Source organism: Rhinoderma darwinii, chromosome 3 (assembly GCF_050947455.1).
Source record: "Rhinoderma darwinii isolate aRhiDar2 chromosome 3, aRhiDar2.hap1, whole genome shotgun sequence".
NCBI classification, from domain to species: Eukaryota; Metazoa; Chordata; class Amphibia; order Anura; family Rhinodermatidae; genus Rhinoderma; species Rhinoderma darwinii.
The window spans coordinates 167,753,154-167,825,242 of NC_134689.1; the positions used below are offsets into that span (position 1 = coordinate 167,753,154).

Here is a 72,089-nt window from a genome sequence, read left to right on the forward strand (position 1 = left end):
TTATGTATGGTGGCACACAGAGTCCCTAAGGGTTTATATTACACAGAAGCAGACATTGACAGCATAGGGCCCCTCTGCAAGAAAAGTATATGCGCCCTATTTTATGTAACATCTAGTTTGTTGAAAGTGAGGTTTACGTCATGGAGCTCCTAGCTAACAAGTCCTTTAATGATGTGCCAATTTCTCGTGTGGATTCTAATCCATCAGTAATGATCAGCCATGGCAATCATTAACCCCTTAACGACCAGGCCTATGTTGGCCTTAGGCCGGATTCACACGAGCGTGTTCAGTCCGTGATATACGGTCCGCAGGTCGGCCACATTTCTCAGACTGAGCACACTGCAGGGAGCTGGGCTCCTAGCATCATCGTTATCTATGACGCTAGGAGTCCCTGCCTTACCGCGGAACTACTGTCTCGTACTGAAAACATGTTTTCAGTACGCGACAGTTTTCCCGCAGCGAGGTAGCGACTTCTAGCGTCATAGATAACGATGACAATAAGAGGCCTGCTCCCTGCAGTGTGCTGAGTCTGAGAAATGTGGCCGACCTGCGGACCGTATATCACGGACTGAACACGCTCGTGTGAATCCGGCCTAAATGACAGAGCATTATTTTTCGTTTTTTCACTGACATAGAAAGATAATGGCTTTTTTTTGTGCAGAACGAGTTCAATTTTTCAATGATACCATTTTTGGATACATACAATATATTAATTAACATTTATTTATTTTTTGGGGAGGGAATAAAAAAAAACCCAGCTATTCCAGTATTGTTTTTCACGTTTTAAATTTAAGCCGTTTAGTATACGGAATAATTAACATGATACCTTAATTTTATGGGTCTGCATGATTTCGGCAAAACCACATATGTAAAGGTTTTTTATGTTTTACTACTGTAGCACAATAAAAACACTTTTAAAGAAAAATAATTTGTTTTGGCATCACATTTCTAATATACCTCTATATATATAGATTTTCTTCTAGAATAGTATGGAGTGGAACCCTACCTGAGCACCCTTCTATACTGAGTGCCGTGGTTTCTTTAAATAATATATATATATATATATATATATTTCTAAGGTACATTATTTTTCGGACTATAAGACGCAGTCTGCGCTGGGCCCCCTGACCGCTTCCTTACTTAACCCCTTCCCGACACATGATGTGCCGACACTTCATGGAGCTGGGAGGGGATGATGTCAAATGGATGCGGGTCCCACTTCTGGGATCCGCACCTATCTCTAGAACAGGAATCCCTAAACTCCGATCTATCTTACTCGCTCCGCTGTCTCCCGGCCACTTCCTGGTTAGGTGGTCGGGAGTTACGGAAGCTGCCAAGTGCTCGCTGAGCTACACTGTTTCCGTAACTCCCATGGAAGTGAATGGGAGTTACTGAAACAGAGTAGCACCGCAAGCTATGCTGATTCCAGAAGTCGGCAGCTACAAAAACAGCATACATGGTCGAGTTACGGAAACTCGCTGAGCTAGACTGTTTCCGAAACTTCCATAGAACTGAATAGTAGTTACGGAAACAGCATAGCTCGCATGCTACGCTGCTTCTGTAACTGCCATTCACTACTATGAGAGTTACGGAAAAAGTGTAGCTCAGCGAGTTACGCTGTTTCCGTAACTCATTCATGTATTTCAGTGTATTGTACCAGCAATCTAACGATCGCTGGTTCAAGTCCCCTAGGGGAACTAATAAAATGTGTAAAAAGAAAAGTTAGATACATTTTCAGGAGTGTAAAAGAATATTAAAAGTTAAAAAAAAAAACTTTTCCCATATCGCTGCATCCGTAAAAGTCTGAATGATTACAATATAGCATTATTTTAATTGATGAACGGTGTAAAAAAAATGTAATTTAAAAACCCTGAATTGTTGTTATTTGGTCACCTTAGCGTTAAAAAAATTAAACAAAAAGTGATAAAAAAATGTACCAAAAAATGGAGCCAATAAAAACTACAGCTCGTCCCTCAAAAAATAAGCCCTCACACCGCTCAATCGATGAAACAATATAAAAGTTATGGCTCTCAGAAATGTGGTGAAACAGAACTAATTTTATTTTTTAACAAATACATTTTTCTTCGTAAAAGTAGTAAAATATGATTTTTTTCCCTATTTTCTGATGTTTAAAACCTGGGTGCGTCTTATAGTCGAAAAATACAGTATATAGTCATGGCAGCCTTTGTTAGGCTCCCAACTGCCATGGCAACCCATCGGAAGGGCAGTGATAGTATTCGCAGACACCTGATCGTTGAAAGAGAGAGCCCCCTTCCTCTATCAAATGCTGCAGTCACTATTGACTGCAGCATACAAGGGGTTAAATGGTTGGAATAGAAGGTTTCACTGATCCTGGCCTTTGAAGCGGGAGCCCGACTGCTAGTCAAAGCCGGGCTGCCTCGTTGACCCTTCCCGTGAAGTACATGTACGTGAAAATGCGTTAAGGGGTTAAAGGTCCTTCTACACGAGCAGATTTCTTCCCAAACAAAATCGATCAAGCTCAATCGGCGCTCGTTTTAAAGCTGTTTTACAGGAGCCAATGCAAACTGTATGGGGGCCAACAATTGTTAATACGATCGTTTGGTCCCCTTATTGTTTGCATATTGTTGACAGCATTTATTTTTTAGGTGCACATAAAGATTCGATCAGCCACCAATTAATGCGTTTGCTTAATGGTTGGAAACGAGCTTTATCAGGAACACTTGTTTGGCCATTTTACGTCCCGTGTAAATTCACCTTTACAGTCCTTTTTGTGCAATCTAGTAGACAATAGGAAGCACTGCTGTTGTTATTTAAGATGCTACTGGGCCACTTTGACTACAGAGCCCATGTGCAACTGCACAGGCTACACATATGTTATGTGTGTCCCTGATATTACACATTTGTAGGCACTCTGTATGACGCTGTATGATGCCTATATGAGGCAAAGCATTTTTCTAGGGAATACCTCTAGGAAAGAATATCTCCATAATACAGCATTTGATTATTATGAATTTGTGAGAAAAAAACCTATTGGAGGCACACGGAGGTACAGGATGGCCCACAGAATTCAATTCTCTGAATGCCGTATAACAGATCTGTACCACACTAATCTGTAATATGGTAAAGTGCACGAGGCTGGAAGCTATTATTCTCCTGCTCTATCAATGCAGTATTAAAATAAATCGACTACAAATGTAGACAAGTTACACCCTGCTACATGATGTATACATATTTTGTAAGAATAACGAAAGGGTAACAAAAAATAAAAAAATTAATCTTTTATTTTTTTTAAATAAAAATAAATATTTTTTAATGTTATGTGAAAGAAACATCTACTTTAGGTAAACAATTTGTAGACCACATAACACTATATTCATTTTGGAATATGTCAATGAAATGATGTTTTGATCAGCAATATTTTTGCAATTGTCCATGTCCGGTGCCGTTTGCAATGTCTGATGCATGTTTGATTTCGGTTGCCTAAGGATAAGTAAGTTTACTTTAAGTCAATAGAAAAAAAAAACTTTCTTTGTTGGCTGAATTCTTTAAAAGTGAAATATTTAAAGCCCTAGGCGACATCTCCCAAACTGTTCATATGGTTGTGTTTGTTGTAATCAGTGCACTGAAATTATGCATAATCTGCTCTCCGTGGTTCTGAGTCTAAGATCACATAGAGTCAAGAATAATTACTGCCAAGATGGGGATATGTACATGCACCTTGGGATACCCAACATGTAGTTATAACACAAGAAAAAAGATCTAAACTTACTAGGAAATTACTTAACTACACTTGGTTTGCCTTGGAGGCATATAGATTAACAATGACTAATAGCAGGAACTCCTATTAAGAGTGCGGAGGCTTTTGTTTGAAAGGAAAATGGAATTACTTAAATACGTTCTCCAATACACAATTCACATATTTAGCAGCGTTTTAAGGTTATCCCCCATGTTTTGACATTGCCATAGTAAATTTAGAACAAAGAGAAAATACAGCCCAGAGTTTTATGTGTACTTATAAATCTCTGAAAATCAAGCATATATCTATTACAAGCTGTACAGAGAAAAGTAAAACATCAAGATGTATTTTCAAAGGATGCGTATGTTCACTTTATAACCATCCCATTAAAAGTATCTCTATAAAACTTTTTTTTTCTTTTGTGGGGGGGGGGGGGGAGGGGGCATTTAATAAGCTTAAGGCCTTATGCACACAAAGGGAGAATATCTCTGTAAAATGGCGCTGTACGGAGCATTACACAGCAGTACACGGAGTGCATAGAGAAATTCTGTACAACCTCCGTGCACACTTCTCTGCCATGTGCCTGAGGCTTAAAGCTGCAATACATTGTACTTTTCAATACTTAAAGAGACTCTGTCACCACATTATAAGTGGCCTATCTCCTACATAAGGAGATCGGAGCTGTAATGTAGGTGACAGTAATGCTTTTTATTTAGAAAAACTATCTATTTTAGACCACTTTATGAGCGATTTTTAGCTTTATGCTAATGAGTTTCTTAATGCCCAACTGGGCGTGTTTTTACTTTCGACCAAGTGGGCGTTGTACAGAGGAGTGTGTGACACTGACCAATCAGTGACCAATCAGCGTCATGCACTCCTCTCCATTCATTTACACAGCAGCATCGCGTTCTTACTAGAACACGATGTGCAGCCACATACACAGACATTAACGTTAATCAAGTGTCCTCATAATGAATATACATGACCTTCAGCGTGGACGTCATGTGTATTCAGAATCCTGACAATTCTGAATCTTTTCTGTGAGATTCCAGAAAGCCATGCGTAATCTCGCGAGATTACGATGTAAACGAGATTTCGTTTCCCTTGCTGGAAATCTCACAGAAAAGATTCAGAAGTGTCAGGATTCTGAGTACACATGACGTCCTGGCTGGAGGTCCTGTATATTCATTATCAGGACACTTGATTAACGTTAATGACTGTGTATGTGGCTGCACATCGTGTTCTAGTAAGAACGCGATGCTGCTGTGTAAATGAATGGAGAGGAGTGCATGACGCTGATTGGTCAGCGTCATACACTCCTCTGTACAACGCCCACTTGGTCGAAAGTAAAAACACGCCCACTTGGGCATTAAGAAACTCATTAGCATAAAGCTAAAAATCGCTAATAAAGTGGTTTAAAATAGATAGTTTTTCTAAATAAAAAGCATTTCTGTCACCTACATTACAGCGCCAATCTCCTTATGTAGGAGATAGGGCACTTATAATGTGGTGACAGAGCCTCTTTAACTTACTATTTTCCCACTGGTCCCAACCCACCAGTATGTTTGGTCCCCTCACCAGGTACTAACCCACATGATAATGTGTCGTTTACAGGTATAGAAGTCACAAGAGCGACCATTTTCCTGCCATTGTGTTACTATGGATAACACATCCTTGCCCGCCATGGTCACATGTGTCATCCCTATAGACGACACGTCAACACATAGGAAAGTATATAGACAACAGCGGTGAAATGAGCAGACCTGCAGGGCAGGCATGATGGTACAGAAGTAAGGTAAATATATTGGAAACTTTATTACTGGACTGTTTTAGGCTATGTTCACACGGGGTATTTTGCCGAGTTTTTTGACGCGGAAACCGCGTCGCAAAACTCGGCAGAAACGGCCCGAGAACGCCTCCCATTGATTTCAATGGGAGGCGTCGGCGTCTTTTTCCCGCGAGCAGTAAAACTGCCTCGCGGGAAAAAGAAGCGACATGCCCTATCTTCGGGCGCTTCCGCCTCCGACCTCCCATTGACTTCAATGGGAGGCAGGAGAAAGCGTATTTCTCGCTGTTTTATGCCCGCGGCGCTCAATGGCCGCGGGCGAAAAACGGCGCGATAATTGCCGCGAAAATCGGCGTGCAGGGAGAGGAATATCTGCCTCAAAGTTCCAAACGGAATTTTGAGGCAGATATTCCTCCCCCAAAATACTCTGTGTGAACATAGCCTTAGGCCCCTTAAAGACTTTGTTATTCCTCACAAAACCACTTGAAATAATATTATCACATTTAGGGGGTGTTGACGAAAGTGGTAGAGGTAACATCCCATAGAAGGGAATGTTCATTTCTATTGGTTTACACGTATGCATGTGGCATTATCTACAAGGGGAACTGTGTTTGTCACATTGGTGTCAATTTGTGGCACAATCTACAAAGGGCATTGTGTGACACAATCTACATGGGGCACTGTGTGTGACACTATTTACAGAGGGAGACTGTGGCACTATCTACAAGAGGCACTGTGTGTCACTATCTACAGGGGTACTGTGTAGCACTATATACAGGGGCACTATGTGGCACTTTCTACAAGTGCCACTGAGTGCCACTATCTACAGGTGGCACAGTGTGCCATTTTCAATTTTAATACATGCTGGAATTTTGGGTTTAACAATCTAACTGTTTAGGAGCCCGCTGCTGATATCAACGGTCTCTAGACTTTGCCGGTCTGCAATCATAGACGGCAAATACACGTGCACACTGAAACAACCATCAATGGTTGCTGACCTGATCCATGCATTGAGAATTTTAACCATTTATGTTGGTCTTGTCGGTTTGTCTGTTTGCTGAATTCAGCATAATAAAGATTATAAAAATAATTTTTTTTTAATGGTAGCTGGGAAATAGGGCTATTCTGCCTTTGGCATCTGTTTTTCAAGCATTTTCTGAAGGGGCACTGTGTGGCACTTTCTACAGGGAGCACTGTGTGCCAGTAAAGCCGCGTATAGTTGGGTCGAATTTGACTATGGCAAATCCAACTCGTCGGAACATAGCCTTACTGTTGGTGTTCAGTTCGGACCTTCAACTGACGGCAGACCCAAGTAAAGAGTACCCCTGATCTAGAGGCTAGACAGACACAGAAGTTTTGTGAAGTAGCCTAGGAAAGAGCAAGACAAGGCTGAGGCTTCGTTCACATCAGGGTCAGGGCTCCATTCTGGCGTTCTGTCTGAGCTTTCCGTCAGAACGGAGCCCTGACTGAAACAAACGGAAACCATAGGTTTCCATTTGCATCACCATGGATCCGTCACCATTGAAATCAATGGTGATGCAAATGGAAACCTATGGTTTCCGTTTGTTTCAGTCAGGGCTTCGTTCTGACGGAAAGCTCAGACGGTCCGTCAGAATGGAGCCCAGACGCAGATGTGAACGAAGCCTAATTCCTCTGGAATAAGTCCCAGGTACAGTCACAGCAACGATCATTCATCAATATTTTCTATACATTTTATTGCACATATGCAGTATATTTTAGTTAAGAAGTATGTAGGATTGATTTGTAAATGCACAGGGAATGTTATATAGATATACAGAATAAAAGAGTTATTATGAATTATCATTTTTGGAATGAACAGGAATATCTTCTGCCTTTTAATAGATATTTTCTTTTAATGCAATTTTTTTTCTTTCTGGGTATTTACTGACCTTAGATGTAGTGGTCCTCAGGGTAGAGTGGGGTCTACTTAGGAAAGTGTTGTCTTCTCTATAACTGTACTTTCACTACATACAGCAGTGCACATGGACGGCAATATAACTGTAATGAGCTTTTTTCTCACCTGACAACATGTTGAAAGAGGGTCTTATCTATTCTCTCTTATCTCTAAGTCACTTGCCCTTGCCAACACTTCAGATAAGACAAGTTCACACATTCCTCACCAAGCTACAATTTACACTTCCAGCACAGAGTAGAAAATGTGTTCTGTTTTATACATCCTCCAGTGCTCGGGCATCTATGCTGACCTAGGATTTCTTGGTGTATACAGTATCTCACTTGGTCATAAATGTAAAGATTTTGCGTTTCCTGCCCCTCTGTCACAACTATCAGTAATGATGAAGACAACTACATTTAAATAATTGTGTAAGATAAGATTTATTTGGAGAGATGTCAGAGCAAGCCCTACATACTAATGTCTGTCCCCTTCATCACAACAGTTGAGCATGCGCCGTGCCGCTACATTCGATGCCTATGGGGCTGACAGAAACAGCTGAGCCTGCCCGTGAATATGTGATAAATGTAAATTATGGGAAAACCTCTATATGGGTATGTTCACACTGAGTGTTTTCAGGCAAATTTCAGGGTTTTTACACCTCGAAAAACGCCTGAAAAAACGGAAGCAGAATACCTACAAACATCTGCCCATCGTTCTGTTCAGGTGGGGCATTTTTTTTTTTTTACGCCTCGTTTTCCAAAAACGACACATAAAAAGACACCCGCGAAAAAGAAGTGCATGTCACTTCTTGGGACGTTTTTGGAGCAGTTTTTCATTGACTATAGAAAAACAGCTCCAAAAACGTCTGTAAAAAACGCAGCGAAAATCATGAGTGGCTTAAAAAACTTCTGAAAATCAGGACCTGTTTTCCCTTGAAAACAGCTCCGTATTTTCAGACATTTTTGAGGCTACATGCACATGCATTTGGTGGAGAAAAGCTGCATCAAAACCTCAGGTAAACACGGGTAATTCTGCTGGTAAAATCCGCATCTAAGGGCATGACCACACATGGCGGAATTCCTCCGCAACTGTCCGCATCAATGCCGCACCTAATCCGGGTTGCGGATTACGGCTGCGGATCTGCACAAAATGTGCAGAAAATTGATGCGGACTGGCCGCTGCGGACTGCAGGAAAAGTGCTTCCCTTCTCCCTATCAGTGCAGGATAGAGAGAAGGGACAGCACTTTCCCTAGTGAAAGTCAAAGAAATTCATACTTACCGGCCGTTGTTTTGGTGACGCGTCCCTCCTTCGGCATCCAGCCCGACCTCCCTGGATGACGCTCCAGTCCATGTGACCGCTGCAGCCTGTGCTTGGCCTGTGATTGGCTGCAGCCGTCACTTACACTGAAACGTCATCCTGGGAGGCCGGACTGGAGACAGACGCAGGGAGTTCTCGGTAAGTATGAACTTATATGTTTTTTTACAGATACATGTATATTGAGATCGGTAGTCACTGTCCCGGGTGCAGAAACAGTTACTGCCGATCGCGTAACTCTTTCAGCACCCTGGACAGTGACTATTTACAGACGTCTCCTAGCAACGCTCCCGTCATTACGGGAGCCCCATTGACTTCCTCAGTCTGGCTGTAGACCTAGAAATACATAGGTCCAGCCAGAATGAAGAAATGTCATGGTAGTAAAAACAATACGCTCCGCAGCACACATAAGATCTGCGGACTTCATTGCGGAATTTTGACTCTCCATTGAAGTCAATGGAGAAATTCCGCCATGAGTCCGCAACCAGTCCGCCACTGCTCCGCAACAGACAGAGCATGCTGCGGACACCAAATTCCGCTCCGCAGCCTATGCTCCGCAGCGGAATTGTACGCATCGTGTAAACGAACACTGCTAAATTAAAGTGAAAGTCAATGGAGAAACGGCTCCGCTGCGGATTAACGCTGCGGAGTGTCCGCAGCGGAATTTAAGTGAAATTCCGCCATGTGTGAACCCGCCCTAATAGTGCGTTTTTTATGCATTTTTAGGTGCACTTTTTTACATTTTGATGCATAAATAGGTTTGGTTTTATGCTGCAGATTTTGGTGAGTTTTTTTAAGACTAGTCAGATACAATTTGTAAGAGAAAACGCAACACAAATTGACATGCCGCGGATTTAAAATCGAAACCGTAGGTCAATTCACGTGCAGAAAAAAATCTGTAAGGCTCTGTTCACATCTGCGTTGGGGTCCCATTCTGACATTCCGTCAGATCGGGACCCTGAGCAGACACAAACTGACACCGACGGAAACCAGAGGGTTCCGTCTCCATCACTATTGATTTCAATGGTGACAGAGCCGGTGCCCCTGGTTTCCATTTGTCTCTTTTGTGCACCGGATCAGTCGTTTTGCCGGAAGCAATAGCGTAGTCGACCCCAACGCAGATGTGAACAGAGCCTTACGTGTAGATGAGATTTCTTGAAATCTCATTTGCTTTGCTGGTACTGTATTACGCTGCAGATTTGCCACACAAAAATACGTGCAGCAAATCCGCACGTAATACGCATCATGTGCATTTGGCATAAAGGCTTTGTCTCATCACAGACAATATGAGAGCCGCCACAGCAGCTGCCGGAAGTAGCCATTGGCTGATCATTTCTCCAACAGTGGCAGCTGTGTGGTGTTATATAGCGGCTGAATGGCAGTCCATGTAATAAATGGTCGCACTAAGTCCTTCAGAGCAAAAGCATGTTCTTGGGGGAGTTGTGGGAGATAGCGGCCAGCGAAGATATCTACACTATAGGGCAAAAAAAATGCGGACATCTGACCATCACTCCTATATGAGCTTGTTGGACGTCCCATTCCAGTAGTGCGTGATACAACAGATTGGCGAACTTTACGCCTCACACACTCGTCGGTGAGTTTACGTGGTCTACGCCTCACACACTCGTCGGTGAGTTTACATGGTCTACACCTCACACACTCGTCGGTGAGTTTACGTGGTCTACGCCTCACACACTCGTCGGTGAGTTTACATGGTCTACACCTCACACACTCGTCGGTGAGTATACATGGTCTACGCCTCACACACTCGTCTGTGAGTTTACGTGGTCTACGCCTCACACACTCGTCGGTGAGTTTACGTGGTCTACGCCTCACACACTCGTCGGTGAGTTTACATGGTCTACGCCTCACACACTCGTCGGTGAGTTTACATGGTCTACGCCTCACACACTCGTCTGTGAGTTTACGTGGTCTACGCCTCACACACTCGTCGGTGAGTTTACGTGGTCTACGCCTCACACACTCGTCGGTGAGTTTACGTGGTCTACGCCTCACACACTCGTCGGTGAGTTTACATGGTCTACGCCTCACACACTCGTCGGTGAGTTTACATGGTCTACGCCTCACACACTCGTCTGTGAGTTTACGTGGTCTACGCCTCACACACTCGTCGGTGAGTTTACGTGGTCTACGCCTCACACACTCGTCGGTGAGTTTACGTGGTCTACGCCTCACACACTCGTCGGTGAGTTTACGTGGTCTACTGCTTCATGGCTGAGCTGTTGTTCCTCCTAGATACTTCCACTTCACAATAATAAGTTTATAGTTGACCAGGGCAGATCTAGATCAGAAATGTCACAATCTGGCGTGTGGCAAAGGTGGCATCCTATGACAGTGCCATGTTTAAAGGACACTCTTTGGACATCCATGGTCTGTCAGGCTGAACGTGCACACGGAACGTAGTGTGAACACAGTCTTACCTGCTCTAAAACATGGAAGGAAACCATCAGGACGAGAGAATTTGTGTTGATGATGTATTTACCTCACGGAGCATTGCCTGCACTGGTTACAATTACAGCAAGCTCTCAGTATCAGCTCTGTAGATGCTTTCGACCTCTGAATGAAAACATGAATGCTTCAATTCACTGATAGTAAACAGAGATCTTGAAAAAAGTTAAAATTTGGCACATTATGTATAACAGAAATCTGCAGAACTTTACATTATACAAGGAATAAGCTTTATTTAGAGAAAACCAGGGATGTAATTATTTTATAATATAAAATGCGATCTTTTTAATGTCATGACCACAAAAAAATACCACTGAAAAAAACGGTATACTAGTGACCAAACAATTCCACTTAGCCTGTAAAAGGATTGCAAGTCACCCTCCCCCAGCTAAGGGAAGCCCGAGTGTCATGGTGGTTATCAGCAGTGAGGGTAATCTTGTGATTGAGAGGTGTGAGGTGGAGGACTGTAATCTCCAGTCGTCGCTCTCTTCCCCTCCCCCCACAGACATATACAGCGGCACAGGACTTGTTTTCATCACGTGACGGGGGCTGCGCCGACCAATAGGAGCAGAGCCCCGCACCCTTCACGGCCCGGCCGGGGGGACGCTGAGGGGAAAGTTTCCTCACAGAAGTTGTACTTTTCTTCTGCACGGACCAAGGCGCTGCGCTGCTACATTGCGGGCACCGTGCGAGGTATGCCAGTCTCCCGGCCTGGAGGAAGGATTTACTGCTAGATATTGGGCTATCATATTGGAGGAGTAAGGCGCCCGGATTAATGCTGCTATATACCGTGAGCGCTTGGAGAAGGATGTCGCTCCTGGTACTGCTATTACTGGAATGTGCGCTTGGATTGGGGACTGATCGGGGGTCGTGCCCGGCTCCATGCCGCTGTTTCGGGGATCTGCTGGATTGTAGCCGCGGGGATCTACATACGGTACCGGAGAATCTCCCGGGATGGGCTGTACAGCTGTAAGTATACAGGCGGGGAACGGGGGCAGCAGACAGAATCGACTACGTGGATGCATGAACAGGAGCGGGGCCAAGGGGCCGCAGCTTAGGGGCGCTGAGATGGGAGAACTGATGGGCATCTTCTGCACCATGTGGGGGCACATTCTCTCTGTCTCATCGGGGACACTGGAAGCTGTGCCAGGCCTGATGTGTATAGAGATGGCACAGTAGTGTCTTTTTATTTTTTACATTTTTCAAAAATTCTACACGTCAGGTTTTCTCATTTGATGTTAAGCGTATTGTACCAATATTCTGTCTTTTGATTTTCAGTAGACATTCCAGAGTTTAGCCTCTTCTTTGTTGTTTTTTGGCCCATTATTACATGTGATCATTTTGTTTTTAGGCTTTATTTCTTTATCATTATCATCCCAAATCGTCAAATCTCTGGCCCACTTTAGATATGTTTGTGTGGCTTTGTTGGCGGTTTTGGGAATTAAAGGGAAACTCTGAATTGGAGCCGTTTTAAGTTCTATTAGGCGATTGCATTATGAGCGATTTCCTAATATTGTTTTTGGAATTTCTGCTTTTTAGAATTTCGTCTACTTCAATCGCTAGTACATTTGATGTACTTTACGGGGAGTTGCTTCTTGCATGTTTAGCTCTTTTGCAAATGTTCTGTTTGGGCATTCTGAGTTATTGGCGGAGGTCCTTATTTTGGATGCATTTAGAAAATAAAAAAATATTCACTCCGGAGGACCCAGAGGTTTATTTTCCTTTATCCTTTTACATGTTACAATTGATTTAATTTTTAATGGGTGCAGTGTAATGCTTTGTTTCTCTTGTCGCATTGTGGACTCCCTGGAAAGTTCCCCCGAGGGATAACCGTTGAGCATGTGAGGTCAGCTAGGCATTGTGGGCACAAGCTTTGTGCCAGGTATAACCTGCTGTATGTGTGCTCCATATTTGTATGCTTGCTGATGCACCATCCAAGGAGTTTGCCAATCTCTCCCCTTTGTAGTGTGCGCTATATACTTCGGAACGGCACATGTTTTTATTAATTGTCTCCTAAATTTTGACAGGATAAAACTAGACCAGACAGAGTAGCTACGCCAAATTGGTCGCAAAAGCGCACGTTGTATGAAAAAATCTGACGCATCCTGCTATGCAATGTTTCTCTCCTCCATAAGGAAGAAAACACTGTCTAGTGCCACCTATAGGTGACTACCATGTAAGTCAATGCCTGACTCTACAGATCCTAGAAACGTGACTGGTTAATAGCCAATCCAGAGACTCCCATCAACCAGAACCCTGATGAGGAGCAACCACATCTAAACAGTGCTGTCTTCAACCAGATTGGGTCTCGCTAGACATTTTAGACACTTCTCTTTTTTTGCCAGCTCTTGACTGGTGTACTTTTTAACTATATTTTTTGTCATGCCCTTAATAAATCTGGCATTTTAAGACGTTCTATTTCTAGCACTTTCAAAACTGTCGCTGAAGGTGCAAAAAGTGCCTAAAACTCACTATATTTGGCACACACCACGTATGCCACTTTTTTTTTTGTGCAATTCATACTGGAATTCTGACACATTTGCTTAGTAAATCTCTTTATGTGCAACGGTGGCTTTCAAGCCCTATCCACTTTTTCAGATCAATATTGAATAAAAAAGTAAAAAGACGCAGGGACTTAAATGTGTCTCATTTCAAAAATGTCAAAGCTGTCCGATAAATATGGCGCATGTCTCCTCGGACTGTTTTTAGGACCTTTTGTACACCAGTTTTTAGCACAAGACTGTTGAGACTTCTTAGCCATGGGCCTCAATCTGTTTAAAACAAACTTGACAATTCCAAAAAAAAAAAAAAAAAAAAAGTGCTGAGACTCGGCCTGGCCGTACAGCAATTTGTCAAGCAAATTCTTCGCACACCTTGGTAATGTAACCCGATCCTTCCAGGCTGGGAGCGCAGCTTTCCCGGTTGCACACACCTACAGCTGTGTTGTTGTTTTCATGTAATGAAGTTACATATTCATAAAGCAGATGTTTTATTTTCCAATTTGATACATTTTTGTTTTATTTACATTGCATTCGGATTACACATTTGTCTAAATATTACTTTCAAAATAGAAATTTGGCGTAAATCTCATATTGATTCCCACACTCCGAAATCGTTTTTCATTTTGGTGACCGAACTAGAATTTGGCAGTTTTTATTGTTGCTGAAACAAATGAAGGTTTCAGCATCTACTAGCCAGATTTGTGTTTTTAGTAGTTTTCTGCTGTGAATTGGTTTATACTATTTTGGTGGAATGAAAATATATTGTTGTAAGGAATGCTATTCCTATGGATGGCCAGATTCTTCCGTACAGTGTTTTCTACATGCAGCATCATATGTGTATACGCTATGAAAATGTATGTAAACCTGGCGTCTGGGATCACATTCATAACAAATGTCCTTTAAATGGGTTTTCCCACTAAGAACATTTTATCCCCTATCCACAGGGGATCGTTGGGGCCCTGCCCACTGGGCCCCCCACCGATCTCCAGAATGTGCAGTGGAGGAGGATTTTGAATGGAGCGGTGGTCACGCATGCCCCCTGCCACTTCATTCAATGTCTATGGGGCTGATGGAAACAGCCAAGCGCTGTACTCGCATGCGTGACTGCCACTCCATTCAAAATTCTCCTCTGCGATCATGCAGTGAAGATGAACGGGGGCTTGGGACCCACATTCGAGTGATCGGTGGGGGTCCTAGTGGTGTGTGTCCCAGTGATCATACATTTATCATCTGTCCTGTGGACAGGTGATAAATGTTATAGTGGGAAAATCCCCTATATTGAAACCTTATTTATAAATCTATTTTTTTCCTAATTCCCTGTGTGGAGATCTGTTCTTGGTTTTTGGACAAAAATATACAAAACATAAAGGGTCTGCAAATATAAAGCGGGGGAGGGGAACATAATTCAAGCTCTCTTCTAGTTCATTACCTCTGCTTATCTGCTTTTTAGTCTTTAAAAAGTCTAGACTCTCGTGAAGTTCAGTGGCAGAAATAAGTGTTGGAAGGTTGAAGCTACCTGACGGAAAGGAACTGGTTCAAGTCTTTGACCTTTTTACACAAAGGAACTCAGTTTTGACTTTTATAAGCCATTTTTCTCTTATAAGACTGTGCTCACACGGAGGACTTTCATGCGTATTTCGACATGGAAATATATATATATATATATATATATTTCCAATACATGTAATTAAAAACCACGTCGCAGATGAAAAAGAAGTGATGTCACTTCTTGACATGGTTTCCATGTGGAAAGCCCAACAGGTAGCCAGCCATATGTAGATTAGCCTCGTCGATTGTAATCTGCGTGCGGCTCGGCAGCAGCTTATTCTGCAAAACCAAGGCACAAGTCTGTGATCTTGACCAAATCTACATAATATTTTTCCACATAAAAAAACCTTTGTGTGAATATGGCCTTAGAGTGTTGCAAATGAAACTAGTATTTTTACCAGTGATTTTGCATGTTTCATTAGTAGTCTTTTCACCGGCTAGGTCATCCCTATATGATCGTTGTGGGTCCGACACTGGACCACGCACCGATCGGCCTCCTGCGGGCACCGGCTGTCATTGCAGACTATGTAGTTGGCTCTGTACATTGCATAGCTCTGCCCCTATTCACTTGAGTAGGAGCAGTACTGCTGTTTTGCCGCTATTCCATGACCGGAGGCAGCTGCTTCCGGCATGGACGTCCGGTGCTCAGAGGGAGCCGGAGCAGCTGATCGGTGCGGGGTCCAGGTGTCTGACTACCACCGATAATATATAGATGACCTATCTGGTGGAGAGGTCATCGGTTGTCCGGTAGTGGAAAACACCTTTAAGTTTAGGTCTAGAATCTACGCTTACGTATTAGGTTATTGAAGAAAATGCAGTATCCTACTATATTAGTATAGCACCTCTTTACCAGTAGGATAAATCAAATAAAAAAACTGGGATACTAAATGAAATTCATACTCCCGGTTTCTTACTTATGTCTTTTAACAGGTACAGACTGTTTTATGATGGATTGTACCTGCTGGCCCATAGGTTACATGCATTCATGTAGATGATGGACTCCACACATCCCTCTATACTTATTAGCCAATGCCCTCACTTGTAAATGGAGAAATACTGAGAATAATGTCACGGTACTCTCTAATGTTCACAAAAGCTACCCTACGCTCCAACATCATATATAGTATGACCGCAATTTATATAAGTACATTCAATCTCATATAAGATAATCATGTTATCGTGAAATTTTCAATTGTAAAATATAGATAAGGCTTGAAATTAGTTGTGGCTAATTGTGTTCAATTTCATCATCTGGAGGCCATGAGGTCTGCATTTCAGAATGGCTCTATTGACAACATATGGAAAAGAGCATTCCACGTCAATTGTAGGATGAAGAGCTTTTGATTGCAACGCAGTCCAGAGGGCAAAGCATCCGTTGTGCTGAGCTGCGTGTGCGCTGTACAATGTGTCTTTTATCTGACTATAAAACAAGGGGCTGTTGCCTGTAAGAGCTTACAATCTAAAGAGCGGTTTCTAGAGCAGGGAAACTTCAAGGGCCCGTATTGTATGCCACGGTTTTCTTTCTTTTTTTTTTTTTTTTTTTCACAGATTCATATAGAATCCAGGACAAGAAAAAAAAATAATGTTCTGTACAGCGCCACAGAGTAATAAAGTTGATGCTATAGGTATTGTTTTATCATGTGCATGAGGCTTTATATCTATATATTATAGCATTTTTATTCATACAATTCCCTAAAAGCAATCATGATTGTGAGCAGCCGTGATGTGTAGTTCATAAAAAAAGCAAAAAAACGTCAGGAGTTTCAGTCACACAACATTAGCACAAGGTGGCAGCTGGGTAAGAGAAGCCACAAAGTAAGCATTTTTAATTTAGTCCTTTCTAGCCTCCCCTTTCCTTGCTGGGTGGTCAAGAACATGGCAGAGAAGGCATACGGCACAGCCAAGAGTGTAATCTGGTTTCTTGCCAATAAAGTTTAGTGGCAAGCTGCCTGTAGGCTGTGGACAAAACTCCCACAAACCCCGGTAAAGCAGCCAGAAAGCCGCTATTTACTACGGCCACTGTCCTTCATCGGCTTCTCATCTACAGTTTTGTTCTGTGATCCACCGCCCACAAAGACTATTTGGTACTGTCCTAGCATCTCCTTTATAAATGCATCAATGTAGATTACACAGTCCGTACGATGTGTATTTAGATGTCAACCACATAAAGATAGCGTGCCATTTTTCAGCGATTTGCTGCAATTTTTTAAAATTGAACACTGACGCTGCATACCTTTTTTTTTTTTTTTTATATTGCGGTTTCAACTGCAACTCAAATCTGAATACAACCTATCAGAAGTTCATGTTTCCATTCACTAACGGAACAAAGGCGCACATTACAATGTATAGCCTAACAGGTCCTCAAGTCAGACAAAACACTGTTCTGGGGGGGGTAAGGGGCCTTGACCGTACTGAAGCCGTGTATCTCTTCAAATATATATGTGAACGTCTATTAGAAACATGTTTATAATCTATAAAGTGTCTAAAACACGCAATAACTTTACAAATACCATGCGTTATTGCAGAAAGCGCATCAAATTGCTGTAAAAACACATACATTTTTTGGATTTGTGTTCTTTTTTTTATTTTTTATTATGTGGGTTTTAACCACATCTTGACCGCAACATCTGTACACACCCTTCGGCACAATTTTTGCTAAAATTGTATTGCAGTAAATCTCCATTTACTGTTAATGTTTCTGTCCCCTTCCCCTGTATTTCTTACATGTGATTCTGTCTATGCTCCTCTTTTCTGGTTGTGTGTCCACTTAATTCTGGCAGGGGAAATGCCTTCGGCCCACCATTTTCTCTCCGGAAATTACTTTTAATGACTTCCACATGTCTATAAATAGAGACTGGGTCCAGGTAGCGAGAAATACCTCCAGAACAGAGAAGTGTAATGGTATAGCCACACTGTGCAGTCTTGTTGCGTCTCTCGCAGAAAACCGCATGCATTTTTACGTGCTAACTGCAAAACTGCGTCAAATCATGGTAAGAACACATGCGTTTGTGCAGTGCAGTTTTTGGCTGCATTGCAAAAATGGGGCAAAACCGCACTGCGTGAACACGCCCTTACGGTACAGTCACATGTGCCATTTTGGCCTTGTATTTCCGCAATGTATTTTTACAAACTTTATAATATAAGGCTATGGAAAAAATATTTTGCCATGAAAAGAAATTTAGAAATCATCTTTTTGAGTTGTAGGATATTTTTTCCCATTTGGACATTTTACAGTAAAAATATTCTAGGGAAATATGCCACGTGTGACTGAACCCTTAGGACTAGTCCACACGTGGCGTAAATACTGCAAATTTTCCGAAAATCCGCGGCATAATACAGTAGCGGAGGAGTGGATGTCATTTCAAGGAATCTCATCCACATGCTTCGTACGTGATATGCGGAGATCCCGCACGCAAATTGTCCTGCTGTCAATTGTGGTTGTGAAATCGCCGGTATATTGTTGCGGATTTTCCCCATTGAACTCAATTGGGATCTAAAAATCTGCAACAGTTAGATATTGTGACTTTTGCGGCGGAAACGCAGCGATTTTCGCGGAAAAGATCGCAACTTAGAAAAACAACAACACACCTTATACTTACTTCTGACGTTCTGCAGGCTGGCCTCCTAGGATGACGTTTCATCCCGTGTGACTGCTGCAGCCAATCGCAGGCTGTGCCGGTGATCACATGGGATGAAACGTTTTTGCAGGAGGCCGGCCTGGATGACGTCCGAGGGCCATCCTAGTGGGATGACATTTCATCCGATGTGACCCCCGCAGCAGCCAATCACAAGCTGCATCGGTCTCCTGGTGTGAAACGTCATCATAACAGGTCGGCCTGCCAGCAGGCCGGCTAAATGCTGCAGTTTTCCGCAGTGGACATTCCGGGCGAAAAACTGCACCACAATTTGCAGGTTTTTTTGCCCAGAATTCCCTGCTGCCACCAGGGTGGATACACTGTGTACCTTTTACGCACCGCATCTACCCCGTGTGAACTCACCCTTAGGCCGGATTCACACGTGTGCATTTTACACACACAAAAAATGCGGCGTTTTGCGTGCGCAAAAGGCACTTAACAGCTCCGTGGGTCAGCCCCGTATGATGCGCGGCTGCGTGATTTTCGCGCAGCCGCCATCATTGTGACACTCCGTTTGGATGTTTGTAAACAGAAAAGCACGTGGTGCTTTTCTGTTTACATTCATATTTTGACAGCTGTTGCGCGAATCACGCTCGTCCCACGGAAGTGCTTCCGTGTGGTGCGCGTAATTTTCACGCACCCATTGACTTCAATGGGTGCGTGATGCGCGAAATACGCACAAAGAACGGACATGTCGTGAGTTTTTCGCAGCGGACTCCCGCTGCGTAAAAATCACGCAACTGTCTGCACGGCCCCATACACTAATATAGGTTCGTGCGACGCACGTGAAAATCGCGCGTTGCACGGACGTATATCTCGTTTGTCCGAATAAGCCCTTAGGGTATGTTCTCACGGGGCGGATACGCTGCGTCAAATCGCGCGGTGTATCCTTCCTGTGTGCCGCAGGGAATTTCGGCCGAAAAACCGCACCAAATTGTGCTGCATTTTTTTCGGCCAGAATGTCTGCCTCGGAAAATGCACTGAAAAAAAAATAAAAAAATGTATACGTACCATGGCGACTCGTCCATCCCGACTTCATGAGGTTCTGCAGCCCTGGGAATACGTTTCATCCCCTGTGACCACTGCTTTATTTTTTTTCTGAGTTGTGTTTTTTGCGTCGGAAATTGCAGCTTTACTGCCTCAAAAAAAATGCATGATCTGCTATTTGTTGCGCTTTTTACCTCCCCATTGAATTCAATGGGGAAAACCCACAACAAATGAGCAGTGTTTACGCAAATACAATTGACATGCTGTGGCTTAAAAAACCGCACCACGTGTCAATTTCTGAGTGTCTTTTTCCGCTCCGCACTTACGCAGCATGTGGATGAGATTTGTTCAAATCTCATCCACTTTGCTTCTACTGTATTATTATGCTGCAGGTTTTCCGCAACAAAATCCGTTGCGGGAAATCAGCAGTATTTATGCTACATACGAACTTACCTTTAGGCGAAATTCACACGAACGTGTGTTTTTTACGCGTTGCAGTTCCGTGTGTCATAAGTGTTTGGTGCGTGGCTGTGTGATTTTCACGCATATGCCATACTTATGACACCCGGTTTTGATGTTTAGAAAAAGAAATGAAGGAAGTGCTTTTATTTTTGCCTTCATTTCTTGATCTACTGGTGCACGAATCACGCGAAGCACACGGAAGTGCTTCCATGTGCTGCGCGTGATTTTCACGCACCCATTGACTTCAATGGGTGCGTGATGCGCAAAACACGCTCAAGTATAGGACATGTCGTGAGTTTTACGCAGCGGACACACGCTGCATGAAAATCCGACTGTCTGAACGGCCCCATTCAGTTACATAGGTCCGTGCGACGCGTGTGATTTTCACGCGTGTATCATGGATGTGAAACACGTTCGTGAAAATAAGGCCTTAGGCCTCATGTACACGGCCGTGATTTTTGGGTCGGAGGGCCGTAGAGTGTCACGCGCGGGCCTCCCGCAAATCACGGGCCATGCAGATGACCACGTGCATTAATTTCTATGAGCCTGGACCGCAGAACACGGCCGTAATAAGACATGTCTGTTCTTTTTGCGGTCCAGGCTCCTGGGCCATGCACGGACCGTGTGCATTGGGCCGCAATTCACCCACAGATTTGCGGGTGAATTGCGGCCGCAAAAATATGTTTGCGTGCAAGGGGCCTTACTGTGCAGTATAAATAAGCATGCTACACTGTTTTTATATACCAATACTAAGGCCCCTTCACACGGCAGTATTTTGGTTAGGCCCCATGCACACGAACCTGCGAGTGAATTGCGCCATAAGCGGCCTTAAGGTATGTTCACACCACCTATTTTCAGACGTAAATAAGGCGTTTGACGCCTTGAATTACGCCTGAAAAGACGGCTCCATTACGTCTGCAAACATTGCCCATTGCTTGCAATGGGTTTTACGATGTTCTGTTCAGACGAGTTGTAATTTTACGCGTCGCTGTCAAAAGATGGCGCTTAAAAATACGCCCGTGTCAAAGAAGTGCAAGTCACTTCTTGGGACATTTTTGGAGCAGTTTTTCATTGACTCCAATGAAAAAGAGCTCCAATTACGTCCGTAAATTACGCTGCGAAAAACGCGAGTACTTGCAAAAACTTCTGAAATTCAGGAGCTGTTTTCGCCTGAAAACAGCTCCGTAATTTGCATTTGCGTGTGAACATACCCTACGTATAGTGCTTCAGTATTTGGAAGCCAAAACCAGGAGTGGGTCCATAACATGGAAGAAGTGCAAATATATCTATTAGGCTGGGTTCACACGACATATTTTCAGACGTAAACGAGGCGTATTATGCTTCGTTTTACGTCTGAAAATAGGGCTACAATACATCGGCAAACATCTGCCCATTCATTTGAATGGGTTTGCCGACGTATTGTGCAGACAACCTGTAATTTACGTGTCGTCGTTTGACAGCTGTCAAACGACGACGCGTAAATTGACTGCCTCGGCAAAGAAGTGCAGGACACTTCTTTGCTACGTAATTTGAGCCGTTCTTCATTGAAGTCAATGAAGAGCAGCTCAAGATTTACGAGCGTCAAAGACGCCTCGCATAATGCGAGGAGGACCTTTTACGTCTGAAACGAGGCAGCTGTTTTCTCCTAAAAACAGTCTGTCTTTTCAGACGTAAAAGCCTGCTATCGTGTGCACATACCCTTATACTTTTTGTGTTTGTTTCACTTCCGGTTTTGGCTTCCAAATTCTGAGGCAGAATACTGATGTGTGAAAGCAGCCGGTCAGTATTTTGCATTAGTGTTTGAAAGACAAAACTAGTAGTATAACCTACATAGAGAGAACCTGTAATGGAAAGATTTACACCACCTTTTCTTGTTTTGGCTTTCAAATACTGACCTAAATACTGCCATGTGAAACACGACAGAGTGGCACCCGATAGTTTTCATGGAGCTATTCCCTTCAGTGGGTGAATCCTGGACCCAACTCTCTGATCGAACATGTCCTATCTTTCCAAGGATTACGGACAGGACTTGGGCAGTAAACACAGTCGTGCGCAAGAGCCCTTAGAGCTATACACAAAATGAAACCTGGTATTCGATTGGTCATATGGCAAACTTTTTGTACTGTTTTGCCTGCACTAGTTGTATTACATTTATTTTTTTTTAATTTTTTTTAATAAGCTTGAAGGAAAAAGCGCATGCATGAACTTGATTTTATAGCTTTTGTATTATTTATGTAAAGGATATTTTCCATTATTAAGGCCTCATACCCACTTCAGTTTTTTCTTCAGGGTGCTATCAGTTTGTTATTTTAACTGATAGCACCCTGACACATTTTAATGGGCCATGCACACTTCCGTTGTTTTAACAGAACTGTGCGGCCGTTCCATCAAAAAATAGGAGAGGTCCTACTCCTGTCCGTTTTTGACGGAACAGTCTCTGCCTTTTCATTGATTTGGTCCGTGAAACAACGGACTGCACACGGAAGCCATCCGTGTTTCATGGAACCGTCATTAGCGGCCATACAACGGCCGACGGATGTGTGCATGAGGCCTTAACATTTGTTGTACATTTTGCTTTGTTTCCAGAGTATTCTGCCGGCACGTTTACTTAGCTGCAAACTTGAATATGTGTCAAATAAACACACATCTCACAAAGCAGATTCAGTTCTGTTCTTTTCAAGTTAACATTCCTAAAATTCATTCAGGAACATTGCATCTGTGTAAATAAGCCCAGAGTTGGACACTGAAACCCCACTGTGTTTACTCAATTAACAGCTGTGACATTTGGCCCTGGAGTCATGGGGCTACATCTCTGTAGGTGTGAGGGACACATGTGGTCAAACTGCTCCACAAACAGCCTTCACTTTGTGCAAAGAAATCTGCATGAAGTGTATGTGGAGTAAATAGTGGCAAACTGTCTAATGTTTACCAGGCAGTCACAAGAAGCGGCAAATTTATCAAAGTGGCGCATGCTGTATGATTTTGGCGCATCTTGCTAGACATGTTACACTTTTTTTTTTTTTTTTCTTCCTTATAGGGCCTCTTTGGCACATTTAAGCCATGGCCTATTCGCTAAACCACATCTGTTTTTGAGACCCTTTTGAAAAGTGTCTATGGAGGTACAAAATTTTTTTTTTTTTACACACATTTGCTTCATAAATAGGTCTAAAATTTTATACAACATAATGCGCCACTTTTAACGACAAAGTCTAGACGCAATCACATCAGGAAATATGCTATATTCCATAATAAACACTCATAGTACTTACATCATTTTCAACCGAACCCATGATGCCAGTGTGAACAGCGCCTTAGGGCGGGTTCACACATAGCGGAATTTCACTTAAATTCCGCTGCGGACACTCCGCAGCGTTAATCCGCAGCGGAGCCGTTTCTCCATTGACTTTCACTTTAATTTAGCAGTGTTCGTTTACACGATGCGTACAATTCCGCTGCGGAGCATAGGCTGCGGAGCGGAATTTGTTGTCCGCAGCATGCTCTGTCTGTTGCGGAGCAGTGGCGGACTGGTTGCGGACTCATGGCGGAATTTCTCCATTGACTTCAATGGAGAGTCAAAATTCCGCAATGAAGTCCGCAGATCTTATGTGTGCTGCGGAGCGTATTGTTTTTACTACCATGACATTTCTTCATTCTGGCTGGACCTATGTATTTCTAGGTCTACAGCCAGACTGAGGAAGTCAATGGGGCTCCCGTAATGACGGGAGCGTTGCTAGGAGACGTCTGTAAATAGTCACTGTCCAGGGTGCTGAAAGAGTTACGCGATCGGCAGTAACTGTTTCTGCACCCGGGACAGTGACTACCGATCTCAATATACATGTATCTGTAAAAAAACATATAAGTTCATACTTACCGAGAACTCCCTGCGTCTGTCTCCAGTCCGGCCTCCCAGGATGACGTTTCAGTGTAAGTGACGGCTGCAGCCAATCACAGGCCAAGCACAGGCTGCAGCGGTCACATGGACTGGAGCGTCATCCAGGGAGGTCGGGCCGGATGCCGAAAGAAGGACGCGTCACCAAGACAACGGGCGGTAAGTATGAATTTCTTTTACTTTCACTAGGGAAAGTGCTGTCCCTTCTCTCTATCCTGCACTGAATAGGGAGAAGAGAAGCACTTTTCCTGCAGTCCGCAGCGGCCAGTCCGCATCAATTTTCTGCACATTTTGTGCAGATCCGCTGCAGAATCTGCAACGCAGATTCTGTGCGGCATTGATGCGGACAGTTGCGGAGGAATTCCGCCATGTGTGGTCATGCCCTTACCGCATTCACCGCTGAAATTCTTGGTGCGATTTGCATACACAATTTCAGGGTATGGCTTCTTTTAATATGTATTAAGAATTGCAACTCTTAATTGGGTATAAAAGAGCATATTTATATGGTTATTTCATTTTAAAAGGTTTGCTTTTTCTGGATTATTATTCATGGAAAGTTCAAATGAGTTTATTTTCCTGTTTCAGCTCATTTTTCTGAAAACCCTTTTCCCCTTGCACAGCCATTCGCCCTGCATTTATAGTTGACAGATTGTGGTTACAGCTGCTGGTGTATTTGGAGGTATATGGCATAGAAATTGAAGTTGCAAAAACATGAGCTAGCGAGACCACCGCTGTAGGAGTGTTTTTCAAATAATGACTTTTACAGATCCAGGTGCATTGTGAGGGGGGTGTCTGCTTTTTGTAGAATTTACCAGACTCTGTGGTGTGTGTTTTCACGTTCTAAAATATTTGGGTGCGTTGTTTCCTGTCTTGGTGTCCATGGCAAAGGTTTATTCTAACTCCCCAATTATGCACGGCTGTAAAACCTTTCTAGTGATCTCCTTTGTGTATGCTTGATTCATGTAAAAAAACGAAAGGAGTTACATATTTCCAGTGTTTAAAATACCGTCGTCTCTTTGATTCATGGTGGAAGTTGTTACGCTTGTGGCTGCAGTAATGGAATCCAGATGGACGGGGGCTTGAGCTCCGAGTGAAAGTGTCTGGCTCCACTGTGGTCCATCGTGCACGATTTTAATAGTTTCAAAACTCTGCTCTTTTGTGTTTGGGCCTAACCAAATGAGGACAGATTTTCTCACCTCTTCATGTGCTACGTGAATAGGAAAAGGTGTTTTTGATTAGTAAGGGGCCGTGTGTTTTATTTATTTTTTTTGCTTTTTAAAGGTCGTGGTTAAAATGTAGTTTTCCAACATTTGGATGGTTGCTTTTTTTTTTTATGTGTTATATGTTTTTATATATATAATATATATATAATTTTATTTTTTTCAAAAAGGGGGAAAAAAAGCTTCAGATTTTTCTCATTTCTTTTTAAGGGTACAGTTTTATAAGGAAGGACTATTTTTGTTTCCTATGAAGACTTCATGAGTACTGTATATGTTTCTACAATGCGTTCTTTGCGGAGCCTGCTGCTAACCTGATTTGCATATTTATTCATTAGAGGATGTTGAAGTCAGCAGCTTTCTGCCAGTACATGGGTCAGATGTTAATAAATTCCAAATCATGGTCTCATTGACTATCGCCTGCTTCATCTGATTTTCATTGATGTGATGCATTCAATCATTGTTAACAATCTGAATGATTTTACGATTGTATCCAAGAAAAGTCTTTATCTATGGCTAGCAACGGTTAGTTCTGATGATTACAAATATCATTTCATTTATCTTTTAAAGGGATTTGAGCCAGAACAGACTTTCTTCAATCAAAGCTAGCTCAATGAGTCACCTTCATAATCTACGTGAACTGTAAGTTTGTTTTTTATACTCTCCTTTTTTCTGGTCAAGCTATATTTTGAAGACTATATGCTTACATTATCTTTTTCGTGTATGTTTCTTATAATATTAAATGGAAGTTTTAAAGTTCATTATTGTGTTTCCTTTTTAAATAGGAGGTTAAATAGAAATGACTTGAAGATGATCCCCAATCTTGGCCCTTTGTCAGCAAATATTACACTTCTTTCCTTGTAAGTATAAGATATATATATATTTTTTTTTTACGAAAGAGCAGATCATTTCATGCATCTTCTTTGCTATCTCCGGTAGCCACGTAGAAAAAAAATGGAGGCTTGGCTGAGCATGCTCAGTATCGCTCTATTTATATGAGGCACACAGGGACGGCCAAGTTTGGCTGTTCTTGGGATCTGTGTGGGTTGCAATGGTCAGGCCCCCACCGATTTAACATTTATTACCGATAGGAGATAAATATTGATTATGGGAAACCCCTTTTAATTTTTTCACAAGTCAGGAAATATTATAAATTAGATTCTAATTTATAACATTTCCATGTGCTGGCCACTAAAGGGAGCAGTTCCCGAAATTGCAGCATGGTCAATGTGGTAAAGCAACCTCATTGCTTTATGCTGCAAATTTGGGGTAGACTCACTCTCTCTAGTGTCCTCACACAATCCCCCCTCCCTTATTCTGGCTAGTGCCAGAAGAAGGAGGGGTTTGACTCTTCAAACCTCCTACACTGTGTGCCGCCATTTTCTGAGCGACTGCACAGTGTAGGAGGATTAGATACAGGGCTCAGCAGACAGTATAACCCGAACCTACATGAATATAATACACACATCACCTACACGAACATATATTACCTGCTGCTGCCGCCTCCGCTCCTATTCCTTGCGCCTTTGATCCCTTGAACACATGGTTGAAAGCCGCGTCCGGAAGTTGTCATCTTACTGTCCAGCAGCGGCTTCCGGTCCACATGAAAATGGCGCCGGATTTCGCTCTGCGAACGAGCCTTGTTTTAGTCTGTGTGGGAGCGGAGCATGCGCCGTTCCCACACAGACAGCGTACGCTGCAGAGAATGGAACGGCTCCCGTTCGCATTCTCTGTGGGGTTGTATGTGCCGTATTCCATCTCTGTATGTGTCGTTAATCGACACATACAGAGATGAAAAAAAAATGACAGCCCCCATAGAGAAGTAAAAGTAAGTACAAAATAAAAAGTAGAACACGAGAACACAAATCAATAAAATTTATGTTAATATCCTATTAAAAGCAATATGATAAAAAAAATGTTTTCATGACACCTTCCCTTTAAGGCTAGGATCTACACAGACTAGGTCACGTGAAAAGTCTGCTTTGTAGCCCCAGCCTTCACAGAGTAATGGCCTTAGGCTGCATGCACACTTTCGTCGGCCGGCCGCTAATGACTGTTCCGTGAAACACGGGCCGCACGGATGGCTTCCGTGTGCAGTCCGTTTCACGGACCAAAGCAAAGAAAAGGCCTAGACTGTTCCGTCAAAAATGGGCAGGAGTAGGACCTGTCCTAATTTTCACGGAACGGCTGCACGGTTCCGTTAAAATTACGAAAGTGTGCATGGCCCCATTGAAATGAATGTCAGGGTGCTATCGGTTAAAACAACGGATAGCACCCTGATGAAAAAAACTGAAATGGGCATGCTAATAGAATCCATTGAGTACTATCTGTCATAGAAACAAAATGTAGCTATGGTGTGGCTTGCATTATCGAGCACTGTATCGTGTATTATTTATAACTTCCTCTGTATTGACTCTAATTTTTGTTAATCACAATGATCAGTACATAAATCAAATAATACTATTCCGATCATAATCAAACCATATCTTCTACAGTGTTCACACCTTGTTTTTGGCCTAATTCTGGCGTACATGTCAGGACATCCTCCCTGACGTATATTTCCTATGTAGGGCTGTGGCATATCTCACTGTGTAGGCATACGGTGGGATACGTTGCGAATATGCTATCGCAGTAGAAAAATACAATGAGGTATCCCTTTTTTTTTTTTTTTCTCTGGTATACCTTTTGTATGAAATAGCATTGTCTCTTTTGCCAAAAGGACACTCCTTTTGGCATACACCAGGGGAATGGAGACTATGGATATGTTTATACGCCAGGAGCTTTCCCTATACGTATGCCGAACATAGGGCTAAAGCATGTGTGCAGAGCCTTAGAGATTAATAGATTACCATGTAAAACTCATACAGGTTTAGAGAATGCCACATTTATATTTCGTAGATAGTACTTTGATAAGAAAATGTGCCGTAGAAATCCTCTGTTAGTACACAAATTTCAAAAATAAATTATATATATATATATATATATATATATATATATATATATATATATTTTGTTAATTTGAATCTTTCCTAAAGCAAAGGCAGACTCAATGAAAGTCCTCAATATTCATAAAAATTCAGCTTGTAGGAGAAATGGATGAAGTCTAAATTATTATGCTTTTGCCATTTCCATTTTTATATTAAGTTCTCTAGACTGCTTTTACTTTCCACCTGCAGGGAATGTGCCTTTTTTTTTCCAACAAATGTATTTTATAGCTACCTTGAGTTTTAAAGCAATTTGCTTAGGTTTAACTAGCCAGGTGCTCATTTCTTATAAAACTGTAAGGTATGAGGACATTTGTCCACGTCACCCTCTTATTGCTAGAGGAGATAACTGTAGTGGTAGAAGACCTAGACATCCAATAATTGTCTTTCAGCCAACAATTAAGATGCTCAATCCACACGTTCATCTATAAATACTGTATATACAAACCCATATCTAAGCTACAAGTCATTCTAGGAATCTTTGAAGACCATACAGTTTTTTTTTTTTTGCTTAAATATAAACTATTCTGATTTAGTTTGAGCACATTAGGCCATGTTAATGTTTTGTGATACAGAATCCATTATTCATTCAGCCATAAGAAATCTGTGTTCTAATGAATGCTGTGCACAAAGGCGTCACTGTGCACCAGTCTGGATTACAACTGAACACTTTCAGGCTGCAATTTAGAGGGTGTGCAGTTCAGGAAATTGCTGGCCCCTGCCGTAACAAGCCGGTCTGCAAAGGAGAGTTTATCACTCAAGTAATTTATGGGTTTAACACCTTGTCAGTAATTACCTTCTTAATAAACCAGTATTGTGCCCTGCAGCTTTTGCATATTACTTTTTTGGGAAGCTACACCTGTGTCATTTATTACAGTCCTGGGAGCCAAAATTCCTCTTAATTATGGTGTTCAAATAATAGTAATATTCCATCCGTATCATTGTGATTTTTCCTAAACTATATTTCGCCTAAACCTTTATTTAAATTCTGCATTATTTCACAATTAAACATTTCCATTCCAAATATGAATTACTCAACGTGCAGCTGCTTCAGCCAGATGTGCCCATTTTTATTTTATTTTTTTAAGGGGCCCTTTTATAATTTAATTTGATCTGCACCTTTAAGATGATGTAGTTACAGGATATCTTCTGTGTAGATAGTTTGTTGTCTATTTCACCTGTACGCAATATACTTGTAGGACTTTTAAATTCATTTCCGCGTTGTGTACCATGTGACCATGTAATGATCCACCCCAATCACCACAAGTTATTGAACTTCTTCTATGTTTATTTTAGAACAAACAACAAGATTGATTCTGTTTTGCCTGAGCATCTGGAACCTTACCAATCACTCGAAACCTTAGATTTGAGCAATAATCTTATTACCGATCTTAAAACACCATCGTTTCCTGTACTGAGGCTCAAATACCTGTAAGTTATTCCTAATGCAGTCTGTTTTTTAAATGTTTAGAATGGCTCTATAAATTTGTTTTAAGTAGGACAGGAACATTTCTATACTTTACAATTCGACACGTTGGTTTCATATTTTTATTCTATAATACGATGTTATGCATGATATGCATACTTATTCACCAGTTCGTGTGCATTGTGTAAAAAGCCATTTGAACTTTCTTTGACCTATAGGTACATCAATAAAAACCTAATAACATCTATGGAATCTGGCGCGTTTGACAACTTATCGGCTACATTGCAAGTTCTGAAACTTAATAAGAACCGGATTGGCTACATCCCGACCAAAATGTTCAAGCTTTCCAATCTGCAGCATTTGTAAGTGCGAATCTTAGTCTTTATAGAGATCTGCCTAAAATTTCACATAACTTTCACACTTACCTACGAACTGCTTCAACTATTTACTCTCCCTGTTCCATATATTTTTACTTTCTATCACTTGTCTGATATACTTCACTATCTTTGTCCTTTTTTTATTTTTTATATATATTGTGAAGGTTTAGCATCAGGAGAGGTTGGTACAGCGGTTTCTTAGTAGCCAGAGACAGGGACACAGTGCATTAAAGTTCATAACAGGGCTTTGCCTTTGTTTTATTCTTGTCAAAGAAACAGCCTCTTGTACAACAAGGCAAAATACAAAATAAATCCTGCTCGTCTGAGCACTAACTAAACAAGATATTATCTAACTATACCAAGTGCCTTCCTACCAGGCACTGGACACAAAGTAACACAGGTCTTTACTCACATAGCATACAGGCTACTCCAGACTTGGTAGTCTCCGGTCTGAGTCAGGGGTGAGACTGACACACACTGTGTTTGCACCTTTTTATACACAGGCTGCAGGTGCAGCTAATTGAGCAGCAGCCTTGTCCTACAAACAGAGATGGACTAGGGATTGGGGAACCTGCCCTGCTCTTCCCCAATCCAACTCCAAGCCCTTTTTCCGGCTTTTCCTTAAGCCGAGATTGGAAAGCTAGAGCTTTCTATTGCAAAAAAATACTCATTCCCTGGAGCCTAGGATACATATGACAGGATTCTAGGGGAAATGTACCTTACCTCGATGACTTTACCTGTCACTGTCTCACTATAATATACATATATATATATATATTGTGTATGATCTCACATGATGAAGACCTAGGTCGTCTTAAAGAGGATCTGTCACTAGTGTAGTAATTCCCAATCTCCTAGCTAATCTAATAGACGTTGTGACACTGATGATGCTAGAGAAAATTGTGTCCCAAAACGTTTATTTTAAAAATGATGTGCTTTTCCTAACTATGAAAATGAGTCTATACTAAACAAGTGGGTGTCACCACCAGCGATTCTCCTGAGGTGGTGCTACCTCACAGCCTCCGACGCATAAAGCTGCTTCACACACTGTGAGAGACTGAGGCTGGAGGGAAGGGGGATCACTTAAAACAGCCATATCCCTGGCTGTGGACTACCTAAAAAAGTGGTTCTGGTGGCATATGAAAGATGAAATTCTAATCTTTCATATGACACCAGCAGTTCTAGCTGCGAAATAACCGGAGATATCGCCAGTTGAATACACAGTTGGGAATGGAAGCTGTATACTATATAATCACCCTGCGTTTCTTGGCAGGGAAGGGGGGAGAAGCTGTACGCTGATTGGACAGCGGCATACAGAAAACCTTACACCGCCCTGAGTAAAAAGAAAGAGTAATCTCCCATTTGGCAAGTATAGCCAAATTAGCATATTTAGAATAATGCTCATAACTTTACAAATAAACATTTTTGAAAAAAAATTACATTGTAGTTATCTGCAGCAAAGCGCCTATTAGATTAGTTAGGAGATAGGGCATTAGTAAACTAGTGACAGATCCTCTTTAAAACTTGCTATATGTAATCACAGATCGTTTTATGTTGAGGAGTCTTTAAAAGGTATTCCATACTGAGGATTCTCATCTTGAATCTGCTGAAATCTCCCATGGCGCTATGCCGTTCTCTGAAGCGAAGTAAGACTCCTCTTGCATCACATCCGAGCCCTGCGTCAGAGGATTTCCTGACGTATACCTCTGATGAAAGACGCGACCTATCCTACTACAGTGGCATATGTTGCTAACAGATTCCATTTCTAAAAACAAATAATAATAATTATACTGCACGTATGGAATAGTGTAGTAGTGAATAGTATTGTTTATTGCAAAAATAAAAAGGTATGCCGACGCATACCAGCCAGGCAGATGCAAAAAGGACCCTTTTTTTTTTTTTTTTTTTATATGCACCGGGTGAATAGGGCCTATGGATTTGTTCCACGTATACGCCAGGAGCTTTCCCAGTGCATACACTGAGGTTCATAGGGCTAAAATATTATATGAACAGGCTGTAAAAAGTTTATTCTGTTTTGAATTATTTGCATTACTATTCTAGAACTGTTATTGTAACCATCACTTCTGTTTTCTGTCACAGGGAGATGAAGCGTAACCGAATAAAACACATAGATGGACTCACTTTCCAAGGCCTTGATGCCTTAAAATATCTGAATATTCAGAGAAATGGGATAACACGGCTTATGGATGGAGCCTTCTGGGGATTGAGCAACATGGAAGTTTTGTAAGTCTATAACATTCTTTGTTTCCATAATAATCAGTGGTGGTGTGCCCACAGGCAAAATGGTCTATGGCTCAATGCTGCAGATATGTAGGCTGAAGGCAGTTTTACACTGACCGATATTCTGCCCGGTAAACGAGCGCTGATCCACAACATAGTATGTCGATTGGCGCTCGTTTGCTCCATTTACATAAATTATTGGAATGTATGTGGACGAACGACTGTTAATACGATTGTTCGTCCCATACGTTTACATCTTATCAGCAGTACCTCCCCGGGGAGGTGTGCTGCCGACAATCGACCATTTTTCAGGGCCTAATAAAAGATCTAAATGAGCGTTTACTCGTTTATCGACTCATTGCTGTCCTGTGTATATAGGGCAAAGATCGGGAACGCTCGTTTCCCCTATCATTGGCCCTGTGTAAAAAGTAAGGCTCTGGTTTGGAACCATGTTAAATTATGAAATTACTTTATGAGCAATTCTCTAGTATAAAAATCAAACCCTTTATAAGCAAATGTGATTCCAATAGTAAGACAGATTCAGTGATCCAGAGGGAATTTCTTTCTTTTAAACCAAGTTGTCTACTTTCTTTTTAGTTACCAACCTGCCATGGCACAGCATGTTTTTCTTATGTTTAATTTTGTGTCTCCATATGTGTTTACATTTGCATTTTTCCATTTTTAAGGCTGTTGGATCATAACAATCTCACAGAGATTAGTCGAGGCTGGTTGTATGGCTTGCTTATGTTGCAGCACCTCCATCTCGGCCAAAACGCCATCAGCAGGATCAGCCCCGATGCCTGGGAGTTTTGCCAAAAACTCAGCGAGCTGTAAGTTGCTTTTATTTAGTTCCAAATTTTAGTACAGATTCAATGCCAAAACATGAGTTTCTTACCACAGATTTGTACTTTTTTCAGAACAGTGTTACTAAGGCATTTTTTCTTCCTGACTTCACGTAGACTTATTTGTTATTCAGCCTTCCCCTTTATAGGACATGATGTTTTAATTAAGCCTGTCCTGCATTAAAATATACATCACACTGTGGGTACAATTTCAGTTTTCACACTAAGGCTGGATACACACGAGCGTGGCGTTTTTGCGCACGCAAAAACGCGGCGTTTTGCCTGCGCAAAAGCCACTTAACAGCTCCGTGGGGCATCAGCATATGATGCGCAGCTGCGGGCTTTTCGCGCAGCCGCCATCATTATGACACTCCATTTGGATGTTTGTTAACAGAAAAGCACGTGGTGCTTTTCTGTTTTCATTCATCCTTTTCACCGCTGTTGCGCGAATCACGCAGTTCGCACGGAAGTGCTTCCGTTCGGCATGCGTGGTTTTCACGCACCCATTGACTTCAATGGGTGTGTGATTCGCGCAAAACGCCCGAAGAACGGACATGTCGTGACTTTTTTTCAGCGGACTCACGTTGAGTAAAAAGCACGCACATGTCTGCACGGCCCAATAGACTAATATAGGTCCATGCAACGCGCGTCTGTCACTAGTTTAGTAATGCCCTATCTCCTAGCTAATCTAATAGGTGTAAATGAAACGTAATTCCCGTTTGTCTGAATAAATCCTAAGTAACATTTTTTTTTTTCCCTTTAATTTTCCAGAGATTTAACCTTCAATGAATTAACAAGATTAGATGAGTCAAGTTTTATGGGATTAAGCCTGCTTGGAAGACTATTCATAGGCAACAACCAAATTAGTAATATTGCTGACGGTGCTTTTCATGGGCTGTCCAGTTTAAGCACATTGTAAGTGACCATATCCTTCTCATGAAACATGTATTGAAACATTTCTATGTTTTAATATTTGTGGTTTACTGGTTAAAAACAGATTTAATTTTGTGTGCCCTAATAATGGTGTGGAATAACTTTGTGCTTTCTGACAATGAATTTGCTTGAAGGTATTGGGTACAGTAAGGCTATGTTCACACGGGGTATTTTGCCGAGTTTTCTGACGCGGAAACCGAGTCGCAAAACTCGCCAAAAACGGCCCGAGAACGCCTCCCATTGATTTCAATGGGAGGCGTCTGTGTCTTTTTCCCGCGAGCAGTAAAACTGCCTCGCGGGAAAAAGAAGCGACATGCCCTATCTTCGGGCGCTTCCGCCTCTGACCTCCCATTGACTTCAATGGGAGGCAGAGAAAGCGTATTTCGCGCTGTTTTATGCCCGCGGCGCTCAATGGCCGCGGGCGAAAAACGCTGCGAAAATCGGCGTGCAGGGAGAGGAAAATCTGCCTCAAAGTTCCAAACGGAATTTTGAGGCAGATATTCCTCCCCCAAAATACTCCGTGTGAACATAGCCTAAAGGTGAAAAAGATCAATGGAAATACCCTGGTGATCACTTTTGTTTTAAAGTAATTTCCTAGTTTACATCTAAATCAGTAAGGACACCCACCAGAGTCCTGTACTTAAATGTTGAATAGATTTAACCTATAGAGGTAGAAAGTATTTACTATACATGTATCTATTTTCTAATTTCTTCTGTTAGATTTTATACCTTTTGGCAATTTTACTTTTTATACCCCAGTTTGTGGTTAATAAGTTCTCTTAACTCACGGCTATTGTGGTGTTAATACAAATTGTGGCCCCTTATATTGTCCTGCTGTGGTTTCTCTAGAAACTTGTCCTTAACGAGGATCTGTCACTAGTTTAGTAATGCCCTATCTCCTAGCTAATCTAATAGGTGTAAATGAATATTGGGTGTGGTCTGACTGAAAAAGAGTTTTGGTGGTCGTTATGATACTAAGGGCTTATTCCATGTGCTGTCCGTTAAAAAAACCCATGCAATTCAATGGGACTGTTCAGTGCCATTGTTGTAACGGACCGTGTGGAGGGCCCGTGAACAAATAGGACATGTCCTATTTTCGTCCGTTTTCACGGATCCTTCTAGACTCAAGTCTAATCCCTAAAACAGTCAGTTTTGGATAAATGGTGATACCAATAAGGTTTGTTATAATGGTATCACTATTTATTTATTTATTGGTAGAAGGTTCAATGTACCTAATACCTTTTGAACATATAAGTGATCTATTTTATGTAAGGTTCCCACAACATCTCTGTAAGAGTTCCAAGTTTTAGCAACAATTAAAACAATTCTGAGGTTCAAAGCCGGTAAACTCCTACAGTTTGTCTTTTTTTTTTCTTTTTTTATTATGCATTCAATACTTAAACGGTACAGGAAAAAGTAAGGCGGAGATTTGCAAAATGCTGGAAAGTCATCACTGTCCTATACCCCCAAAGAACTCACTAGGGGGGAAAGTCATTTAGAGTATCAATTGTTATGAATAGCAGGTCATCTGAGGGCTAATGCTGGCCTGGCCCAGGGTTTGATTGTTATCAGGGTCTTACGTTATGCAACCTCGCCTCTCACAGTTGGAGGACAATACTTGAGGATTCTGTTCCAAAAAACAATTACAACATTGCGGTTCTTTCCTGCTTTTTTGTGATGTTCATTCTTTTTTTAAATCTGTGAAGTATAATCTTAACAAAGCTTGGTTTATTTAACTGTTTTTTGTTTTTTTTTTAACAGGGATCTGAAGAATAATGAAATTTCTTGGACTATTGAAGATATGAATGGCGCATTCTCTGGGCTTGAAAAATTAACAAGGCTGTAAGTAACTTTTTGTACCATCTGCATTTATTTATTAGGAAGTCACTCAGATTCTCATAGGTTTTCATTGAATACACAATACCATCACATCAAAGTATTTCTACAATCGCATTTAACAATCACTGTCTACATTACGCTGATATTTATCTTGTAGGATGCTGCAGGGCAATCGGATAGGATCGATTACAAAAAAGGCATTTTCATGGTTGGAATCGCTTGAATACTTGTAAGTACATGGTCTGTGTTTTGGACTTTCTAGTATAATGGTATTTTATGCTATTCTATACGCTTCATTTGCGATAGTTTTGCCTTTTCTGAATTAAAAACTCAAGCAAACACTGGTTTTACAGCTTTTTATCATATTTTGATATTTTAGATTTTTTTTATTGCACAATATTTATTTTCCCTTTTTTTTTCTCCCTTTCCTCACATTCAGGGATCTAAGTAAAAATGCCATTGTGTCAATGCAGAGTAATGCATTTTCGCAGATGAAGAGACTTCAGCAACTGTAAGTTTTTATGCCTTCCAAAATTATTTTCTCCATTACTGTAAGATACTTGTCCCTTGTATGGAGTTCTGCATCAATAATCATTGGCTGCCACACTTTTGTTGGCTTTGTCCAAAGCAGTTTGAATCTATCTTTGTAATTTGCTTTCATGTTATATTGTAATACAGGCATCTGAACACGTCAAGCCTTTTGTGCGATTGTCAGTTGAAATGGCTACCACAGTGGTTGACCGAAAATAAGTTGCAAGCCTTCGTAAATGCCAACTGTGCACATCCCCAAAGTCTAAAAGGCAAAAGTATCTTCTCCGTGAGCGCTGATGGATTTGTGTGTGGTAAGTTTCTTAAGTGAATTTTATTTAATAATTCTCTTTCCCTTTTTTTGGTACCTGACCTTTTTTGTTTTTGACAAAATAAGAAATCGGTTTATAGACGATAACAAGATTGTTTATTTTTTTTTTTTATAATAATTAAGGATGAACCAGTTTTGGGTAAAATGTGGTATTGAGAACAAACAACACAAATCTATAATTCTGGCCAGAGGGGTAGGCTTTAAAGTGTGCACTAGTCCTGTCTATTTTTTTATTCTGGCAATTGTATAATAATAGATTTTGTAATTTATGTTCACTGATGTATTTTCATTTTTTTTCCTGTTATTATACATAGATGATTTTCCAAAGCCCCAGATTACTGTCCAGCCCGATACAAAGTCTGCAATAAAAGGCTCCAATGTGACCTTTATTTGCTCGGCAGCCAGCAGCAGTGACTCCCCAATGAGTTTTTCTTGGAAAAAAGATAATGAAATTCTACATGATGCAGAGATGGAAAGTTATGCTCACCAGCGAGTACAGGGTGGTGTTGTAATGGAGTACACCACTATTCTAAGGCTGCGCAATGTGGAGTTCATCAGTGAAGGAAAATACCAGTGTGTCATCTCCAATCATTTTGGAACCACTTACTCTGTCAAGGCCAGGTTAACTGTTAACAGTATGTATTTCTGCATTTTTATTATTGCTTTAAATTTATTATTGTATTTATTTGTAATTATTAATCTCTCATATATATAAATTTGCGTGCTTTTTTTATTTTATTTTTTTCCTAATTTTTATTTAATTTTATTTCAGTGCTTCCTTCATTTACAAAGAAGCCTATAGACCTTACTATTCGCGCTGGATCTACCGCTCGACTTGAGTGTGCTGCAGTTGGTTACCCAACGCCACAGATCGCTTGGCAGAAAAATGGTGGGACAGACTTCCCTGCGGCCCGTGAGAGACGGATGCATGTAATGCCAGAAGATGATGTGTTCTTTATTGTGAATGCTAAAATTGGAGACACTGGTGTATACAGCTGTACAGCCCAGAATAGTGCAGGCAGCATTTCAGCCAATGCTACGCTGACCGTGCTAGGTAAGTAATCTTTTACACAGTTTATCATAATCAAATGTTAAAAACTTTGGTCTTATATGACAATTAAGCCTGGAAAAATGTGGACAACTATGATAACTCCCCCTCCTCCATTAATCAAAATATTGTGTGTGTGTGTGTGTGTGTGTGTGTGTGTGTGTGTGTGTGTGTGTGTGTGTGTGTGTTTTTTTTGTTGTTTTTTTTTATTATTTTGTACTATTTTTTTAAGAGCGCATGTCCACCATGACATTGCTCTATTGCAGAGACATATCAGAGTCTATTGGATGTAGTCTATAGGAAGTAGAAATAGTGTAATGCAGGAAATAGATTATTTTCTGCCAAAGATAGTATTTTTTGTGTATGTAAACTGGGACAGTTAGTGAAATGTAGGACATTTCCAAAATTAAAACCACACTACCATGCGTTTTATGTATGTATTTTGCCTTTCTGGCAGAGAGTATAATTTAGTAATACATTCTTGTTTTCTTTCTCAACAACAGAAACCCCATCGTTTCTGCGACCGTTAGTAGATCGAACTGTATCAAAAGGAGAAACCACAGTCCTGCAATGCATAGCAGGGGGAAACCCTACACCAAAAGTGAATTGGACAAAGGATGATAAACCATTGATTGTAACAGAGAGACATTTTTTTGCTGCTGGGAATCAACTTCTTATTCTTGTGGACACGGACTTCGAAGATGCTGGAAAATACACTTGTGAAATGTCCAATATTCTTGGAACGGAGAGAGGCAATATACATCTTTCCGTAATTCCAAATCCAACATGTGATTCCCCTGCAAATTCCACCCCATCGTTGGAGGATGATGGATGGGCCACAGTTGGGGTGGTGATTATAGCCGTGGTTTGCTGTGTGGTGGGAACCTCCCTTGTGTGGGTGGTCATCATATACCACACAAGAAGAAGGAATGAGGATTGCAGTGTTACAAACACAGGTGGGTATAACTGTAGAGCAGGCCAGGAAATAAAAGCTGTTACTTTTCAATTTTGGTTTATCAAATTGACATTCATCAGTGGTTAGAGGGACACCCAAGTTTGAAGAACATATGTTGCGCAGTGAGCTTTATCTGGCAGAAAAATTGTTTCTGAAAGTATGAAATTTTGTTTTTTATTGAAATGGACCACAGATTACTACAGTAGATGTTTTTTTTAAACTTAAGAATATTCTAGGAATATCTTTTTTTTTAAATCCAATATACACACTTTATATACACTTAAACTATCATTCCCTTTTTATTTATTTTTTTTGTATTTCATACTGAGATGTTTTGAAGTGAAACTTTTGGTTTTCTTCTATAGTCTGTTGACTTATTTGAACTTGTGTTTAATTCAACCCTTTTATTTTACAGATGAGACAAACCTACCAGTGGATACTCCTAGTTACTTGTCCTCCCAGGGAACTCTTGCAGAGAGGCAAGAAGGATACATCTCTTCTGAAAATGGAAGCCATCATTTCATAACCTCCTCCATGAGTGGTTATTTCTTGCAGCAAAGAGACACTAATGGTATATTAGACTTGTGTGTTTTTGTGTTTTCTGTGTCATCTAACTGCACAATACAACAGACCGATAACACTGGTTCCATAAGCTTCTCACAATAGTGTATATTCCACAAACTACATAAAATAAATTTCATTGTATATAATTTTTTTTAGTATTATTCTTAAATGAAAGTCACTATGTAGTCAGTCATCTGTAACCAAAAGCTTGGTGGTAAAGGACTATCTCCATTATAATGCTGTGCCTTCAGATTGGTTGCACAGCGTATTTATTTTTCCCTCTTTCTTTTTGTTAAAAATTAATTATATATTGTTTTAATTATAGGAGTATGCCATTTGGATAATGGAAGTGAAGCTGACTTAGAAACTGGAAACGATCCCCTTCACTACCACCACATGGGGCAGCAGAGCTCATTCTATTTGAAAGGAAACCTGTATAACCCTGAAGGATGTGAGGGCTATCATTCAGGTCTGTTGAAACATCAGCAAACCACCTTTTTTGTTCTGTGCGATTTAGTATTTAATGCAAATATTTAGTGATGTATTTTTCTTTTCTTAAAGGTAACAATTCAGATCAAAGATCTACTAACTTCAATGACTATGAACCAGATTATTTAACACGAAAAGACTTTGGTTCCTCATATACACAACAGAAAGACGATCATTTCATCAATAATTCGGATGTCCATGGAACTTTTCCTGTGATTTATGCTTTTCCTGGCTCTGTCTGTGATCCGATTGAAGATAACAGTGTTAAAACTGATTCCGAGATGGACCTTTTTGGCTTCAAGACAAATTCAGACAAGACATTGCACATGGGTAAGTCACCTATCCTTTTATCAAAATATATTTGGTTTTAGTAGAGGGAAATGTGACTTAAAACTGTTGTGAATGTTGACGCATAAGGTTTGAATTAACAGATGAACGGTTGAATAAATTAAATAACCAAACCGTTTTTGATATGGTTACTTGGACTTAGCAGATCAGTTATGGCCATATTCAAGTCTACTGTGTGGAAACTTGTTTTCCCATAATGGAGCGAATGTTAGGAAACCTCCAAAATGTCATCCAAGACCTTAACCAGCTTTAAAACCAAACTCTTAAATGTCTGTAATATTGGTGTTGTTTATGTGGTAGTTTACTTTCAGAAATGAATATACACATTTGCACTATAATTTTAATAACTGTCAGCAGGATGTGTATATTTACTTTTTGTATATATGTTTTTTTTTTTTTTACGTACTTCCAATCACTTCTAGTTTTACATCATGTGTGCTTCTACAGAATTTTTTAATGGTGACGACTACTTTTTTTTTTTTTTTTTTTTTTTAATGCATTATTACAAATATGCAATTTTGTGAATCTGAGAAATATTTTGAATTAAATGCTTCACAAACTAGGGATTAAAAAAATAAAAACCATCAGATTATTGTGAAATTGACAGCCTAATGGTTTAACCCATTAGTGACCGCCAATACGCCTTTTAACGGCGGCCACTAACGGGCTTTATTCTGATGCATATGCCTTTTTTACGGCACTGCATCAGGATAAAGTAAACCGAGCAGGGAGCGTCAAATCTCCCTGCTCTCAGCTGCCAGATGTAGCTGAGCACTGGGAGCGTCCCTGCTCTGCCGTGTGAGATCGATATAAGTATCGATCTCACCCGTTTAACCCCTCACATGCGGTGCACAATAGCGTGCACCGCATCTGAGTGGTTTTGGAGAGAGGGAGGGAGCTCCCTCTCTCTCCCACCGACACCCGGCGATACGATCGCCGAGTGTCTGTGTCTCTAATGGCAGCCGGGGGCTTAATAAAGGCCCCCAGGTCTGCCTGGAGTGAATGCCTGCTAGGTCATGCCGGAGGCATGACCTAGCAGATGCCTGTCCGTTTTAAACGGACAGGCAGTAATACACTGCAATACAAAAGTATTGCAGTATATTACAATAGCGATCGGAGAATCGCATATTAAAGTCCCCTAGTGGTACTAGTAAAAAAGTAAAAAAAAAGTTTAATAAAGTTAATTAAAAAAAACACAATAAAGTAAAAAAGTTACACATATTTGGTATCGCCGCGTCCGTAACGACCCCGACTATAAATCTATTACAGTATTTAACCCGCACGGTGAACGCCGTAAAAATTTTAATAAAAAACTGGAAAAATTGCTGTTTTCTGTGAATCCTGACTTAAAAAAAATGTGATAAAAAGTGATCAAAAAGTTGCATCTACTCCAAAATGGTACCAATAAAAACTACAAGTCTTCCCACAAAAAAAAAGCCCTCATACAACCGCATCGGCGAAAAAATAAAAACTTTACGGCTCTTCAAATATGGAGACACAAAAACAAATAATTTTGAAAAAAAAGCGTTTTTACTGTGTAAAAGTAGTAAAACATACAAAAACTATACAAATTTGGTATCGTTGCAATCGTAACAACCCGCTGAATAAAGTTATTGTGTTATTTATATCACACGGTAAACGGCGTAGATTTAAGACGTGAAAAAGAGTGGCGAAATTTCAGGTTTTTTTCTATTCCCCCCCCCCCCCCCCCAAAAAAAGTTAATAAAAGTTAATCAATAAATAATATGTCCCACAAAATGGTGCTATTAAAAAAGAAAACTTGTCCCGCAAAAAACAAGACCTTATACAGCTATGTCGACGCAAAAATAAAAAGGTTATAGCTCTTGGAATGCGACGATGGAAAAACGTAAAAAATGGCTTGGTCATTAAGGCCTAAAATAGGCTGGTCATTAAGGGGTTAATAAAGGGTTTTGGGTTTTTTTTCCCCCTTTTTTTGTTTATTTTTAGAAATCTTGCAAATTCAGAAACCTCGCAAATAAAAAATGTGTAGTACAAATGACACCTCTGTAAAACTGGGAGATTCTCAGTGTAGTCAAAAAATACAAAAGCTAAGCTAGGTGGATGAGAAGTCATGCCTGTTAGTCCTAATTTCTTCTCTAGATTTTTGTGACTTTTTTTGAAAATACTGGCTTTAACATTTTTTTGTATCTTAAATTTTCAGGGACATTTGGGAAGTCTGTGTGGAAGCCCCTTCATGAACCCTTTCAGAAGACAATGGGATATGTGACCGCACATAGTAATGATCATTCCTCATCGGATATACATTTAGACTGTAATAAAGAAGAACCAACAAAAATAACTTTTGCAGATGAGACTGGAAAGGATTTCTACAAGAAAAATATTTCTGAAGATCACAGGACTCCTAAGTTTTATTGCTATGATATTGACACATAGCTGCTGAATAGTATTTGCATTTCTTAATCCAAAGACTTTAACTTTCTACCTCAACGATAAACTTTGCCCAAAGGGAAAACAAATAATGAATTTGAGTGCATGCAAAGTCACCAGAAATGGATTTCCGAAAAAGAATCTGAAGAAATAACGTTGCATAAAATATTTTCTTATTTTAGAGCTTTGTTTTTATATAAAGAGAAAAACCATCCATAATTTAAAAACTGTAAATATTGATTATAAATATTTGTATTTTTTTATATATAAGATTTTTTATGAAAAATGAATAGTAATGTATTCTTAAGAAGTGGCTAAATATTTTTGTTTTTTGGCTCTGATCAAAATGTACATTTGCACAGTATGGTGAATAAAGAAGGTGCTTTTTAACATGTTATTAACTATTCAGGATGGTGAACTTGTATGCCAATTTACTATAAAATTGGCTGATTTGTAGATGGATGTGTGTCCATCTGTCCTGAGATACATAGTTAACTTTGTTGCCAGGTGCACCATGTACTGACAGGGCCATGTCTTGACCATATGGCAGCTTGAGTATTAACAGGGTGATCTAGTATGGTTTATGGGTCATCTTCTCTGTTAGAGCACTGTCACTGTGAGGCTGGGTTCACACAACCTATTTTCAGACGTAAACGAGGCGTATAATGCCTCGTTTTACGTCTGAAAATACGTCTCCACTACGTCGGCAAACATCTGCCCATTCATTTGAATGGGTTTGCCGACGTACTGTGCAGACAACCTGTAATTTACGCGTCGTCGTTTGACAGCTGTCAAACGACGACGCGTAAATGGACTGCCTCGGCAAAGAAGTGCAGGGCACTTCTTTGCCACGTAATTTGAGCTGTTCTTCATTGAACTCAATGAAGCACAGCTCAAGATTTACGAGTGTCTCAGACGCCTCGCAAAATGCGAGGAGGAGCATTTACGTGTGAAACGAGGCAGCTGTTTTCTCTTGAAAACAGTCTGTCTTTTCACATGTAAATTACAGCTAGCGTGTGCACATACCCTGACAATCGCCCATGTTTCCCAAATGCTGTGCTTTAGTACCACATTATCCCTAAACTTCTCAATTAATCACATCTTTTGTTTTCCAGTTTTATGTAAATAAACCTTAATCGTTATATAAATGTAAAGTTATACAACTTACTAATGTACTTTGTGCTTCAATTTGTCACCATTTTCAAGATATTAGTTCGCTGTCAGTGAATGAGAATACTCTTGTTTACATTCCGAGGCCGCAAACCTGTACGTACCTTGTTCTGACCTCCGCCTGAAAAGTAAATACAATTGTATCCAGTCTAAACAAAGCTCTGAGAGTTAGGCTATGTTCATACGGCAGAATTTTTGATTCGGATCCCGCCTCAAAATTCCGCCTCTCATTCATTCATTACAATGGGAGGCGGAAGCTTTTTTTTTTTTTTCCCGCTAGCTAAAGTTCAGCTAGCGGACAAAAGAAGCGTCCTGTCCGATCTGAATAGAAATAGGAATCTTCCTGCTCATGGCAGGAATAATTCTGCGTTGGGACTCGCGAAGCAAAATCTGCCGTGTGAACATAGTCTGTAACAGCCTGGACTCAAGACTGATACACTGTAGTAAGTTGCCAAAACGTTTTGTGAATGAAACGCCTGTCCTTCGTAAATATGCCCCATAGTATGTTCTAAAGTTGTATAACTTTTCATTTATACATTAATTATTATTTACATAAAGCCTAAAAAAAACCTTTTAATCCTTGAAGCTTAAAGCCAATTTCCCATAAACAAAATTTTTCACCTATCTGTAGGAAAGGGGATAAATGTTAGATCTGTGAGGATGTGAGATCTGGGATCCTCACCACTAATGGAAGGAGATCTATGTTGTCGACAGCACAGTGATTTAGTGGTTGGCATTGTTGCCTTGCAGCGCTGGCTTCTCTCATGGGATCTCCAGTTTTGTCAATCTCTGTACAGCACTATAGAATAAATTGGAGTTATGTACACAACAGGAAATTAATAAATAGTGGGCCAAACTACTTTGATGCAATGTTGGTGCTGGAATTTCATAGACTGGACTTCAATGGCCAAACAAATTGCACATTTCCAATGTCTGCCAAAGCACACCTACAGTGACCCCCCCCCCCCCCAATAAAAAAAATTGCTGCAGTTCTCCAAATACCAGTCAAATGGGTGAGTATGGGTTTCTCGATGCTAGGAGAGCACTTATCCACCTTCATTAGACATTACAATTGGTTCTTTGCACTTAGAAAATAAGTCTGGACTGTTTTAGAAGGTTTTTCTACTGGACCCTTCATTCAGCTCCAAATCAAGGTCCATAAGAGAAAAAAAAAAATAGCTTGGCTAAATTTGAGGCAGAATCCGAATGACTTAGGGCTGATTCAGACGGCCGTTAATTGCGTCCGTGCAGGTCACGTGGTTTTCACGCGGCACGCATGGACCAATAGAAGTCTATGGGCCAGTACAGACAGTCCGCGCTTTTTGCGCAGTTTTTGTCAGCTGTGTAAAAAGCGCGGCACGTTGAATATCTCCGAGTAATTCGCGCATCACGCACCCATTGAAGTCAGTGGGTGCGTGAAAACCACGCAGGTCGCACGGAAGCACTTCCGTGCAAACTGCCTGTTTCGCGCAACGGCTGTCAAAAGGATGAATGTAAACCGAAAAGCACGACGTGCTTTTCTGTTTACAAACATCTGAATGGCGTGTCATAATGATGGCGGCTGCGCGAAAACTACGCAGCCACGCATCATATGATGCTGCCTCACGGAGCAGGTAAGTGACTTTTGCGCAGGCAAAACGCAGCGTGTTTTGTGTGCGCAAAAACGCCACGGTCGTCTGAATCAGCCCTTACAGAGAGCCTTGACCTCACCATATCAAACACATTTAGGCTTTATTCAGACGAACGTATAATACGTCCGTGCAACGCACAGGATTTTTACGCGCCTCACACGGACCTATGTTAGTCAATGGGGCCGTTCAGACAGTCCGTGATTTTCACGCAGCGTGTGTCCACTGCGTAAAACTCACTACATGTCCTATATTTGTGCGTTTTTCGCGCATCACGCACCCATTGAAGTCAATGGGTGCGTGAAAATCACGCGCAGCACACGGACGCACTTGTGTGTGATTTGCGCAACAGCAGTAAAAACTATGAATGAAAACAAAAAAGCACCACGTGCTTTTCTGTTTACAAACATAAAAACAGTGTCATAATGATGGCGGCTGCGTGAAAATCACGCAGCGACGCATCATATGCTGATGCCACACGGAGCTGTTATGGACCTTTTGCGCACGCAAATCGGACACGCTCGTGTGAATCCGGCCCTAGGATAAAAATGGTACATGGACTACACACCAGACCTTATGTGTAACATCAGTAATGCTCTATTCTAATGGATGCAGATTTTCTTTGTGGATTTCACTCATTGCCAATGGGGAAAAAAAAGCAGCTAAATCTGCATGTAAGACTTGCAGATTTTGTTAGGGTATGTTTACATGGCCCCGAAAAACAGCTAAAAATACAGAGGCTCAACGCCTCCAAACATCTGCCCATTGATTTCAATTGGAAAAATGGCGTTTTGTTCAGACGGGCGTTTTTTTACATGGCCGTTTGTAAAAACGGCATGTAAAAAACACCCTGTAAAAAAGAAGTGCATGTCACTTCTTGAGTCGTTTTGGAGCAGTTTTTCATTGTCTCAATAGAAAAACAGCTACAAAAAAGCTCCGCATTTTACAGCCGTTTTTAGTTTGCCGTGTGAACATACACTTACGGATTTTAAGACTGTTTCTGCAGCTTATTTAATACAGTGTGAGAACCTAGCTTTCAGTTCTCATTGACTCCGTTATGGGTCTATAATATCCATCCTGCAAACAGTTATATAGATCATAAGGTAGAGTCCATCAAGCCCAACCTATTGTGTTTGAGCCAGAGCAAAGCAAAAACCCCCATGAGGTGGGTGCCAAATGCTCCATATTGGGGGAGAAAATTACTCCCCCCTTCCCCACCATTCCAAAAATTTAATCAGAATAAATCCCTGGATTGATTTTTCATCTCCAGAAATCCAGTACCTATAATTTGTAATATTTTTCAAGAAACGAATTCGGGACCTCCTTGAAATTGTTTGAGGAGTTAAATAATCACAACAGCATGTGATGCTTACAGTAATGTTTAAATCTTTTTTTTTTTAAACTGTACATTGTAATTAGATCGCCCCTAAGCCATCTTTGTTTTCTAAACTGAATTACCCCATGCATAGAAGCAAAACTATGTTCTGGTCATAAACCTCTTCTAGTGCAAGCCAAATTTACCATATTTACCATGGCAGCAGCTACCTGGCACTGATTGATAAAGTTAAAGGGAACCTGTCACCATCATTTCACCTATTGAACTTTACTTATCCCTCGCTGGCCGCTGCTGTAAAAAGTTCATTGCCGTTATCCCCTCTCCTAAACTCCTCCTCCTACTGTAAATAACGGTCTTCAAACATTTTGCGCCTTTTATTGTAATGATCCGGTGTCTCGTTGTACGCGCACACCAGAAGAGGACATCAATGCACAAGCGCGGGATTTTGTGTGCTGGGGAAGATGAGGCGCTGTCAATCAGAACTAAGGAGGAGGGGCAAACTCGGAAAGACTTGAGGAATGAAGATTTGATTCTTTTCGAATGAAGATATGACTCTTTTATGCTCATTAGCATACGATGCAGGAACACTTAAAAACGGAATACTAAAGCTACAGAGCCGACTAAGAAGACAATTATAGGTTATATAGAAATGGTTTTTCACCCACTACCACCAGGTATAGTCGGTTTAATAGGTGAAATGCTGGTGACAGGTTCCCTTTAAGTTTACTGTCCACCAATCTCCCCAAGTCTGATTCAGTGGTAGTTTTACACAGTGTTTACCTATAATAGATAATAGATTTATCAACATTAAACTTAATTTGCCATTTCTGAAACCACGATAAATTTTGAGGAATTCATGACAGCTATGCTTGAAAAACACTTTGTTAAACACCCTTTAGGGGAACAACAATTGCTTGCAAAAGAGATATTGTATATTCACAGTAATCAGAAGAATAAAAATAAAGAATAAATCCTAAAAAGAGAGTTAAGTGATGTATGGTTACGTTCAAAGCTCTGGGAGTAAGAGACCTCACAACTTAACCAAGATAAAGCATAATTAAAATGTCCATCACAAAAGATATCTAAAATACTCAAATGAACCATAATATAGCTATCTTCTCTGCATACCAGGGAAAGCCATTTTGTAATGGGCCATAATAGGGCTGTAATTGAGGTACATAGGGCATCTGGTATTTCCATATGCCTATGATTTCATACAGAGATATTATCTGTCATCTGCTGTGCTAATTGTACTCTACCTACATCTACATTCGGCACTGAGCACGTTTATTGTCTTGGAATAGATTTATGTGTTTAAATATATATTTTTTTCCATCTCACCACTATGACCGAACCAGACTTAGTGATGATCCTCCACGCACCAGGTGAGGACTAGAAGTGACATTGTCAATGTGGGGAGAGGAGCGCTGTAGCAGCTAAAACTGGGGTTCTGCGATGGGTTTACTTTGGGCAAGTGGATGCAACCAGCCAAGATCTAATCTGGGACCTGGATTCTCATACTGGTTACTGCAGGAGCAGTTATCTGATGCAGGCTTTCGGGCACATTGTAGCATCCGGACAGCCAGTGGGTACCTCTGAACAATAGCCTGTTTCACCCTCTGACTGGAAACCCCAATCATATGGCTGCTTTCAATTTGGCCTGCTAAGTAATAGAAACAAGCAAATTTGGGGAATTTTTTTTCGTTATGATTCGGTCCAATAGGCCGCCGGATACGATTTGGTTCGATACGAACAAATTCATCCAGAATCGGAAGTGCCCCAATTGCCCTGAAAAGTCGTATGTGGCATTCTGAGGTCTACGTTTTCAAGCTTTTTAAGGCCAAGACAGCATAAGTAATGTCAAAATGACAGGATCATATATAGCTATGGGTAAATGGATGGTAGCCAGCGGTAACACACAGTGTGTTGATCGGCTGATTGTATAGTTTATGCAGCCGAAAATAATATTGTTGTCGGCAGCACATCCGTGTGTAAAGAGAGAGACGTGCTGCCGACATGATAGAAATGTATGAGGACGAGCAATTGTAGTAACGAGCGCTCATCCCCATACATAACTCCTTGTGAAAGAAGCAAATAAGCTCCGATCAACAAGCTGTCCAATTAATCGGCGCTCGTTTACATGGCCCACATGGGGCCATGTAAGAGGACCCTGACCCCTATCTCTCAATAAAATCTATCTATACAATTATTGTAAATCTATCTATTCTTTTCAACTCACTATAAAAACACACTCACTGACACTAATCCACTATCTATCTGCAGCAACATTTCCTGGTTAGCCAGTTTATAATGGCTATGACTCGTTAGTGACGTGACCCACACCTAGGGAATGTTCACACGCTAAACCAAAAACAGCTGTAAAATACGGAGCTGTTTTCAAGGGAAAACAGCCTCTGATACTCGGCCGCTTTTTAACACCTTCCCGACCGCCCACTGTCTTTTGACGTCAGGCGGTGCGGGTGCTTAATCTACAGAGACGTCTTTTGGCGTCGATGCAGATCAGGCTGATGAGCGCTCGTGTGAGCACTCATCCTCTAAGCAGGAGCTGTTACTAACAGCTCCTGATCTTAGAGCAGCCGCCTGAACACAGCTGGGGTCGGCAAACATTCGGACCCCAGCTGTGTAACCCTTTGATTACCGCGGTCCGTGACCGCGGCATGATCAAAGGGAATTTCCCTCTTTGATCGCATCACCGGGATTCCAGTGATGCGATCAAACACCGGGGAATCCCTCTGCAGTCAGTCCTGGGGACCTACAAAGGACCCCAGGGCTGTCTGTTCCGTGTGCCTGCTGTTCGGGCACACTATGTGCTGCCCGATCAGCAGCCTGTGTCATAGTGACACAGTGTAATGTATTAGCATACAGGAGTATGCTAATACATTACAAGTAAAAAATAAAGTTACAAATAAAGTTATCCCTTGATGGGATTAAAAAAAAAAAAAGTAACAAAACAAATAAATAAATAAAAAAAGTGCCAAAAAGAGTCTTTATTTTGCATTAAATACATTTTATTGCCCCTACACTAAATAAAAACAAAAAACCTACGCATATTAGGTATCTACACGACCGTAATAACCTGAAGAATTAATCTAATGGGTTATTTAGCGTGAAACGTGAACGGGATAAAAAATAAACAAAACTATTCCGAGAACCGCTTTTTCCTATATTCACGCCGTAAAAAAAATTTTTTTTACCCCCAAACTGGGTGAAAAATAAAATACTATTTCTGTCGCATAAAACAAGGCCTCATACAGCCACGTCAATGAAAAAATAAAAAAGTTATGGCTGCTGAAACGCAGAGAGGCAAAAACAGAAAAATTTAGCTGGTCATTAAGGTCTTTTCAGGCCCGGTCATTAAGGGGTTAAGCATCAATCGTTTTTTGATGCGTTTTTTACGGCCGTTTTTGGGGCTGTTTTTCTATTGACACAATGAAAAACGTCTGAAGAAGTTACATGTACTTCTTTTTACGAGGTGTTTTTTTACAGGTCATTTTTAAAAACGGCCTTTAAAAATGCCCCATGGGAATAAACCGCAGTTTTTTCCCATTGAAATCAATGGGCAGATGTTTGGAGGCATTCAGGATCTGTATTTTTAGCCATTTGTCAGGGCATTTACGGCATGAAAAACGTCTGAAAATAGGGCGTGTGAACAAACCCCTATACTCTTCAAGACTGGCTGTGCTAGAGGAAGGGCTAACTGCAAGGCAATATGTGGAAGCGTGCTGTGCCGCGGCCCGAGGTCATGTGATCCTTCTACTCTGTCTGCATCTGATCTGTAAAATGGCGGCTGCCATACTGAGCAATTTGTGCGAGTCGAATTCCAAAAGTTTCGGATTCGCTAAAATCTGAAACTTTATGGACGTTTGTAACAAATTCCATTTGTGTAGAATTGATTTGCTCATCTCTACTAAGTAGTAAGCGGGCTGATAGCTCCCCATTGAGCAGCGCTTTTTTGAACCAGATGCAAGGCAAAAAACGCTCTCTGAACTGAGATCTGGAAGATCAGACTTTATAAGTAAGAGGGTCAACAATGTTCATAGCCTAAAGATGAAAAAAACTTCTGGGGATAAGATAGGAGGAGATAACTTCTTGAACTCTGTTCCTGTATACCTATATGTTCTCGTGTAATATACCTTCTTTTTGTACCCTATTTTTTTCTATAACAATTGAATGCGCGTGCACAGTAACTGTGCCCTTTCCATCACTTGCGAAGGGCCGATGGTTTGCTATGGCAGCCAGAGGCCAAACAGTGACCCCGAGGTCTGGCTTCTTAGTACACCTTCAATGACATGCATAATAAACTGCAATACAGAAGTATTACAGTGTAATATAGAAGGGATTTAGAGATCGTGTAGTCAAGTCCACTAGTGGGACAAAAGAAAAAAAGTGGAAAAAAAAAAGTGAAATAAAGTGTTTAAAAATATATATATCTATAAAAAAAATTGTCATGTTATCTAACCCGCACAGTGAGCGCCATAAAATAAAATGCCAGAATTTATGTTTTTTATTCATCCCGCCTCCAAATAATGAATAAAAAGTGATCAAAAAGTCTAATGTACACCAAAATGGTACCAATGGAAAACGTCAACTTATCGCATAACAATAAGCCCTCTCACAGTTCCATCAATGAAAAATATAAAGTTATAGCTCTCAGAATATGGTGACAAAAAAAGTGTTTTTATCATGCAAAAGTATATAAAAAAACATATATAAATTTGGTATCACTGTAACCGTACAGAATAAAGAATACAGAATAAGTTAACATGTAATTTATATCGCACAGTAAACGCCGTAAAAACAAAATCCGAAAAACAATGGCGGAATTGCTGGTTTTTCTACCCCCTCCAATTTTTTTTGAAAAGTTATCCTATACAATTGGGTACCAAAAGAGTATATATATACCAAAATAGTGATATTAAAAAATACAACTCGTCCCAAAAAAAAAAGCCCTCATATGGCTACGTCGTCATAAAAATAAAAGAGATATAACTTTCGAAATGCTGCGATGAAAAAAGTCAAGAAATTGCTAAGTCCTTAAGGTCAAAACCTGCGGTGTAATAAAGTGGTTAAAAATACCTCCAAATTGCTCTGAAAATAAAAAGGGTAGAAAAACATTTCTAGTTTCACGCGTTGCCTTTTGTTTTCATTTTCTTTAAAGGGGTTTTCCCGTCAGGAACATTCATGGCATATCCACAGGATATGCCATAAATGTCTGATAGATGCGGCTCTAACCTCTGGGACCCGAACCTTTCTCTAGAATGAGGCCCCACAAACCCTGTTCTACCTCTCTGTGCTCCGGCTGACGCATGTGATTCCCGACCATGAAGAAAAAACAGCGTAGTTCACTGAGCTACGCTGTTTCCTTAAGTCCAATAATAGTGAATGGAAGTTACGGAAACAGCGCAGCATGCGAGATACGCTGTTTTCGTAGCTACCATTCAGTTCTATGGAACTTACAGAAACAGAATAGCTCAGCGAGCTACGCTGTTTTCATCTACATCGACGGAAATCACACAAGTCCGCTGTAGCATAGAGAGGTAGAACAGGGTTTAGGGGGCCCCGTTCTAGAGATAGGTGCGGGTTCAGGGGTAGGATTCAAATTTTTAACAACAGGTTTCCTGTTTTGTGGACAAAGACATACGACCAGGGGGGAGGGTTGCAGTGTTTTGCACTGTATCGTGCCATGGAAAATGATTCTAATAATAAAATAAAACAATTACAATATTCCAAATATGCCCTATATTAAAGCGGACTCTAAATAAAGAAATTCACTGTCCAGAATGTTTAACTGGATTTCCACACTATGTATATAATTACATAAGCCAACATAGCTACCGACCCACACTCATTATATTAAACTCACCTATTATGTATAGACCTACAGTATATGCGCAAATTCAATATCCTTAGTGTCCTCAGCCCATTTAGTTAGGCTGTGCACTGTGTGAAGGGTGGAGGACAGTAAGGCGTGAGCAGTAAGCCGTGACAAATCTCCCGGCTAATGCACAGATGCGGTGCCAGAACCAAGTTCAGTACATAAATACAGCACCAGAACCAAGCTCAGTACGCATATACCGCACCAGAACAAAGCTCAGTACATAAATACAGCCCCAGTACCAAGCTCAGTACATATATACAGCACCGGAACAAAGCTCAGTACATATATACAGCACTAGGATGAAGTTCAGTACATATATATAGTACCAGAACCAAGCTCAGTACATATATACAGTACCAGATCAATGCTCAGTACATGAATACAACACCAGAACCAAGCTCAGTACATATATACTGTGCCAGAACAAAACTCAGTACATATATACAGCACCAGAACATAGCTCATACACATATACAGTACCAGAACCAAGCTCAGTACATATACATATACATATATACAGCACCAGAACAAAGCTCAGTACATATATACAGTGCCAGAACAAAGCTCAGTACATATATACAGCACCAGAACAAAGCTCAGTACATATATACAGTGCCAAAACAAAGCTCAGTACATAAATATATCAACAGAACCAAGCTCAGTACATATATACAGAACTAGAACAAAGCTCAGTGTCACATTGGGTTTGTGGACCCACTGGGCCGTACCGCCTTGACGGTATGGCAGCTGGCCAACAGGACATATACAGTGCCAGAACAAAGCTCAGTACATACATTCACCGGAACAAAGCTCAGTACATATATACAGTACCAGACAAAAGTTCAGTACATAAATACAACACCAGATCCAAGCTCAGTACATATATACAACACCAGAACAAAGTTCAGTACATAAATACAGCCCCAGAACCAAGCTCAGTACATATATACAGCACTAGAACAAAGCTCAGTACATATATACATTACCAGAACCAAGCTCATACATGTATATTCAGCGCCAGAACCAAACTCCGTACATAAATACAGAACAAGAAAAAAGCTCAGTACATATATACGGCACCAGAACAAATCTCAGTACATATGTATGGCACCAGAACAAAGCTCAGTGCATATATACAGCACCAGAACCATGCTCAGTACATATATACAGTACCAGAACAATGCTCAGTACATGAATACAACACCAGAACCAAGCTCAGTACATTTATACTGCACCAGAACAAAGCTCAGTACATATAGAGATAAGGACTCTAACGATGATATATATAAACTAGAGTCCATTACTATTAATTTTAACAAAAATAGAAAATGTCTTTATTGTAAACAAAATAGAGAATCTAAAAAACAAGTCTATATCTGGGTCAACGTTTACATGCGCATTGTCAAAAACATGTACAAAGAGTATATATAGCATGGGAAATCACATGGTTTTTATATCCGGATTAGAGATGTATTCACTCAAGTAGGTACATGTCAGAAGAGAGAGAGAGAGTGAAAAACTCATAGTGAGAGTTTAAGAGTAGTTAAAGTGACAGGTACGGTAGGTATATATAAAACCCAACAAGACCTTGGTAGTACACTTACCCATGCTAAATGGCATGGTTACGTGACTCAGAAGGTAAGGTAGCAAGGGGCCTCTTGAGAAAGCTACTTGCAAAACGCGCTTCGGGGCGCTACCTTACCTTCTGGGTCACGTAACTATGCCATTTAGCATGGGTAAGTGTACTACCAAGGTCTTGTTGGGTTTTATATATACCTACCCTAATCAAGCTCATACATGTTTGCAGCGCCAGAACCAAACTCCGTACATATATACAGTGCCAGAACCATGCTCAGTACATATACACAGCACCAGAACAAAGTTCAGTACATATATACAGTGCCAGAACAAAGCTCAGTACATATATACAGCACCAGAATAAAGCTCAGTACATATATACAGTGCCAAAACAAAGCTCAGTACATAAATATATCAACAGAACCAAGCTCAGTACATATATACAGAACTAGAACAAAGCTCAGTGTCACATTGGGTTTGTGGACCCACTGGGCCATACCGCCTTGACAGTATGGCAGCTGGCCAACAGGACATATACAGTGCTAGAACAAAGCTCAGTACATATATACAGTGCCAAAACCAAGCTCAGTACATAAATACAGCCCCAGTACCAAGCTCAGTACATATATACAGCACCGGAACAATGCTCAGTACATTTATACAGTACCAGAACAAAGTTCAGTACATAAATACAACACCAGATCCAAGCTCAGTACATATATACAACACCAGAACAAAGTTCAGTACATAAATACAGCCCCAGAACCAAGCTCAGTACATATATACAGCACTAGAACAAAGCTCAGTACATATATACATTACCAGAACAAAGCTCATACACGTATATTCAGCGCCAGAACAAAACTCCGTACATAAATACAGAACAAGAAAAAAGCTCAGTACATATATACGGCACCAGAACAAATCTCAGTACATATATATGGCACCAGAACAAAGCTCAGTGCATATATATAGCACCAGAACCACGCTCAGTACATATATACAGCACCAGAACAAAGCTCAGTACATAAATAGAGGACCAGAACCAAACTCAGTACATATATACAGTACCAGAACAAAATTCAGTACATATATATCGTACCAGAACCAAGCTTATACATATATGCAGTGCCAGAACAAAGCTCAGTACATATATACAGCACCAGAACAAGTTTAGTACATAAATACAGCACCAGTACCAAGCTCAGTACATATATACAGCACTGGAACCAAGCTCAGTGAATATATACAGCACTAGGACTAAGCTCAGTACATATATACTGTACCAGAACCAAGCTTAGTACATGAATACAACACCAGAACTAAGCCCAATACATATATACAGCACCAGAACAAAGCTCAGAACATATATACAGTACTAGAACAAAGCTCATACACATATACAGTACCAGAACCGAGCTCAGTACATATATACAGTGCCAAAACAAAGCTCAGTACATACATACAGCACCAGAACAAAGCTCAGTACAAATATACAGTGCCAAAACCAAGCTCAGTACATAAATACAGCCCCGGTACCAAGCTCAGTACATATATACAGCATCAGAACCAAGCTCAGTACATATATACAGCACTAGGACGAAGCTCAGTACATATATACAGTACCAGAACAATGCTCAGTACATGAATACAACACCAGAACCAAGCTCAGTACATTTATACTGCACCAGAACAAAGCTCAGTACATATAGAGATAAGGACTCTAACGATGATATATATAAACTAGAGTCCATTACTATTAATTTTAACAAAAATAGAAAATGTCTTTATTGTAAACAAAATAGAGAATCTAAAAAACAAGTCTATATCTGGGTCAACGTTTACATGCACATTGTCAAAAACATGTACAAAGAGTATATATAGCATGGGAAATCACATGGTTTTTATATCCGGATTAGAGATGTATTCACTCAAGTAGGTACATGTCAGAAGAGAGAGAGAGTGAAAAACTCATAGTGAGAGTTTAAGAGTAGTTAAAGTGACAGGTACGGTAGGTATACATAAAACCCTACAAGACCTTGGTAGTACACTTACCCATGCTAAATGGCATGGTTACGTGACTCAGAAGGTAAGGTAGCAAGGGGCCTCTTGAGAAAGCTACTTGCAAAACGCGCGTCGGGGCGCTACCTTACCTTCTGGGTCACGTAACTATGCCATTTAGCATGGGTAAGTGTACTACCAAGGTCTTGTTGGGTTTTATATATACCTACCCTAATCAAGCTCATACATGTATGCAGCGCCAGAACCAAACTCCGTACATATATACAGTGCCAGAACCATGCTCAGTACATATATACAGCACCAGAACAAAGTTCAGTACATATATACAGTGCCAGAACAAAGCTCAGTACATATATACATCACCAGAACAAAGCTCAGTACATATATACAGTGCCAAAACAAAGCTCAGTACATAAATATATCAACAGAACCAAGCTCAGTACATATATACAGAACTAGAACAAAGCTCAGTGTCACATTGGGTTTGTGGACCCACTGGGCCATACCGCCTTGACGGTATGGCAGCTGGCCAACAGGACATATACAGTGCCAGAACAAAGCTCAGTACATACATTCAGCACCAGAACAATGCTCAGTACATATATACAGTGCCAAAACCAAGCTCAGTACATAAATACAGCCCCAGTACCAAGCTCAGTACATATCTACAGCACCAGAACAATGCTCAGTACATATATACAGTACCAGAACAAAGTTCAGTACATAAATACAACACCAGATCCAAGCTCAGTACATATATACAACACCAGAACAAAGTTCAGTACATAAATACAGCCCCAGAACCAAGCTCAGTACATATATACAGCACTAGAACAAAGCTCAGTACATATATACATTACCAGAACAAAGCTCATACATGTATATTCAGCGCCAGAACCAAACTGTACATAAATATAGAACAAGAAAAAAGCTCAGTACATATATACGGCACCAGAACAAATCTCAGTACATATATATGGCACCAGAACAAAGCTCAGTGCATATATACAGCACCAGAACCACGCTCAGTACATATATACAGCACCAGAACAAAGCTCAGTACATAAATAGAGGACCAGAACCAAACTCAGTACATATATACAGTACCAGAACAAAATTCAGTACATATATATCGTACCAGAACCAAGCTTATACATATATGCAGTGCCAGAACAAAGCTCAGTACATATATACAGCACCAGAACAAAGTTTAGTACATAAATACAGCACCAGTACCAAGCTCAGTACATATATACAGCACTGGAACAAAGCTCAGTGCATATATACAGCACTAAGACTAAGCTCAGTACATATATGCAGTACCAGAACAAAGCTTAGTACATGAATACAACACCAGAACTAAGCCCAATACATATATACAGCACCAGAACCAAGCTCAGAACATATATACAGTACTAGAACAAAGCTCATACACATATACAGTACCAGAATCGAGCTCAGTACATATATACAGTGCCAAAACCAAGCTCAGTACATACATATAGCACCAGAACAAAGCTCAGTACAAATATACAGTGCCAAAACCAAGCTCAGTACATAAATACAGCCCCGGTACCAAGATCAGTACATATATACAGCATCGGAACCAAGCTCAGTACATATATACAGTACCAGAACCAAGCTCAGTACATATACACAGTACCAGAAAAATGCTCAGTACATGAATACAACACCAGAACCAAGCTCAGTACATATATACTGCGCAAGAACAAAGCTCAGTACATATATACAGCACCAGAACAAAGCTCAGTACATATATACAGTGCCAGAACAAAGCTCAGTACATAAATACAGCAACAGAACCAAGCTCAGTATATATATATCATACCCTAATCAAGCTCATACATGTATGCAGCGCCAGAACAAACTCCGTATATATATATACAGCACCAGATCCAAGCTCAGTACATAAATATAGCACCAGAACCAAGCTCAGTACATACACACAGCACCAGAACAAAGCTCAGTACATATATACAGTGCTAGAACCAAGCTCAGTACATAAATATCTCAACAGAACCAAGCTCAGTACATATATACAGAACTAGAACAAAGCTCAGTGTCACATTGGGTTTGTGGACCCACTGGGCCATACCGCCTTGACGGTATGACAGCTGGCCAACAGGACACAGGTAACAGTCTATAGTTCATATAGTGTACCTGTGGTAGCTCAGAAAGTAGCAAGACAGGCTCGGCTGGGACTAGGCAGCAGGCAGGCGCCAGGCGTGGTGTAGCAGGACAGGCGTGGTACACAGCATAGCACGACTTAAGCTCAACACGGCACTTGACCAGGATAGCACGGGATACATGTTACAGGTAGCAGGAACGGGGAACACTGGGAACTGGAAAACACTTAGGAGACCATTTGCATAGACATACTAGGATAACGATAACAAGGCTCAGGCAAGGTAGGAATGGGCAGAGCCTTTCTTATAGTCCAGGGTGCTCTGAGAGCAATGAGCTCAATTTCACATCTGTGTGCGCTCCAAGGCTGGACTGAGCTCATGATTGCACCCTGCTGGTCACTGTGGAACAGGACGGCCGCATGTGCAGACATCTCTGGAGAGAAGGGCATCGACCGGATGGAAGGAGTTTGTGGTCAGCGGCCACAGACGTTACACTCAGTACATATACACAGTACCAGAACCAAACTCAGTACATATATACGGCACCAGAACAAAGCTTATAAAAGTATGCAGGGCCAGAACAAACTCAGTACATATATACAGCACCAGAACAAGGCTCAGTACGTATATACAGCTCCTGAACAAAGCTCAGCATATAAATATAGAACCAGAGCCAAGCCCAGTACATATAAACAGCACTAGAACCAAGCTCAGTACATATATACAGTACCAGAACCAAGCTCAGTACATATATACAGTACCAGAACAAAGTTCAGTACATAAATACCACACCAGAACCAAGCTCAGTACATATATACAACACCAGAACAAAGTTCAGTACATAAATACAGCCCCAGAACCAAGCTCAGTACATATATACAGCACTAGAAAAAAGCTCAGTACATATATTCAGCACCAGAACAAAACTCAGTACATAAATTCAGAACCAGAACAAAGCTCAGTACATATATACGGCACCAGAACAAAGCTCAGTGCATATATACAGCACCAGAACAACGCTCAGTTCATATGTACAGCACCAGAACCAAGCTCAATGTCACGGTCTGTGGGTATGTGGACCCACTAGGCCGCACCGCCGTAGTGGAGAGGTAGCTGGCAAAACCACAGAGCACCCCAGCAATACAAAGTCTCGCACTAGGGTACCTAAATAGTCCAGACAGTGACCGAGGCTTTGGCACAGATGGAGTGGGGTGCAGCAGGTTACGCCAGACATGGCAGATGACAGTAGGTGCAGCACGTTGCGCAAGACATGGCGGATCACACTGGATGAGGAAGGTGGCACTGGACGTGGCAGATGACACAGGACGTGGCAAACGACAGCAGGTGCAGTAAACATGACTCCAATACTAGTAGGCACAGGAACACGAACACAGCACGGGATACAGGAACAGGTAACAGGGCATGGGTAACAACTGGAAAGGGAAAACACTAAGGGACCATTTGCAAGACAGACTTGGGATAAACTAACAACGCTCAGCCAAGGATCAGAAGGGCAGGGCCCTTCTTTTAGTCCAGGAAATCATGTGTAGTTGATGATGTATATTGTTCACATGTGCGCGCGCTGGCCCTTTAAGACTGGGCATGAGCGTGCGCACGCACCCTACCGGACACAGCGGACCAGAGCGGATGTGATCGCTGGCGTCTCCTAGGAAGGAGATGCAAGCCAGTGCTCACTGATCCATGGCTGCGGACGTCGGGAATTGAGTAAACCCGACGGCCCACGGCCATGGACGCTACACTCAGTACATATATACAGTACCAGAACAAAATTCAGTACATATAGACCATACCAGAACCAAGCTCATACATATATGCAGTGCCAAAACAAAGCTCAGTACATATATACAGTACGATATGAATGAGAGAAATGAAAATGCGTCACTCACCCGTTTGCAATTCTTCTTAACTTTATTATGTCATCTTGGCAAGGGTAAAAGCAGGGAGGAGAGCTAGTTGTAGGTTACAGCCTGTTTTGCGCTAGAGATCGCGCTTCTTCTGACATATATACAGTACCAGAACCAACTTCAGTACATATATACAGTCCAGAACCAAGCTCTGTAGATAAATACAGCAAAAGAACCAAGCTCAGTATATAAATATACACATATATATATATATATATATATATATATATACACACACACACACAGCACCAGAACCAAGATAAGTACATATATACGGCAACAGAACAAAGCGCAGTACAAACATAGAGCACCAGAACCAGACTTAGTACATATATACTGCACAAGAACCAAGCTTATACATATATATACAGCACCAGAACAAAGCTCAGTACATATATACAGCACAAAAACCAAGCTCAGTATGTAAATACAACACCAGAATCAAGCTCAGTATATATATACAGTGCCAGTACCAAGCTCAGTACATATAAACAGCACCAGAAGCAACCTCAGTACATATATACAACTCCTGAACCAAGCTCAGCACATAAATTCAGCACCAGAACTAAGCTCAGTACATACATACAGCACCAGAACAAAGCTCAGTACATAAATAGAGGACCAGAACCAAACTCAGTACATATATACAGTACCAGAACAAAATTCAGTACATATATATCGTACCAGAACCAAGCTTATACATATATGCAGTGCCAGAACAAAGCTCAGTACATATATACAGCACCAGAACAAAGTTTAGTACATAAATACAGCACCAGTACCAAGCTCAGTACATATATACAGCACTGGAACAAAGCTCAGTGCATATATACAGCACTAAGACTAAGCTCAGTACATATATGCAGTACCAGAACAAAGCTTAGTACATGAATACAACACCAGAACTAAGCCCAATACATATATACAGCACCAGAACCAAGCTCAGAACATATATACAGTACTAGAACAAAGCTCATACACATATACAGTACCAGAATCGAGCTCAGTACATATATACAGTGCCAAAACCAAGCTCAGTACATACATATAGCACCAGAACAAAGCTCAGTACAAATATACAGTGCCAAAACCAAGCTCAGTACATAAATACAGCCCCGGTACCAAGATCAGTACATATATACAGCATCGGAACCAAGCTCAGTACATATATACAGTACCAGAACCAAGCTCAGTACATATACACAGTACCAGAAAAATGCTCAGTACATGAATACAACACCAGAACCAAGCTCAGTACATATATACTGCGCAAGAACAAAGCTCAGTACATATATACAGCACCAGAACAAAGCTCAGTACATATATACAGTGCCAGAACAAAGCTCAGTACATAAATACAGCAACAGAACCAAGCTCAGTATATATATATCATACCCTAATCAAGCTCATACATGTATGCAGCGCCAGAACAAACTCCGTATATATATATACAGCACCAGATCCAAGCTCAGTACATAAATATAGCACCAGAACCAAGCTCAGTACATACACACAGCACCAGAACAAAGCTCAGTACATATATACAGTGCTAGAACCAAGCTCAGTACATAAATATCTCAACAGAACCAAGCTCAGTACATATATACAGAACTAGAACAAAGCTCAGTGTCACATTGGGTTTGTGGACCCACTGGGCCATACCGCCTTGACGGTATGACAGCTGGCCAACAGGACACAGGTAACAGTCTATAGTTCATATAGTGTACCTGTGGTAGCTCAGAAAGTAGCAAGACAGGCTCGGCTGGGACTAGGCAGCAGGCAGGCGCCAGGCGTGGTGTAGCAGGACAGGCGTGGTACACAGCATAGCACGACTTAAGCTCAACACGGCACTTGACCAGGATAGCACGGGATACATGTTACAGGTAGCAGGAACGGGGAACACTGGGAACTGGAAAACACTTAGGAGACCATTTGCATAGACATACTAGGATAACGATAACAAGGCTCAGGCAAGGTAGGAATGGGCAGAGCCTTTCTTATAGTCCAGGGTGCTCTGAGAGCAATGAGCTCAATTTCACATCTGTGTGCGCTCCAAGGCTGGACTGAGCTCATGATTGCACCCTGCTGGTCACTGTGGAACAGGACGGCCGCATGTGCAGACATCTCTGGAGAGAAGGGCATCGACCGGATGGAAGGAGTTTGTGGTCAGCGGCCACAGACGTTACACTCAGTACATATACACAGTACCAGAACCAAACTCAGTACATATATACGGCACCAGAACAAAGCTTATAAAAGTATGCAGGGCCAGAACAAACTCAGTACATATATACAGCACCAGAACAAGGCTCAGTACGTATATACAGCTCCTGAACAAAGCTCAGCATATAAATATAGAACCAGAGCCAAGCCCAGTACATATAAACAGCACTAGAACCAAGCTCAGTACATATATACAGTACCAGAACCAAGCTCAGTACATATATACAGTACCAGAACAAAGTTCAGTACATAAATACCACACCAGAACCAAGCTCAGTACATATATACAACACCAGAACAAAGTTCAGTACATAAATACAGCCCCAGAACCAAGCTCAGTACATATATACAGCACTAGAAAAAAGCTCAGTACATATATTCAGCACCAGAACAAAACTCAGTACATAAATTCAGAACCAGAACAAAGCTCAGTACATATATACGGCACCAGAACAAAGCTCAGTGCATATATACAGCACCAGAACAACGCTCAGTTCATATGTACAGCACCAGAACCAAGCTCAATGTCACGGTCTGTGGGTATGTGGACCCACTAGGCCGCACCGCCGTAGTGGAGAGGTAGCTGGCAAAACCACAGAGCACCCCAGCAATACAAAGTCTCGCACTAGGGTACCTAAATAGTCCAGACAGTGACCGAGGCTTTGGCACAGATGGAGTGGGGTGCAGCAGGTTACGCCAGACATGGCAGATGACAGTAGGTGCAGCACGTTGCGCAAGACATGGCGGATCACACTGGATGAGGAAGGTGGCACTGGACGTGGCAGATGACACAGGACGTGGCAAACGACAGCAGGTGCAGTAAACATGACTCCAATACTAGTAGGCACAGGAACACGAACACAGCACGGGATACAGGAACAGGTAACAGGGCATGGGTAACAACTGGAAAGGGAAAACACTAAGGGACCATTTGCAAGACAGACTTGGGATAAACTAACAACGCTCAGCCAAGGATCAGAAGGGCAGGGCCCTTCTTTTAGTCCAGGAAATCATGTGTAGTTGATGATGTATATTGTTCACATGTGCGCGCGCTGGCCCTTTAAGACTGGGCATGAGCGTGCGCACGCACCCTACCGGACACAGCGGACCAGAGCGGACGTGATCGCTGGCGTCTCCTAGGAAGGAGATGCAAGCCAGTGCTCACTGATCCATGGCTGCGGACGTCGGGAATTGAGTAAACCCGACGGCCCACGGCCATGGACGCTACACTCAGTACATATATACAGTACCAGAACAAAATTCAGTACATATAGACCATACCAGAACCAAGCTCATACATATATGCAGTGCCAAAACAAAGCTCAGTACATATATACAGTACGATATGAATGAGAGAAATGAAAATGCGTCACTCACCCGTTTGCAATTCTTCTTAACTTTATTATGTCATCTTGGCAAGGGTAAAAGCAGGGAGGAGAGCTAGTTGTAGGTTACAGCCTGTTTTGCGCTAGAGATCGCGCTTCTTCTGACATATATACAGTACCAGAACCAACTTCAGTACATATATACAGTCCAGAACCAAGCTCTGTAGATAAATACAGCAAAAGAACCAAGCTCAGTATATAAATATACACATATATATATATATATATATACACACACACACACAGCACCAGAACCAAGATAAGTACATATATACGGCAACAGAACAAAGCGCAGTACAAACATAGAGCACCAGAACCAGACTTAGTACATATATACTGCACAAGAACCAAGCTTATACATATATATACAGCACCAGAACAAAGCTCAGTACATATATACAGCACAAAAACCAAGCTCAGTATGTAAATACAACACCAGAATCAAGCTCAGTATATATATACAGTGCCAGTACCAAGCTCAGTACATATAAACAGCACCAGAAGCAACCTCAGTACATATATACAACTCCTGAACCAAGCTCAGCACATAAATTCAGCACCAGAACTAAGCTCAGTACATACATACAGCACCAGAACAAAGCTTAGTACATATATACAACTCCTGAACAAAGCTCAGCATATAATTACAGCACCAGAACTAAGAGCAGTACATATATACAGCACCAGAACCATGCTCAGTACATATATAAAGCACCAGAACAAAGCTCAGTACGTATGTACAACACCACAACTAAAGCTTAGTACATAAATACAGCACCAAAACCAAGCTCAGTGACACATTGAGTTTGTGTACTCACCGGGCCGTACCACCTTCGCGGTATGGCAGCTGGCCAACAGGGCGCAGGTAACAGTCTATAGCTCATAAGGGTACCTGTGACAGCTCGGACTGTAGCAAGGCAGGCTCGGCTGGGACTAGGCAGCAGGCAGACGTCAGGCGTGGTGTTGCAGGACAGGCGTGGTATGCAGGACAGCACGACTACAGCTCAGCACGGCACTTGACCAGGATAGCACGGGATACAGGATACAGCTATGGGAAACACTGGGAACTGGAAGACACTAGGAGACCATTTGCATAGACAAACTTTGGGTACGACAACAACGCTCAGGCATGGGAGGAAGGGGCTGGGCCCTTCTTATAGCCCTGGGTGCTCTGGGAGCAGTCAGATCAATCTCCCACCTGCGTGCACTTTGGCTTCTTAAGTCTGGACTGAGCTCGCGAGCGCACCCTGGTGATCACTGCGGAACAGGACAAGCTTATGTGCAGACATCTCTGGAGAGACGGGCGTGGACTGGATGGAAGGAGTTCGTGGTCAGCGACCACGGACGTTACACTCAGTACATGTATATATGTTTTGAGCTTGGTGGTTATAATGTATTTATGTAATGAGCTTGGTTCTGGTGCTGTATATATGTACTGAGCTTTGTTCTGGTGTTGTATTTATGTACCAAGCATGGTTCTGTCACTGTATATATGTACTGCTCTTGGTTCTAGTGCTGTATATATGTACTAAGCTTGGTTCTGTTGCTGTATTTATGTACTGAGCTTGGTTCTTGCCCTGTATATATGTACTGAGCTTTGTTCTGGTGCTGTTTATGTGTACTGAGCTTGGTTCTGGCACTGTATGTATGTACTGATCTTGGTTTTGCTGCTGTATATATGTACTGGGCTTGGTTCTGGTGTTGTAAATATGTACTGGACTTGGTTATCATGCATAAGGATATGCTGGGTATTGCTGTTTCACAAAAAAGAACGATACACCCATCATCTCGCTGCAGATTATACAGTGACTACAGTACTGATCAGTCACAGGGAGAATAAACATTTACATTTAGTGACTCACCTATGATGTCTTCTTAGATTGGAGTCGTTCTTTTTCTCTTTTCTTTTACATCTGGTCCAGACCTCTTTGATGACACCTCATGGCCACAAACCATTTCTGCAGAGTTTGCCACTCAGATGTCTTCGGAAGCTGACTTTTCCAACATTTCCGAACCTATAAACGAACATAAATTTCTCATGGTGCCACACTCTATGCCCCTAAATATAATAGTATCATACACTTTGCCCGTGAATATAATAGTGCTACACACTGTGCCCCTGAATATAATAGTACCATACACTGTGCCCATGAATAAAATTGTGTCAAACACTGTAAAGTAATAAACCACACACATAGTCCACCCTGTAGATAGTGCCCCTCATAGAGCCCCCTTTAGATAGTGCCCCTATTAGAGCCCACTGTAGATAGTGCCTCTCATTGAGCCCTCTGTAGATAGTGCCCCCATAGAGCCCTCTGTAGATAGTAGCATTCCCTGTAGATAGTGCCCCTGTAGGGTCCCCCATAGATAGGGCCCCCTGTAGCGTTTCCTGTAGATAGGGCCCCCTGCAGCATTCCTTGTGGATAGGGTCCCCTGTAGCATTCCCTGTAGGTCGTACCCCTTGTGGCGTTCCCTGTAGATAGTGCCCCTTGTGGCATTCTCTGTAGTTCCCACTGTAGCATTACTTGTAGATAGTGCCCCCTGTAGCGTTCCCTGTATAGTGCTCCCTGTACCATTCCCTGTATATAGAGCCCCATGTGGCATTCTAAAATCACTAACTCTCTTATGGATACTGATTTATAAGACTTCACTTTTATTAAAGAGGGTCTGTCACCAATTTATAAGTGCCTACCTAATCTGATAGGCGCTGTAATGTAGATAACAACAGTGGTTTTTATTTCGAAAAACGAATTTTTGAGCAAGTTATGATCAATTAGGTAGGAGATGTATAATCTGGTGAAAGAGCCTCTTTAAGTATGCATTAAAAACATAAATGAATTACGCTTGGCATAATTATCCTTTCCATACAAAGCAATTGGTATATGACTGGGACAGAGATTGCAGAACTAAATCAGAGAGATTATTAGCGTACCCTGGTACGGGACCTGTATATAACCCTATGTCCTGGCAGCAGCAATTCTATCCCTCTAGTCCCTACACCCAAGATGACATTAGCGTGGTATATACGTCTCAACGCGTTTCGCCTGTAGTGTAATCTGCAGCCACTTCAGTAGACTAGTTTTAATATTGGAACAACCAAACTAGCTGGAACCAGAGTTCTGATATTCAAACTCCGGCAGGCCCTGATAAGAGCTGCACGTGGCTGCATGAATGCCGAGCTAATAAAGGCAAAGCTCCACACTCACTAGAATGACGCTCACCGGGACTTCCTCCCATCTGTCAATCCACACCAATGGGATCACAGGCCCGGGGCGCCCTAATGTACACATCATAGTGGGCTTGCCTATTGCCCTGGTAACCACCAGAAACAACAGTTACAATGTTTACGCTGTTTTGCTGACAATGCAGCCTAAGGGTATGTTCACACGGCTTATTTTCGGAAGCAGAACGCCTCTAAACATCTGCCCATTGATTTCAAAGAGAAAACAGCGTTCTGTTCCGAAGGGGCGTTTTTTTACGCGGCCGATTAGAAAAAATGGCACGTAAAAAGACGCCCCATAAAAAGATGTTCATGTCACTTCTTGAGCCATTTTTGGACCCGATTTTTAGTGACTCTATAGAAAAACAGCTCCAAAAACGGCCGTAAAAAACGCAGCAAAAAACATGAGTTTGCTTAAAAAACGGCTAAAAATCCTGAGCTGTTTTCCCTTGAAAACAGCTCTGTATTGTCAGACGTTTTTTTAGTAAGCGTGTGAACATACCCTAAGAGTTGACTTAAATAGAACCATGAGAAATACATTTGGCAATATCCGTATTTTGGAAAGAAGTAGCACAATCAAGCACACTGACCCACTTTGAAGACACTCCATTCCATTATATTTCAGCCTGGACATCATTCCAAATGGCAATGATGTACTATTGGAATATGAATAATATACCCACAGCTATGAAAGGTCTCACATATAGTGTTATATTGTTGATATGCAAAAAAGCATCACATTACACCAGAGCAGAATATGGTTAGATACTGCAATAAAAACCTGCACTGCTATAGTCTAATGTATTATGCCCTACGATCTTAATAAACAGGCTTAACCACCTGAATAAGATTAACCAAATAGCAATAGCACAAATCACTGATAACAGAATTTGTCACAACCTATAAAGAACTAATATATTCTCTTCCTACCCACTGAAGACCATACTCGGGGTTTTAAATGAATGACACAAAGGAAATTGAATCGTTCAGACCCCTAGGTTTAATAGTTTTCAGCCTAAAGATCCACTGAGATTCCATACTTCAAAGTGATCTTTGATTCCGCCCATTGCAGTGAAGTGTCGGCTGTATTACACAGCAGACCCCTGCTGAGTATGGAGCGCGCTCAGCCGGCTAGTGTGTTCCATATTTCCCTTTAACGCTTGTCATGTACATATACCTTAGGATAGATTATCAATACAAAATCGGTGGGGGTCAGAATCTTGGCACCCCCACCAATCAGCTGTTTGAAGGGGCCAGGGCGCTCTTCATTGTTTGCATGGTTCTTTCTCCGATATGAACTAGGAGGAAAAAAATGTAAACAATGAAGAAGCTTCAAGATTCTGGATCTGGGCAATATGGTCCGTGCATCCAGAAGTACATATTCGGTCTGCTGAGAAATGAGGGGGTCCCACAGGTAGACCTATTCACTTCTCGAAACAATGCAAAAGTGACAAACTTCCCCTCTCTAAACCATAGAGCATTGATGTACAGTAAATAGAAAGTGCCCCACATAAATCTTTGTCTAGCACCAGGATTCTCTTTTATAAATTGTTTCATTTTACACTTAAAGGTGAATTATACGTGGCTGCAATTTCACCTGTTTCTTTTACATATCCATTTTTTTCCCCCGAATTTACAATACAATATAGCACAAAGATGCAAACAAGGACATACATAAAATACAGCGTAAAGCACCATATTTATGGCCAATATTCCCCCCAGTGTATTTTTTTTCGCCAAAAACTATTGGGAGCTGTTAACTATACTGAGAGTAGCCTACCTTGGACTTGAAAAACTGCCGTTTTCCACATCCGAGGTGGACCCGTGCGGGACGCGTTGTCAGGGATCCCCCACAGACTACAGTCTCTGGAGGGTTGCGTGACACGCAGTAAAATAGGACATGTCCTATTTTTCAACGGAGCATTCACACGCTCCTTTGAAACAACGGTCGTTTGAACAGCCATATTGAAATGCATGAGTCCGTGTGACGGCTGTTGTTTTAATGGCCATCACAGGGACGTGATTCACGCTCGTGTGAATGAGGCAAAGGGCTATGTTCACACCATGCTTGTGGTATACATTCAACATATATGTTGGGAATGATTCCAGCGTAAATGCAAAAGGTTTCCATAGCCTAAAATGAGCCTGACTTATAAAAGTAGAATGTTAAAGGAAAAAGGCCTTTGTATTACTGAGATTTATGCATAAAAATTCTAACTGTAGGTGTTTATCAACTGCAGTAAACTACATTCTGCTGAAAGCCCTAGTTTTTATAATTGGGCCATCCTCACATGTAGGGCAGGTGATTCTAAAATATCGGAGAATTATTATTTTAACTTTTCTCAAATATATCTGACATATAGGTTCAAATTGGACGTACACTTTCAAATTAAACATCTGCATACCTAAAACAACAATAAACGGTGTGTATTTTAATACCACATAGTAAATTATTGAACCACAAAAAAAAACATATTCTATCACGAAAGATTAAACAGAATTTTAATTGCTTTTGCGCAGTTTTATAAATTGAATGATCGACAGGTAAAGAAAAAAAAGATATCATTACATTTTTGCAGGCACGAGACAGCACCCTAGCTCTTTGATCCCTGATTCTGAATGGAAAACTAGGCGGCTGTTGTTTTTTTGTCAGTAATAATTTCTCCAGGAAATAGAGAAATTTAAAAGCAATAAAATAAGGACAAGTGATTTAATTGTTCCTTCCATTGTAATGACTAGATGTTATTTAGGATTTTCTAATTTTATGATGACAACTTCTGCAACATCATGTTTTGTTTGTTGATTGACAGAATGAATAACGATAAGATAACGGAAATTAAAGGGATTAGTAACAAAATGGCACAGCTTGAGAAAACCATCTTTATCCTTATTATTTTGTTTTCACAGAATACATTGAGTTGAAAAATACCTGTTTTTGTGCCCTTTTTGCCAATTGATCAGTATGGTTGCATAGATTTTAGGCCAGATTGGATGAGCATTTGGATCACTCTCAGTATAAGGCTGGGTTCCCACGTAGCGTAAACGCTGTGGAATTTCCGCAACAGAATTTTGTGTGGAAATTCCACAGCATTTACAGTAGCGTGTTTTAACCACAGCATGTCAATTTTTGCTGCGGAAACATTGCACTTCTGTTGCATGTTTTCCCGATTGAATTTAATGGGGAGGTAAAACCCACAACAAATAGCATATGTTGCGATTTTTGCAGCCGAAACGCTGTAATTCCGCAAATCTGAAAAAAAATGAACTTTTTCTTTAATTACAGTTAATAATAAAGCAAATACTTAACCCCTGGGCGTTGTCATAGTGGCACGATCCTCTCTTTTCCATCCAGTCCACCATGCTGAGATAAAGTTCCACAGGGACGCATTGCTATGATAACGCTTAGGGTTAAGTATTTGCTTTTTTTTTTGTTCAAGCACTGGTTTCCGCAGCGTATATTCTGCCCGAAAATATGTATTTTTTTATGTTTTACTACATTTGCCCAATAAAAACACTTAAAATGTATTTTTTTTTTATCGCTGCATTCCAATAGCCATTACGTTAGTAATTTTTTTGTTAATGTATCAATATGTGGGCTTGTTTCTCGCAGGACGAGGTTTCATTTTTATTGATACTATTTTGGGGTACATTGGACATAAAAAAAAAAAATTCCATAGTTTGTTTTGCAGTTTTTTTTTTGTATGGTGTTTACCATGCGCTTTAAATAACATGTTAACTTTATTGCTCGGGTCATGACATTCACCGCATTACCATATATGTATATTTTTTTGAAAAACTTTTACAAAATAAAAACACATTTTATAGAAAAAATGAGGCTATTTTATTTTTACTGTGCACTTTTTTAAAACATTTTTAATAAACTTTCTTTAACTGCATTTTTTTTTTCAGTCCCATTAGGGGATTTCACAATGCGATCTTCTGATCGCTAATATAATGTTTTGGTAAACTCAGTATACGAAAAAGCATTACTGCCTGACAGGCAATCTATTAGGCCATGCCTCTGGCACGGCTTAATATGCATATGGCCATGGCAGGCCTAGGAGATCACATTTATGTGCCGCCAATAGGTGACAAAGGGAGCCCCCTCTGTTGAAGCACTTAAATGCTGTGATTGCTGTTGACCGTAGCATTTATGGGGTTAAACGGTCACGATCAGAGGTTTCCCTGTTCCCAGCCATTGCAGCGGGGGCCAGCTGTCATTCACAGCCGGGCTTCCGCAATGATCACGTGGGCACAAATTCTGTTCCCACGCGATCACCATCACGTACATGCACGTGAGGATGACACGTACGTGATAACGCGGGGTTAATGTGGTTAACATTTAATCAACAACTAACATTATGATTGCCTTGAATATAGGTGCTCATCTGAAGGTAAGAAGCCCCATCCTCATTTTTCGGTCCAATTGTCTACTATGGCCTGCTCTGGTCAATCACATATGGGGTTTTCCCAGTTTTGCTGTTGTAGCGTATATGTAACTCCTTCACCTGTTGACCTGCAAATTCTGACATAAATCCAACTACACACTGCTCCTGTCGGGGCTCACTCTCCCCAGAGAGATTAAGACGTGAGAGAAGAAAGCATCCAAGTGTTCAGGGAGGGCAGATCATACAGGCTGACAGTATCTGAGTGAAGATAGTGAAAAAAGCAAAGGGGGAGGGAGGGAGAAATGACACAGGCTATCAGTGTAGAGACAAAGCAGTACAGAAATGAAGCTGTGCTGAGAAATGAATGTTAGTGAAGGCAGCAGCATTTTGGAGTCACAGAAATCACATACAG

General features: G+C 41.2%; 1 protein-coding gene across 1 annotated transcript; it reads left to right on the forward strand.

Annotated features, from left to right (window-relative positions):
• The first annotated feature begins 11,781 nt into the window (after positions 1-11,781).
• Positions 11,782-42,981, forward strand: LRIG3 (leucine rich repeats and immunoglobulin like domains 3). Its single transcript, XM_075855026.1, has 19 exons — positions 11,782-12,172; positions 26,013-26,084; positions 26,228-26,302; positions 29,723-29,857; positions 30,071-30,214; positions 32,330-32,473; positions 33,157-33,300; positions 34,084-34,227; positions 36,007-36,087; positions 36,242-36,313; positions 36,524-36,595; positions 36,763-36,926; positions 37,258-37,578; positions 37,716-37,997; positions 38,495-38,947; positions 39,362-39,517; positions 39,836-39,979; positions 40,072-40,329; positions 42,530-42,981. The coding sequence occupies exons 1-19, from the start codon at positions 11,979-11,981 to the stop codon at positions 42,760-42,762; spliced, it is 3,288 nt and encodes a 1,095-aa protein (XP_075711141.1). The 5' UTR covers positions 11,782-11,978; the 3' UTR covers positions 42,763-42,981.
• Positions 42,982-72,089: the final 29,108 nt, after the last annotated feature.

Bases quoted from the DNA above. Each gene is read 5' to 3' on its own strand.
- LRIG3 (XM_075855026.1), top strand. From the start codon at position 11,979: ATGCTGCTATATACCGTGAGCGCTTGGAGAAGGATGTCGCTCCTGGTA. The intron at 36,927-37,257 runs GTAAGTTTCTTA...TATTATACATAG, and splicing joins CGCTGATGGATTTGTGTGTG to ATGATTTTCCAAAGCCCCAG. The intron at 38,948-39,361 runs GTGGGTATAACT...TTTATTTTACAG, and splicing joins TTGCAGTGTTACAAACACAG to ATGAGACAAACCTACCAGTG.